The 72,089-nt window shown below is 44.3% G+C and overlaps 1 protein-coding gene across 1 annotated transcript; it reads left to right on the forward strand.

Moving 5' to 3' along the window:
• The first annotated feature begins 10,486 nt into the window (after positions 1-10,486).
• On the forward strand, positions 10,487-28,460 carry Gdf6 (growth differentiation factor 6). The gene is made up of 2 exons (NM_013526.1): positions 10,487-11,007; positions 25,450-28,460. The coding sequence occupies exons 1-2, from the start codon at positions 10,593-10,595 to the stop codon at positions 26,397-26,399; spliced, it is 1,365 nt and encodes a 454-aa protein (NP_038554.1). The 5' UTR covers positions 10,487-10,592; the 3' UTR covers positions 26,400-28,460.
• Positions 28,461-72,089: the final 43,629 nt, after the last annotated feature.

Genomic DNA, 72,089 nt, shown 5'->3' on the forward strand with positions numbered 1-72,089 from the left:
CGACTGGGATATTGAGTCTTCACTGTGCTGGCCTGCCCTAACCAGCTGTGACTATAACATTTACATGGGGAAAGTGACAATAGCCCAAAGCAAGGCCTACTGCAGAGGGGAGACATGTATGGCAGGATTTTCCCTGTCCAATTACATTAATGTATTAGTGCGGCAGGAGGCCTGGGAAAGGGAGGCAGAGCAAAGAGTTGCAGGGACAGAGAGCAAGGAGGAGAAGCCAAGATGGAGGCGGACAGACAGGAAGAAGATCCTAATCCCGAATGATTTTAAATAGCTACAGGTAGTTATGCATATCATATAGGGATAAAATAATTGGGATAACTTGTCTGATCCAGGTGGGCAGCTTGTACCATTATCAATTGGCTCTGAAATTATTGTGTGGGCATCTTGTGAATTGAGAATTTATTGATAAATAAATTGACTTGTTAATTATAAGCTTCTAGAGTTTTGTTTCTACCAGGTTGCTGGGTGTTGTGGCGGCTGACCACTGGGTGGACGGTCATTGCCTGGGGCTGATGTGGCAGTGAAGGGAACTCCGGATCTCTGGCCCTGCCGGAGAGTTGGCAGGCAGAGAGTAGCAGGATGGAGCGCGGTGGAGCATGGGAACTTGGCGGTTCTTTTTTAGTAGTTCCGCAACACATGTGGGACGAGCAGCGGCTAGGTCAGCATCAATAAAACCTTGTCATTTGGAGCCTAAGATTTTGAAATGAAAATATTCCCACTTGGGAATAGATGGTTCAGTCAGTAAATCAATTGCATGCGATCGTGGCGACTCAACTTTAGTCCCCAGCATCCACATAAGAAAGCGTGCCTATAACCCCAACACTGGGGAGGCAGAGATGGGCAGATTCCTGGAGCCTTCCTTCTTGGCAGTCACCCTTATTAGTGAGCTCCAGGTCCCAGGGAGAGATCTAATCCCAAACAATAAGGTGCTTTGATGCTGAGGGATGATACTCTCAGCAATGACCTACAGCACCCGCGTGCATGCACACACGTGTGCAAACACACCCACAAATGCACAATAACGCACCACGTGCACACAAACACACAGGCCTCTGGAATTAATCGTCTCTTGTGTAGGTATTGCATACTAACTGGGAGCTATGAGAAGAAGCAGAATTGGTACCATTAGAGAAGACAAGAGAGAAAGATAGTTCTTATTGAAGACTGTCCTTCCTTGGAAGCCAGCTAAGCACTGAGCAGGATACACCATGTCCAGAACCAATAGCGTGAGCTCTCTAGAAGTGCTTTACCATTTAATCTTCCACAGAAGAGAAACTGATGTAGAGAATTCTAAACTTTACTGAAATGGATTTACCTAAAACAAAACAAACAAAGACAAAACGAGGACTTAAGCATGCCTCACATCCACATAGCTGGAGGGGTGAGAAAAAGGTTGAGTTTTAACCTCCTTAGAGTTAACAAAAGTTTCCCTTGACATTTGTGTAGCTTGGTAGAAAACCACACGTGTGCCTGTGAGCGGTTGGCCGTGAGGAAAGAGCCCAACAGTCAACAAAACAATCAAGAGCTTGGCCTTTCAACACATTATTTTCAAGGTGGATAATTCTGTTTACTTATTTTACTTTAAACCTTATTGTTAAAAGAAGATTGCAAATTAACAATCATCACATATTAAAATTACCATATACCAAGACTAGGCAGCTCAATATATGCTTAGCGTAGCCATTCAAGCTGGAAGCTACAGTGTTTCAAGTTAGGTCTTACATTTTCACTGTCAAATACACTTTTATACACTTACCCACCACCAAAACTGGAAAACCCACAACAGAGTTAAGGCGAGAAAGCAATCAGCTTTTGGATCCCTTTCATAACGTGTTTGTTTTCTGGCAAGGGGACCTTTCTTGAGCTGTGTTCTATTAAACCTTTCTACTTCTTTGTTTTGTTGGTCAGAGACCAACTCCCTATAAGGAAGACCCAATCTAACCTTCAATAGGAGATGTTCCTGCCTCAGTTTCTGAGATAACAGGTGTGTTCCACAAGTCCAGGTAAAATGTAAAACACAATTTCCACTTATCCATTGCAACCATTTTAAAGCGTCCAGCCACACAGCATGAAGCATGTCGCGATGACACCACTGCTACCACCCACTTACAGAACTTTTTCATCTTCCCAAATTGGAGTTGGTTATTTTTCCCCCCGTTAAACACTAATTCCATGTTCTCCCTCCCCACGGCTGCTGGCAACCAGTAGTCTACTTCCCATCTCTGTTCTCTGTTTTCGAGACCAGTTCATTACAGCTCTCAGCTGTGGCATTTCATAATCTTAGCATTTGAGAAGTAAAGTTATGAGCAGTAGAGCTTTTGAAGCAAGGTTGGGTTTACTAACTTTTCAGACTTTTAAATCTTGTGTTTATTCATTTCAATATCAAATCCCAACCATTTTTTCAGATGTAAAGTGCTTATCTCATTAGTAATGAATCGGCAACATTTCTGAGTTTATTTTAATGGCTCCTGAAAGCAGATACATTGAAGCACTGTTTTCAAAAGCAGGTAGGTGGGGATTGTTGCAAGAGTTTAGTCCCAGGGTTTGAATGGCAGAGGTAATAGCATCTTTGAATTTGAGACCAGCCTGGTCTACATACTGGGACACAGACTAGCCTGGGCTGCATAGTTAGACTATCTCAAAAACAAACAAACAAAACAGCGTATGGATTTAAAGTGATAAAGTAATCATTTGTGGTAAATAGGATATATTAAAATTTTTCAATGAAAACTTTTGACCTAAATATTAGCATAAAATATATTCGTTTTTTTCTGTTGGGAGAGCATTTCACACTTTTGGAAGTTAGTTGAATTGTTACCCCCCCCCCCCATGCCCATCCCCTAATATGCTAACAGACAAGACAACATAAACAACCCAGGTGGTGTTCCTTCAGCTAATACTATTTAGGGTTCTGAAGAAAAACAGGTTGTGAGGAATTGATAGTAAATGCTGAATTCTCATTGCATGTAAATAAACCTGAATATGAGAACCTCTGTTTTCCCAGAGCTCTAGTAAATAGACTTTTTAACAGCAATCTCATGTAAAGTAGCCATGTGCTTATAATTACCCAAACATTGTAGATCCCCTGTGTGGAATTTCACGTCTTTATTGCTTCTATTTTAATGTTTACAAAGTTGGTAGTAATTTATCAAACCAAATCTGATCCTAAACAGGAAAGACGACTTCCTAGGTGACTGTAATTTTTCAATGCACGGTTTGGCAAGAATCAGACTACTCTTCGAATTGACTCGTTTTGACTTTCTTAGGAACCCCGCTTGCTCATTTGTGAGGCACTTTTCTCACTCCACTAAAGTATCCCCGTACCTATTAGCAGTTGGCAATGTGTTTTTAATCTAGAATATTTGGACAGACATAAAACATGTTGAATCATTACCCAGAGAGATTGTTGCCACAAAGTCACAGTGAAATACAGTAAAACTCCTTGCGTCAAACAAACTTAACCTTTATAGAGAAGCTACTTACCAAAAGGAACGATTTAAGGGAGAATGAAAACTAGATCAATGAAAACAATTGCACATGTACATTAAGAACAAAAGCAGAAAGAGTGAAGATGCCTAAAATTAACAGAGAACTTTGCTATTTTTTTTAAAAAAATCAAAACATCCAGCTACTTATTATTACCATACTCAGAATCTACACACACTGATGAATCTGATCTTTTATTTAATGTATGAATTATACCAAGAGGTTTCATTATAATATCCCTGTACGTGCTCCTGGTGTAGGCAATGTAGGGTTTACACTAACTTTTCAAAACTGCACAGAAGGTTTAATTGCACAAAAAGACCTAATCTAATCTGCACCAAGGGCATACATATTTTCCCTTCCATCTTTGTGACAAAGCTTGCCAGGAGTTGTTTAAATTTTATTTTTTGCTGATGGCTAAAAGTTGTAGCTATGGGGTACCATAGTAAAAGGACAGAGTGTTGAGTTTAAACAACCAAGAAATGACAGAGCTCAAGTTCCAGGTCCTTCTGTCACCACCACACCACCACAGAATATCAGTACTGGACTCACCTGCAGTTGCTTCATTCTGATGTGCTCCCCCTCCCCCACCTCTCTCCTTCCTCTCCTCCTCCCTCTCTCTCCCTCTCCCCCTCCCTCTCCCTCTCCCTCCCCTGCTCTCAGCTTGGGCTTTCTAACTGAGCAGACTGGTGGTAAGGCTGGTCAGGCCTACAGGCTGGAAACCACTGGGATGGGCAAGCTACTGGATGTTAATCATCCACAACAGAACAACAGGAGAACAGGAACAATTGACTTGAGTTTTCCATAGAGACCTTGTCTTTTTTGCAAGTCTCCAGGTGCAATATTCTAACTTTCTGCCCACCTCAGGCAGTCACCTGCTACATGGTACTCACCAAATCTCTGATTCTTCAATGAGGTGGTTTGAATAGGTTTGGTGCCCTACTCAACCTCATGGGTTCAGATGCTTAGTTCATAAAGAGTGGCACTACTAGGAGGTGTGGCCTTGTTGGAGTGGGCGTGGTCTTGCTGTAGGAAGTGTATCACTGGAGGTAGACTTTGAGGTTTTATAAGCTCTAGTCTGTCCTGAGTGTCATGGTTTCTCCCGGCTGCCTGTGGATCAAGATGTAGGCCCCTCAGTTCCATCTCCAGCACCATGTCTGCCTACATTCTGTCTTGTTTCCTGCCATGATAATGGTCTAAACCTCTAGAGCAGCAAGCCAGCCCCAGTTAAATGTTTTCTTTTATGAGAGTTGCCAGTGGTCATGAAGTATCTTCACGGTAACACAACCCTAACCAAGACACTCATCACCTGAGCCTCTGTTTAGCCAGCAAAGCAGGAGACTCACAGTTACGAAATGAATACTCTGTCGTGTAGCACAACTCCAAAGATCATCGCATCCGAGTTCTCTTCAGAGAACTCATTCTGCTAGAGAAACCATCAAATATGCAAACAAAAGAAGCGCACTAAAGCTGTGCGTGGAGGCTCAGTTTTCATTCCCAGCACATGGAAGGCTGAGGCAGAAGGATGGCAATGTTTAAAGTCAACCTGGGCTACATAGATTCTGTCTAACAAAGAGATAGGTGTGTGTTGTGTGTGTGTGTGTGTGTGTGTGTGTGTGTGTGTGTGTGTGTGAGAGAGAGAGAGAGAGAGAGAGAGAGAGAGAGAGAGAGAGAGATCACATCATATTTATTATCCAGTAAAAATGAACTCTGGATTTTTAAAAATAAATGGGATGATAAGACTGTATAGATTGTGTAAAGCAAGGAGAATCCGAGGGACTTGTGCCTTCTCTGCCCTTTTCCCTAGGGCCTACAGCTGCTCAGGACTTCACTGTCTGCCATCTTTGACTTGCCCTGGGGAATGCTGCCCATCCTCTATGCTAATGGCTTTTATTTCTCTCACTCTTTTTAATTACAAAATTTGGTGTGTACGCATTCTTGATTGTGTAATGTGCTGGCACAGGTGTGGATACAAGAGCTCAGTTTTCTTCTTTAATCACTTTCTGCATCGTGTGTGTGTGTGCATGTGTGTGTGCGTGTGTGTTTGTGTGTATTCACATGCATGTGCACGAGGGGGCAGGGGCTCACACACTTGTGTGCTCATTCATGTGGAGTCCTCTACCACTCTTCATGTTAGTTTTTGAAACTGTGTCTGCCGTTGAAACTAAAGTGTCTGTCCACCATTTATACGCTGCTGGGAATCCCACTCCGGTCCTTAGGCTTGTATGGTAAGGGTTTCACAGCCTGAGACTTCTTCTAGTCCTCGTTTTCTATACTTAAATTCCTTCTAAAAGTTTTTTTTTTTTTTTTAAGATGTGTGTGTATTCCTCCATGAGTTTATGTGCGTCTTGTGTGTAAGTGACACGGGGTAGCAGATCCCCTGGAATGGGGTCAGAAGTGGTTGTAAGTCACCTATTATGAGTCCTGGGGCTAAACCTGTGTCCTAGGCGGGGGTAGCAAGTGCTCTTTTTTTGTTTGTTTTGAGATAGGGTCTCACTAAGTAGCCCTGACTGTCCAGGAACTTCCTATGTAAATAGGCTGACCTCAAACATTCAGAGATCCACCAGCCTCTGCCTCCTCCCAAGTACATGGATTAAAAGGGTGTACCATCCAGTTCCAGTCTCTTAATTGCTGAGCCATCTCTCAACTCCTTTTTACTTTTAAAAAAGACCTTTTCTAAGATGGGATTTTATGAAAATGTTGACAACAGAGTGAAGCAGAAGCAAGTGTGGAAGATGCCAGGCCTGTCTGCCAGTCCCAGTCCATCCTGGGTGCCCCAGGAACACAAAGAGACTGAGTTTTAACTCCATAACCACAGCTGTTTTTGTAAGTAGCTTTCTTTCCATCAAAACTTACCTATGTTAGGTGCGTTCTATTAGCTGGGCCAACTTGTCTCGCCTCAGTGGGAGAGGAAGCTCCTAGCCTTGCAGAGACTGGAAGTGCTGGGGTGGGGGTGGTGGTGGTTCCCCAGGGACCCCAAATGCTCTGAGGAGAAGAGGATGGGGCAGGGGGAGGATTGTGAAAAGTGATGACCAGGAGGGAGGCAATGAGTGAATAAGTAAAGTAAAATAAGTAAAGTGAAGGAGTAAAAAAGTAAAATAAAAAATCATGCCCATTTTAAATCTCCTTTCTTTAAGGCCACTCACACAGACAGACTATCCAATGTGACTAGACTGTCAGCTCAATAATTTATTTAGAAGTGTCTGATAGTAAAGTACGAATTCAGATCCTACCAGATTAGGTTTATATATTTTTTACCCTGTCCTCATAAGAGCTGAGTCCTAAAGATGAGATTCCACTTGCACATGGCACAGTCTTCCTGACTGCTTCCAGGGCGTGTTTTCAGGGCCTCTTAAGATGTGGGTTTCTCCCTGCAGGGGTGGGATTACACTACCATTCCAATAGGGCAGACAATTTGTAAAGAAGTTGCTTTTCCAATTGCACTTCAAATATTAACTAGTTAAAACAAAATGTGTTTTGTCTCTGTTTTGACTCAGATTCTTAGCATATAGTTCTCACCAGCCTGCAACTTGCTACACTGAGGCCGGGCTCAAATTCACAGAGACACCCTGCCTCTGCCTCCATGAGTGTAGAGTTTAGAGCCTTTTATCACCTGTCCTCATCCTCATTGGTACACTCTCTTTTCCTTACTTAAGAGAAAATGCTCTCCCTGATCCAATATGAAATAATCATTTTAAAATTGTCAAGAGCACACATTTAAGATAGTGATAAACGAGGCAATTTTATTTGGTTTTGGTCGTATAGTTCTGTGTAGCATATCTATAACTTATGAATTTTTAATGTCATATTCTATATATGCTTTAGGGGTGATCTTCCACCCCTAATTAATAAGTGAATTAAGTAATTTCTTTAAAGAGATGAATTGGGGTTACTAGTCCTTGTTTAAGCAGTTTTGCCTATGAGTAGCAATTTTCCAAGTGTCCACAAGGGGGCAGAAGATACCACAGATGTCTGTAACTGGGTGTGTGTCTGATCCTGGTATAAAAGCTATCAGGGCCAACGGGGGACCAGACTTTCTCAGTTCACATCAAGAGACTTTCACTGTTTCAAAATGTTCCCCCCAAAGAAACTGCCAAAGAAATGATTAGAGAGTCTAAGAAAGTTTGGAAACTAAAAACTCCAAAGATTATAGTGTTTCAAAGATTATAGTGTGAAAACCTAAAAGCAAGTCTAGTAATTGTTGTTCCTTATATCTTTAGTATAACAACACATATATGTACACGCGTGTGTGAGTACACACACCACACACACGGGGGGGGATGGATGGAGGGAAGGAGAGAGAGAGAGAGAGAGAGAGAGAGAGAGAGAGAGAGAGCGGGGATTGGAGTAATGGCCTTTCTGAATTACTGTAAGACATACTTTAGAAGGGAAGTTTTAACTACAGGAAACGCTGGGTTAGGAGTCTAATGGCTTGGCTCCTGGTTATATTTCTGGCTTGCTTGTGACCTCCAGCCTTTTGTGTTGGTTTGTCAGTCTATTTTCTCACCTGTAAGTAACCACTAGAGCCTTTGTGGCAAATGCAACTTTCCTCACTCAGATCCAAGGCTGCTAACAAGGACAGCAACACCTGCCCTGGGGTAATCCTCACGACAACAGTCCACATTCTTTGTGGTCCCTGTCGTTTGCCTTTCCACTACCTAGTCTGTTGAAGGGTTGTAGGCCATAGGCAATGAGACCTCTGCCTTGTTTCCTGTTTACTGGTAACTCACAACAGATAACTGCTGTGGGCAAACTGAGCAGAGATGAAGGCCAGCAGGAAGCGTGGTGCTGAGAAAGGATCCAAGCCCATGAGTCATCCCTAACAGGGCTGTGGAGCCAGACATGCGCAGAGTGTTAGCACAAGGTACACATGCTCATTCCCAGAAGGAGAGAATGGAGACAAGCCATGGATGGATGCCTCTCCTGGATGTCAGTACAGCGAGGGGAAGAGAAAGAGGCGCAGCACAGATATTAGAAGGCGATCGATTTGGTATTAGACATTAAGAGATGAGGGTGTCATCTCTGGATAACAGTAATGTATGAAGGACATGTGCACCAAAGATGAAGGAACATGAACAGAGAGAGCTTTTCGTCCTAGTGGGCTAAGCATTATTTAAGACTTAAAACTTCCTAGCTCCTTTCTCAGCCTTACACTGGTGAATGATAATGCTAGAAAGCAGAAGGAAGAAGCTAGACTCCTTCAAGTCCCAGACAGGCCATGGGTTGGCAGTCATGAACTGAGTAGCCCTAAGGGACGTTAAATGGGTTGGGGTAGAACCAGAATCTCTAGTGATAGAGAGCAAAGCAGCCCCTCTCAATAGCCTCGCAATTAGGAGTAGTGGCAATACAGGAGCAGTGTGATCGTGGGCCTCAGTTTCTCTGTCTGTAAAATAGAGATAATGTGGCCCTTGTCTCAGGCTTGTTATGAAGATTATGTGAAACTGTTTGCTAAGGCCATAGAGCCAGGCCTGACACAGCAGATGTCCAAGGTGAGTGTCATGCCTCTTAAGGAAGTCAGAGTAAAGAGAAGGGGAGAGAGGACCAAATTATCCTCACGCCTGCAAGGTCCCAATGAAGACAGGAGGGCCAGGGCGAGAGAACCCACAGAGACACAGCTCAAACCAGGAGGAGCAGAATGGTGGAACCACTGCTTCCTGGGTCTATCCGTGGCTGTGCCCTCTTGGCTGAATGGCCCTGGAAAGCCTTTATCTCTGAGCCTTTTGCCCCCCCCCTTTTTTTTTTAAATCCATAAGTGGAGTAATTTACAGGAGGACGTTTACAGATGGTGCGTGAGTACCCTGTAAAGACTCTGGACAACTTCCGTCTAGAGCGCTGTGCGAGAGAAGCAACGCTTCGCCGCCAAACCTAGCAACGTCCTGAACCGCGGGGCGGTGGGCGGGGAAGACACTGGGAATCTGGGGACAGATAAAGGAAACTCGTGATGGGGCGAGGCTGGGCTGAAGAGAAACAGATTGGGGTAGAGCTGCGCAGGGAGGGGTCTGGTGAAAGGGGGAGAGAGAGGGTGGGGATCAGAGAGTTGGGAGGCCACAGCCAAAAAAAAAAGCATATTTGGGGGGCAGGGACTGGGTGAGGAGAGGTATCGAATCGGAATGGGAAGGAATTTGGGGGAAGGACTAATTCCTGAAGACAATAGGAAAGAGGAAAAAGGAAGTACGGGTGCAGAAGAAGAGGGAGTCAAGCCCCTAAGGGTCCAGAGAAGTGTGGGGTCCCACGAAAGAGAAATGAAGCAGCTGGAGCAAACACCAGAGATTGAGGTCTGCGAGAGGAGAGTCTGGGGCCTGCAGGAGAGCGCGGCAGCTCCGAGCACCGGTCCAAACTCTGAAGACTGGTGGCCTTTGCCTGACCTCGAAGGTCGGGAATTGACGCGGGTCTTTGTGGAAAGCAGCATTCTACCAAGAGAAGGGGGCTGTGAAGGACTGGCCCCTGCGCCTGGCTTCCGGGACTCAGGGATGAAACTTGTGGGCGCGCGGGGGGGGGGGGGTGAGAGGGTGCTAACCGCCCGCTAGGAGGGTAGGGTGGCAAAGAGAGGGTGCCACTGCCCGGAGCCAGGGCGCAGCCTGCGGCAGCAGCCCCCCACCCCCACCCCCGCTCCGAGCCAGCCGCCGCGGCTGCCACTCCCCCGGGTCCCTGGAGAAGTTCGAGCAGCTGGTGGGGACTGACGGTCCCCGGCGCAGGCGGCTGCCTGCGGGCTCTGGCTCCCCAACCCTGGGACAGAGGCGCTCGCCTCTGGCTCGCCCAGTCGGCGCTCCGGACCCCGTGGGGCTCTTCCAGCTCTCACCTTGCCACCACCACAGCCCACCGCTGCCCCCCACCCCACACCTCCTGCCCGCACTACCCGCCTCCCTCCCTATCCCCGCAGCGCTGCTCTCCCCTCCTCTCCCCACCTCCCGGCGAGGGGCGGGAGGGGGCGTGGCAGGGCCTGGATTTGTGTAGCTGCTACCCGGCTCCCCGCACTCGTAGTCTGCAGGAGGAGCGCGGCCCCCGCCGCTGTCCAGCCGCTCCGTGCCTTTCGCGCCCGGCGCAGCCGCTGCTGTCGCCGCCGCCTCTCCGAGTAACTTAGCCACTCGCTCGCCATGGACACTCCTAGGGTCCTTCTCTGGGCGATCTTCCTCATTAGCTTCCTCTGGGATTTGCCGGGTTTCCAGCAGGCTTCCATCTCCTCGTCCTCCTCCTCCTCCACCGAATTGGACTCCACCAAAGACGTGGGGAACCGCAAAGAAGGGAAGATGCAGCGAACTCCACAAGAGAGTGCCGAGGGCCGGACGCCCCCGGAGCACGGGCTGCGGCAGAAGGACCTCCGGCGGCGGCCGCCCGGACAACATCAGGGGCAGGAGCCGCCGGGCAGGGGGCTGCGCGTGGTGCCTCACGAGTACATGCTGTCAATCTACAAGACTTACTCCATTGCCGAGAAGCTGGGCATCAATGCCAGCTTTTTCCAGTCTTCCAAGTCAGCTAATACGATCACTAGCTTTGTAGACAGAGGACTGGGTAAGTGGCAAAGAAAGCGCCCGACTCCTCTCCAGTTGGAGCTCCTCAGCCAGAGCTCTACCCAGGCTCTGGCAAGAGGCTGCTTTTGTGAATTCCCTTCGCATTTTGGACACCTCCCCCCTATTTTACTTTTCTCAAGCCCCCAATTCTGAGTGCAGCTGCAGCTTTTTGCTCCAGTCTGCAATTCTCCCCTACTTTCTTACTTTTTTTCTCTCCTTTTCCTTCCTGTTTTCTATTTTGCCGAAAGCATCGCGGCGGTCAATGGTCTGGTAGCTAGCAGAGGAAGCATAGAGGAAAAGAAGTGATGAGCAAATGAAGGGAAAGGGAGAAGGGTCAGAGAAAGGACTGAGAGACCCTGGCTCCAAAGCTTGTGAGGGTCGCGGGCCCTAGAGCATTCATGAGAGCTTTAGAGAGCCTCCTGTCTCTCAAGGAAAAGCCAGCACAAGGTAGTCAATCCGTCTAGGATCGGTGTCAGGCAGTGCCTAGATCCAGCAGCCCTGTGGGTTCACCCGATGTCCTGCGTAGGGTGTGGGGAAATATCAGCCAGGTGGGCACCCAGTGCCTTGTGGCACCGTTTTTATTTTTCCTCGTCTCACACATGATAGTTTTCAAGCCACCATCTTCGGGGTGGGCTGAAACTGGGACTGATAAAAGCGTGGAGTTGTTGGTGCTTACTGTACTACAGGACGGTACTCATCTACCTTTCTCAGCCAGGCAACCCTTCTATCGATGATCATCTCGGGACCCTACCCTCATCCCCTGTGCCAGACAGGATGCATTCCCGTCTATAGGATTCTGAGCTTCCTCCTCTTGCTATTATCGCTGATCCACAGCATAGCATGGGCAATGAAATCATAGCATCTCAGAGAAATCTTCAGAGATTGGGGAAAGTTCCACTGGCTCCTAGAGAGGAAAAGTAATTCCGAAAAAGCAAGAAAGGAGGAGAGAAATAGCAAAGGGCTGAGAGGAAGGTACAGAGAAGGTAAGAGGTACGTCCCATACTCCCAGACTTAGCTTTGACTCTCTTCCTAGACCCACAGGTTCGGGTTCAGAGGAAAGTACCCAGAAATTCAAGAGTCCCCGGGATTGGGCTGAGGGAACTGCTCACCTACATCTATCTACCTTAATTGTCTGCTCAGCTACATCTATCTACCTGAATTGTTCCCTTGAACCTTTCCAGAGTAGGCTAATGTCCCCCTCCCCCACCTGCCCCAAGCTCTATTCAATCTCCAGCATCCAGCTTTCTGGAAGCTGCTTTTCTTCGCAGCCAAGGTTCTGGCCCAGCCAGGTACTCAGCTACAATCCGAGGTCAGCTGGGTTATGAGCTGCTGAAAGGTCTCGATAGCAAATTAACGCCGCTGTATTTTATGACGATTTTAGGAATAATAAAGTCACCTTTACAAAGACACGTGGCTTCTTCGTATTGCTGCTACTAGGTCTTGGACCTGGGTACTCTAACTGCAGCGCCAGCTTCTTCCTACCGCGCTGCAGTGCAGTCTCTCCCAGCAACTTCTCTGTTAACCTGGCATCTCTAGTGCCATCACCAAAGGAGAAGTGACTGAAGGTCAGAGAATACTGCTTTAAGGGAAGAAATCCTAGAGGCCTAGGCTGCCAGGCGATGGGTACGTTTTTTTTTTTTTTTCTTTTCCTGGGAAGTGGCAGGCTCTCCCATTTTACCCCAGGCAGACACCCTCATTGGTTCACTACTCCCTGAGAGTTCCTTGGCACAGGACCAAAGGACAGTGTGTGCTCTTCCAAGGTAGGAGACTTTGGAATTTCAGAAAGCATGAAAAGCTGTCTGTCTCTGGGGGCCCCAGACCTTGCAAAGACTCCAGCACCCATCAACCCTCGTTTGTACCGCAGCACCTACACACCCTAGAGCTCAGGCACCGCGCTGGGAACCCGCGGGTTCTTCAAGCAGGAGCACGAGGTGAGGTTTGGGGAAAGGGGAAGAACACTGTTTCCCACCCATGGTCGTAAAGCCAGATAGACTGTGGTTTCAACCTCAGAATGCGTTGAGGACAGGGCTGCCAGAGATCCCTAGTCAAAGGAGACGCGGCAATAGCACCGGGACCAGGACCGCAGCTTAAAAGGCTCTGTCTCCTCCTCGCTCGCCAAGTTCGAAAGAAAACTGTAAGAGGGCAGCTGGGATAGTTGGAAGGCTGCGATGCTGGTCTCAAGCCTTACGGGTGTAAAGGAGCTTGGGGGGGGGGGGCGTGCAGAGAGGGACTGGAGGGGCGTGCGGAGGAGGGGCTGGATTGCTGGCTGCAGCCCCAGCTTGATAAAGGGAAAACCTCACTTTCCCTCTCACTGATTTTGATTTGATGTGTCACCGGCGGTGACCTCGGGTTGGACCTTCCGGGGCTTGCTTAGCATTGGGCCCCTGATTGGAGTGTTTCGACTCAGCGATCTAATTGAGGGTTCATGTCATAACACATCAAACGGTGTCTAGTCTCCCGTGATGGAAGGGACCCACTAACCGCGCATCGCATCCTCAGCTTCTGGCGAGGACTTCCGCCCCTCTCGCGCGGGGGTTCTTAACGTGCCAAACTTTTCAACATCCCCTCCCCCAAGCCCTGAGTGGGTAGGCAAGGAAAAAAGAAAGGGCCAGCCGGGGGCTGAGCCGGTCTTGCTAAGTTGGCGCCTTGCCTAAGGGAGGTTTAAATCACCACAGAGAGGTAGTGTAGGCTCGGAGCTCAGAAGCCCAGGGTCCCTCTAGAGGAGGAGCCTCGAAGCCCGCTCACGTGCTCCAAGACACTCGCAGAGAATTGATTAAAGGTCTTGCTCACATGGGAACTTTAACGTTATACCTGAAGCTGGGGTTTGAGAATGGGAGGGCTGGAATAAACAAGAGAGCGATAGCTCCATAGAGTCACCGGCAGCCTTCTGTCCAGTCCGGAGTGCTTTTCCCTGTCTCACTCGTCCCGAAGGAGGCCTTATTGCAAGCTTTGAAAGGGTAAATAACAGTAGCCAGGATTGATTGAGCTTTTCCTGTGGGCCAAGCACTGTGCTAAAAGCTATGAGGACAGGAATGAGCCCATCTACTTCTCGGCTACTGTTGCTGCGTTGCTTTAGAGGTGAATTAAGAAAGACAGAGAAATTAAGTTGTTCAAGGTCACACAGCTTGTGAGAGGTGAGACTGGCGTAAGAGTCTAGACTCTGAATGATAAATACTGTATGTGTGGATGGGATAACGACAAGAAGTTTGTAAGAAGTATGCTGAGATGCAGAAGTTTTTGTTTTTGTTTTTTTTTAAAGGTAAAAGTGAGATTTTCTTTTTGGCTTGATGTGTTTCTGTGGTACTTAAACACCCAATTAGCAGTTCTTTTGGAGCTTTGGATGCAAGGGTCTGAAAATGTGCTGTGCCTGGCTTCCTCATGTATTTATTTAGCAGAGGCAAAAACTACTTTATGGATGATCTTTTAAACACGGTTTCATGCATTTGCCTCAAAAAATATTTTGCATAAGTAGAGATGAGAAAGTGTGTTTGTGTTGGTGTGGAGCTGAGATCACAGGATCAGAGTGAACCAGGTTAGATAAGAAATTACAAAGACCAGTAGTTCTGGGACCCTGGACTTCCAGCCAGCCAAGAGGGGGTGGGGGAAGACTGAGCTTGAGAAAGGTCCTACTTTGCAATTTATGTGGTAAGTGCCAAATAATATGTGTGTGTGTATATATATATATATATATATATATATATATATATATATATATATATATATATGCAAAACTTTCAAGGCATCAAAGATGAAAGGAACAAATTGAGTTTAAGGTTACTTCTGTAGGTTAGTTTTCCCAGAGAATAGTTGCTATTGTTGTGTTGTTGATACAAACCTGCTTACAGAAAGAAGACAGCAAAGAACAGATAACACCAAAGAAGAGAGGAAAGCATCCTTTGGAGCTGGGCACCCTTAGAATCCAGTCAGGGAGAGTCTGCTCTTTATCTTCAGCTCAGAGATTACAAGGAGGCAGAAGTATGCTAGGGACAGGCAGGCTTTGGAGAGAGGAGGGCGATCTAGTGCTTCATAGTTTCCTGCTATTGAAGTTTGCCTGTTACATTGTGTTGCTTTCTGCATGGAGCAATCAACCCAGCAGCACTAGCACATTTGCCTGTACCCTGTTGTCGTTGGCAAACAGAAAATGAAATATAAGCAGGGAAGTATTTTAATGGGGATGGAGGGAATTCACAACTGTTAATTATTTGGTGACCTTGTATTCGATTTGTTTGAGTCCCTTATAAAAACACTAATTCATACCAGACGGCCAAGTGAGGAAGCTGGGCAGAAGGTTCCAATCTAGGCTTTATTTCCCCGGAAAGAGAGAACAGCCTTGGAAGGGGCTTGCTAAGCGTGCAAGTGAGTGTGTACGAGGGGTGCGGGCAGAGGGCTGGGCACAGAGCTGGCTTTGTAGTTCAGGCTGAAGGATCTTCCTAGTTGGGTTAATCTGAGGTTCTGGGGAAAGCCCTGGGTAGGACAAGGAAGTCTTAAAATCCAAAGTTTGTCCACTCTTCTAGATGGAATGATTCAGGTACATTCAAGGCCATAAACCAATCCCCAAACCCATAGGCTTGTAGATCAACACCAGTTGCTGTCTTTGGATCTTTAAAGGGGAACAAAAGGGAAAAGGCAAGATGCTAAATACACTGGGAATCCTGTGTGGTCAGAGTGCAGGTTGCAGGAAGAATCTTAGCCAGGAAGGCTTATCTGAGGACATCAAAGGTTATCCCCTTCTCTGGGAGTTTAGAGTTTTTGCCCAGGGTGTAATCGCTAGTGGGGGAGGGGAAGGAAATAGTGCCCTAACACCCTTTTCGTTCCTGCATATTAAGAAAAACAAAATTTATCCGAGCAATGTACGTTTTGTGAATTCTCCCTTCCTAAATGAATCAGGATCGGAAAGCCATCCCTTCTGACCAGAGAGCATCAGTATTCCTGGATCCTCTGGGAACTCGGGTCTTCCATGGCAAGGAGCTTTAGAGTAACCTGTTTCCTCCACCTGGAGTTCTCGGGTGCTACCCCACCTCTTCCATAGTCAGCCTCATCTAGGGACTTAGTGTTTGGGGGATGGGGCGATGATAGAAATGTGACAGATAAAGGACGTCTTGCTTCCTGACAGACTGCTGTTTGTATCAACCTCTGTCGGTTGTTCTTGAAAGCACCTCATACTTCTAGGTGCTTTCAAGAACAATAAAAAGTTCGATAACCGCTTTGCTTTTTAACAATGCAGCACTAACCATGATTCTGTGGAATCAAGGAACAGTCCTTTTGGTATAGAACATGGGAGCAAGGACTCATCGCAGATCCTTTGACAGCCCCAGTCTAAACCCTGTATGTTTATTTTTAACTTCAATTTGAGCTAAATTATGTCTTCTGTTTACTGGAATTAAATGGGTCCTCATTGCCCTAATGGGTTCCTTCTGATTTCAGGTACACACATTGGTACTGCCTGGGGTGGAGAATCAGGTCCACTTGTCAAGGAGGGACTGCAGGAGCTTTAAAAAGACTGCAAACTGCTTGGTGGAGAGAGAGGCTCTGGCTGTGCAGTTAGAGGCTGGCATCTGGGGCAGGGCAACATTACAGACCTGAGTGGTGTACAAGAGCAGAGAAGGGAGGGCTTCTAGCACTAATTGGTTGCTGCTGAGGTTGAAGAGAGAGGCATAAGGCAGGACAGGGCAAGAAGGACCAGTGTTCGTGTTTTGTATAGCAAGTTTCTAAGGGAGAGGGGTGGTCCAGCGCTGCCCAATTTCCAGTAGACTGGAGCTTGGAAGCTCAGTGGGGGAGAAAACCTGAAAAACAAAACAAAACAAAAATTCCCAACTGTGATCTGCAGCTGACACCAGGAATCTCATTTTGCTACGTTGTTGAGAGATAGAGCAAGATGAGTGACTTAGAGGAACCCCTTCTTCAGAGATTGCACCTCACCCAGTCCATCAAAGAATATTATGGAGACTTTTTCAAAGCAGGAGTCTTGGGAAATGGGAATACAAAAATCTGCCCACCATCCAGTGCATCTTTGAACCTTTGTTTGCCTTCTGCTGCTGCAGGGTTAGCTGGGAAGAGGAACTGCACAAAGCATCCACTTATCTCTCCGCTTCTGGGCTGAAGAGGCTTGGGTTGAAGTGCAGATTCTAGGAGGGCTTTAAGGTTCATGCATCCCCATCAGCAACTCTTACCAGGAAATGCAGTGTCACTTCTGCCGAGCTCTTTGTAGATTCAATCCCCACATTTCCGGAAAAGCCACCTTCAACTTGGTCCTGGCCCTTAGGAGAGAGTTGGGTCCCTGTGGCACTGGCTACCTCTACAGTTTGCAGAGGACGAGTGGGAGCTAGGAGAGGCAGTTTTGAGGTCCTGTGTGTGGTTCAGTTAAACTTTAAACTGTTGTGGTTGGGAGCTGCAGGTGAGAGAGACACAGCTGAAAAGACAAATGCCAGGCCAACTGTCCTTGACCTTAATTAGTCCCTGTCTCCCCAACAAAGTCAAAGAAATTTTAAGAACTTAGCTCCCAAGTAAATATTTCATCTGCCAAGACAAAACTAGGCTTCCATTTGCTGTACTCAGTACTCACAGGGAGCCGGCTCTTTCCTTTGTAGCTGCCCAGAAGTTAGCAAGACTGAGTTTGGAGTTATCACTTTGAGGCTGGACCAAGGATCAATGATGTCAGGCGAGAGCAGGCTCCATTCTGAACTTCACTTTTCCCCACTGAAGCAGACTCTGAGGTACCATCATCGGGAGTTCTCTGCTGGGTCCAGGCAGCTGACGAGACCCTAACCAAGGAGCCTACATGATCCAAGTTCATGTGAGGAGGAAAGCATAGAGCCACCATGCCAAGGAGTGAATGAAGGGAAGAAAAACAGGAAGAAAGGAGCAAAATCAGGCAACCCATGAATGGTTCCCAGGTCACTCTTGGAATTGAAAGGGACAAAAAAGTTGAAACATACATCAAGCTGTGAGTGAAGGCACCAAGAAAGTCAAGAGACTCTGAGAAGTTGGACCAGTTTGTGTGTGAGCAGGATGTGTATCCTGACAGAGCCACCAAAGTGATCTTATTACTGACAGATGTAGCGTACCACCATCAGCACTGAAACTCAGGTGTTCTTCTCTAGGCCTCCTCCCTTCCACATAGGAGTAGGGTTTTGTTTTGTTTGTGCTTTTTCAGGTACAAACAGGGAATATATCCTTCTGTTACTACCAGTGATGGGTTCTGTGGACAGACTACACCTACAAAACATGCCCAAGAGAGGAATTACAGGTTCCTCAGGGCTGCACTTGCTCAGCCAGGGAGACTTATGGGTTATTGCATAGGCTAACACTGCCTTACTGCTTGGTGGAGACCTACAAGAGTGGTTCAGCCTTTAAGACTGGAATTTAATGAGTGTCATCATCTGACACTGTGGTGTTGTAAATGAATTTCAAAGCTATTTGTTGCAGAGGCCTTGGTTGTCAGAATCAGATAGGTAGAAGCCAGATGTTCTTCTGTTTTCTTTACCTGTGTTGCCCAACAATGTTTTTCCTCTACTCCTAGAGATCTAGTGGAAATAACCAGACCATGGCTGTTCAAGGAGTCCCAGAAGATGATAGATAAATCTCTTCCGACCAAACTATAGATAACTGTAATAAGGTTGGCTGCAAGTTTCCCTGTACCACGTAATATACCTTGATTCTGACCTTTACAGTGATCCTCCCAGATATATAGGTGATTCTCCCACTTTGTAGATGAGGCTGGGAGGTCATGTGATTAAGACACCAAGTCACAGATAAGGACTGGAATAAACAACATCTCTCAGACTTTAAGTGACCATGCTCATCCACACTGTCAGTAGTAGCTAACATATGTATAACACTGTCAGAAGCTGCTCACATCTCCTGTGTCCCTGTGAGCCAGCATCACTGTGTCCACTTTGTAGAAGACACATAAGATGCTTTTTTATGTTGTCTTCCAAAAGTCGTAGTGTTGGCAATCTTTCAGCTTAAATGGCTTAGGAAATGTGTGACTCTTGGAGACTAGGTACCTGAGCCACCCCTCCTTCCTAGCATGAGCAGTGAAGATGAACTAGAATCATCTCAGGGGTTCAGCTGTGCACAGAGATCAAGAGTTGTGTTTACAGTGATGCCACAGGTACAGGAGCCAAACTATCCGTGCCAACATTACTGGTAAACCTCCTGGGTTTTCATTTATAGCAGTAGCTTTCTCAGGTGAATTTTATTTTTATTTACAATGTATATTATGGAATACTGTCTAGAATAATGGACTTGTGAGCTTTCTGTGACACAAGAAATGTGTGTATCATGACATTTTGCTCAACCTTGCTCCCCATGTCTTATGCTTCCAACAGTTGCCTCCCCCGCCCCAATCTGGTACTCTTTCAACTTCCATGTCACACATACATTTTTGTATATTCCACAACTGTAGAAAGCATGGAATATTTATCTTCATCTCCTGGCATTAGCCTCTCCTGCTTATTGTTCTTCCCCACTGCTGGGATTTTTAAACATGCATTTTTAATTTTTAGCTGGCATGGTATTTACACATACTTACAGGGTACAATGTAAAATCCTAGCTTTGTTACACACACACACACACACACACACACACACACACACACACAATGTGTAACCATTAATTCATAGGTGACTGTGAGAATTATATAAGAATTATATAAATTTATATTTTTCCCAACACCTAGTAAATTTTACATGGCTGTCTGATATTACAACCAATGCTCTAGGTGGTCAAACATGGTCCTGGGGTCAAGCAAGAGCATTCTGGGGTGCTGTGTAGGATGCTCCCAAAACGTTTTCTTCATGAATATTCTTAGCAAAGGGCCAGAGTTTGCAAGGATGGGCTCTGGACTGCCTAGGAAGTACTGTATCCTAGGGGCGCAGTAAATAGCCCAAGCATAGATTGTCACCACAGGCCTTCGCTACCCACAGGGGGAGCTTCTGGAGTGCACCTGGAATATTCTAACTTGACAGGGTCTGCACACTCAGGGTGGTGGCCGATCTGAGAACCCAGCATTGCTCCAGACACATGCACAAAGTCTGAGTTCCGAAGTTTTCCACCTAGAAAAGGAAAAGGTGACCCATCCAGGGAAAACTGCATCACAGTCAAGTGTTGATCTGATTGAGGACCAAAATCTAAGTAGTGCAGGCTGCCCCTTTCTTTTCTTTCCACTGCACAATCATGGCCTGTGTTGAGGAGTCCTGAGAGATGGAGCTCTTGGAACTAGTGCAATTCATCTCTTACTGGTTGCAAGATGCTAAGTTAAGTCTTGGTGCTCTGAAGTTTCTTTCCTGGAAATGACTATAACAGTGGAGCCCAGCTTAAATGTTTGCTGAAGGGATCTGAGAGAGGCTATCAAAGCTCCGAGTTCCATGAACCTGGCACAAAGGCAGTGCCCAGTTAACACCCAAAGCTACTTCTGGGTCCAGAATAAGTTAGGGTTAGGAAGGAAGCTTAGTTTCAGAGTCTGGAGTATTCTTTGCAAAGATGGGCTATTGATTTTCTTTGCACTCCACGGCCTCATCCTCCTTAGCATGTGTGAGTTGGAAAGGCCACATATTCTGAGCTCTCTAAGCTGCAGTCTACCTACAGATCCTGTGCTTCCTGGCACAGAAGGCGTGGCCAGGCAGATGGAGGAAGTTGCCAGAGTCTGACCAACATCTATACACAGAATCTCAGTTAATGTAGAGAATGAGGTGCCAGTCAAGGTATAAGAGGCCTGCTGATCCTATTGGAATCACGCACAAACTTTTGGTTCTGGTCCCTGGGAGAAAACAGATTCAAGCTGAATCCTCAAGAGGGACACCAACTGTATAAGGTCCCAGTGATGTCTTGGGAAAACAGTTCTGATCCGTTCCCCTCTGCGAGTTTCAGACTTTTAGGAATCCTATGAAGGCTGCCTGGCTGGCAACCCCTTAGGTAGGAATAACTCCAGTGTACTGATGGAATATGCTGCTTTGTATCCTAAGCTCGGGATGTCTGTGGACTCCTTGGCCACATCTTTTCCTTTCCATTTTAGTGTTTGCCTCTAGAGTCCTTCAGCTATTTACTGCGCCCACCATAGCCTTGTGCATCTGCCTGTCTAAGAACGTCGGTCTCCGTAATCGCTCTGGATCCGTCTTCTTTAGTTAAATCCTCACCTTCTTAACTTATATTTATTCTGACTGAGACATCTTTTGGTCAACATCCTCCTATTTGAATTTTTAAAACTTCTGTACTAAGAGCTCTGGACGACGTAATCATAGTACGTCATAACAAGGAGAAGGTTGGAGGGTGGAGAACTCCAGTCCAGTCTGGACTGAATAGGAGACTTTTTCACAGTTAGACAAACAAAGCAAAACCAAGACACTTTACACCCGAACGGTCAGAATTTTCATTTTGCCCATATTTGTATTTTGCCAGCTAGAGACGTAAAGATTTTCTTCAGATGCCCGTTAGGACTTCTCCTCCTTTCCCTCCTCCTCTCTTCTCTACTCATCTTCTGGAGAAAAAGGAAAAGCAGAAAATCCCTGCAGTTATGCCTTGAAAGACTTATGAGTCCGGTGCTCAAGAGAACTGGGTTGACTGAGGTGAGAGCTGTGCTGTGAAACAACTTAGCTTGATGCAAATCGAAGCCTTTCATGATTGATTACTGATCATTCTCCAATCCAAAGAGCCCAATGCAGACAGGTATTTTGAAGACACTTGTGAGGTGTTTTATGAGAATGTGCCATAGATCAGAAGCCAACAGTGGACATTTGTGTGAGGGAGGGAGTCATTTGCTGTCATCACCCTCATCTCTCCTCAGTCTTACCTGTATATGGGGCCAGGGTCAGCTTCCTGGCCACAGGTGACCCATGGCAGCTGGGCTGGGCTTTTGTTTGCCAGGCTAGCTGGTAAAGTATTTGGAGCAGTCTGTAACGACTACTTGGTGATCTCTATATTCCAGACCTATGGTATGCCTCTTCTTGGCTATGTCTTTACTTCATGGGGCTCCAAAGCAGGTTCAAACATGTGGGAAATGTGTTCTGGAGGGCATCTGTAGAGAGTAACTACCTCCTTGGGTCCTGTGCTTTGGAGTTAGAGGCTCTGGAGACCTGCTGAGAAGGCATGCAGATGAAATTATCAAAACTTATCAGTGTTTCTATGGACTAGAAGAAGCCTAGAGAGACAATGGCATGGTCTAGGTGTCTTGGGTCTTGCGCTGCATCTGGGTGCTTTCCTCTTTCTCTATTGCAGTGACTCTTCTCCCCACAAGATGGGAAATCCAATCCCTACCTGTGTAGGTGGTCCTCTGAGACTGAGTCCCTGAGCCAACGGAATAAGCATCATTTGAATGTTCCTAGAAAGGCATCCACCTAAGCCTCTGGAATCTGAAATATATATATATATATTGTCTCTAACAAGTTCTTATGATGCTAGGTTGTTTTTGTTGTTTGTTTAGTATTTGGTGTATATGGTGTGTGTGTGTTTGTGTGTTATTAATGGCCACTACCCTTGACTGATCTCCAGGTTCCTGGGCTACAGATTTCTGGCTTAGCCCAGTCTGATGACCCAGGTAGGTTCTTTAGCAGCCTGTCTTCTCAAGAGAGGATGACACCACTCATGTGTTCATTTCCCTGGGATGCAGGGGTGTTCTGACTGGGTGGCTGGCTGTAAGTGTTCAGGTAGGAACCCGACTGTCACGAGGTAGACTGGTACAGGAAGAAAAGGGAACAGATGGCGACTGAAGGCCATACCTGCATTCTTTCTCCAGTTCTAGAATAATAGAATGTGCAGGAGAGTCTTACAAGATAGGTCACCAGACAACTTAAGGTTGAAGAATCTACAAGAGCCTTTCTCTAGCTCTGACCCTCTGGCTCTCTAGCTTCTCTCTTGCTCCCCCTCTCTCCTCCTCCTTCCCCTTCCCCCGCCCCCCCAAGATGCTTGTTTCAGTTTTGATTCAGCTGTGCAGACTTCTTACTACCGTCCTTAAAAAAAGAAATGAAGACAGACAGATAGAAAGAAAAGAAAGGAGCCAGATGGTGGTGGCACCAGCTCTTGGGAGGCAGAGGCAGGCAGATTTCTGTGTGCTCAAGGCCAGTCTGGTCTACAGAGTGAGTTCCAGGAAAGCCAGGTTACACAAGGAAACCTGTCTTGAAAAAAACAAGCAAATAAAAAACCAAACCAAACCAAAAGAATGGAAACAAAAGAATGATATCTCCATGTTGCAGGAGGGACTCGTAAATGCCTCTCTATTCTTTATACCTGTCCATGTTCTCTGGCCAACAACCACGTTCGCCACATCATGAAAACATAGATGGATATGATTTCCCAAGGGCGACCGGGATTTATTCCCAACAAGCTCCACAAATACAGATTGGTCTGTATCCCCCTTCCTTTAGCTCCTCTCACTCTTGGTTGCTTCTAGAATTCTATATTTGGCCTACAGTGCAGAGGCAGTGGGACTCGATGCTGAACTCCCAGGCGTTGGATCTAGGCACAACTAAGTGGTGCCCTCGACCTCATCACTTATTTAGGCAATCAATTTCCCCAAACCTTGGTTTTCCCACCATAGAAATGGGACCAGTATCTACCTATCCTATTGAACTGTGCAATGGAATCAAGGTTAGAACTGTGTCAGCCCGCGGGACCTTTAGTTGGAACGGCGGCATGTGTTGGCAGTTTGTCTGTCCCACCCTGAACTGGGGAGAGGGAGCAAGTGAAGCCTAAGGTGACAGATACACTGATCTGGGTAGTGGCCAAGCACCACCGTCAGCCACAGCTTTCTATGAAGGAAAATAAAGTGTGTTGAGCTCCCCCAGGGCTGGTTTGAAGGTCTTGGCTTCCATAAATCAACTTCCTGCAGCAGCTCTTCCCTTTTCGCCTCTCCTTTTCAACCCTTCCCACAGCTCCACCTCAGGTACAGGCATGCGCCTTAGAGGCAGCGGGCCAGCAGTTAGCCCAGCATGCTGACTGGGTGTGGCTGACGTTCCAGAGCCAGTGTCCCCAGGCTACATCTGGACAGGCAGTGAGGGTCGGAATGGATCTGGCCATACTTTTACTATTGAAATTGACCCAAACTTTACTAGCTTCTGGGGAAAGCAGGGGGCTTTGGGGATTTTTGTATTTGCTGGGTTGTAAACATTTTATGGGAAGGCAGCCCAGGAAAATCTGCTTAGCTTTCTGCCTTGCACGTTGAAGTGATGTTGGCTGCATGCACAAATGTGTCAGAAAAAGAGGTCTAATATTCCATTCGTCCTAAAGAATTTGCCTTGGAATTTTTAGAGTCTGCCAGGCTGTATGGTTCACAAATGTATTTTTCTCACTTGTAACCAAGAAATGAATCTTTGGGATTGATTGAAAAACAGAATATCAGATTGGGTGGTGGAGAGAAGGGGTGGGGCATGTCCCTGCCTGTGTCTAGGTATCTCTGGTCGAGGTTTTCTCTTTCCAGGAATGCCTATTTCCCACGGATGGACGGAAAGATCTCAATAGATAAAAGTGCTAGTTTGTCTTTACTTCCGAAAGCTGCATCACTCTTTTATTTGTTGGAAGGAAGGAAGAAAAAGATTGGAAAAGAAAGAAGTGACACAGCGACTCTCCACCCTGTCTGCATCACGCTGGCCCTAGAACATCCCAGCGACACTGTAGTGGGGGTAGCAATATGACCCTGGACTAGTGGGTTTATAGAACGATTATTAACTATAAATCACTTTGGAGTCTGAAGGAAGTGGGTTTATATTAAGTACCCAAAAGCCTCATGCCCAAGTCCTGTTCTTAGATATCGATTGGACAATCAGACTCTGTCAGTGATACTTTTAAAGGGCAAATTGAAAATCATGCTTCTACAAGTTTCACGTCTATTGTCCTGTGTGTGTTCTAGGTTTCCCAGCGTTGTGGGTCTGTGGAAAGCAAGGACTTGCTATCATCTTCGCTTCTATACGTTGGTGGCAGTTGCCCAGTGCTTGGGAAAGACAGACCTCATGACAAATATAGACGGGATAATTGTAGATAATTTTAAGTGGCAGAAAGATAATAAGCCAAGGTCTTATGATACTGGGCCAGGGAGGCTGTTTTGGATCAAGGTGGTGTGGGATGACCCCTTGGAAGAGGGAACATTTGAGGCGTTAATGCTGAGAGTTACTGGACAGAATGGCTAGGGAAGCATAGCCCAGACTTGCGGCCACAAGGGCATATTAGTGGTTACACAGCCTGCTGACAGGGAGCCCAGGGAGGCCGGCCGCCTCTTACAATAGGAGTACAAACTTCTGTCCCAGCCAGCAGCTGAGATGAGGAGGAAGTCCAGCCTGCTGTGGTTCCTTACCACACAGTGTAGGTATGGTCCAGGCATGAGCCTGGGGCCGCTGAACTGGACTCCCAGGCTGCCTGCCCCCCTCCTTCCCTCTTCCTCTTGGGGATTGCCGAAGAGCACCGGGCTGATCTCCCCGTAAGTGAAACTGACTGTAATTATTTTTTATCTCGCAGACGATCTCTCGCACACTCCTCTCCGGAGACAGAAGTATTTGTTTGATGTGTCCACACTCTCAGACAAAGAAGAGCTGGTGGGCGCAGAGCTAAGGCTTTATCGCCAGGCGCCCCCAACGCCCTGGGGGCTACCGGCCCGACCGCTGCACTTGCAGCTCTTCCCTTGTTTATCCCCATTGCTACTGGACGCCAGGACCCTGGATCCTCAGGGACCAACCCAGGCCGGCTGGGAAGTCTTCGACGTGTGGCAGGGCCTGCGCCCTCAGCCTTGGAAGCAGCTGTGCCTGGAGTTGCGGGCAGCCTGGGGTGAGCTGGACGCCGGGGATACGGGGGCGCGCGCGAGGGGTCCCCAGCAGCCACCGCCTCTGGACCTGCGGAGTCTGGGCTTCGGTCGGAGGGTGAGGCCGCCCCAGGAGCGCGCCCTGCTTGTAGTGTTCACCAGATCGCAGCGCAAGAACCTGTTCACTGAGATGCATGAGCAGCTGGGCTCTGCAGAGGCTGCGGGAGCCGAGGGGTCATGGCCAGCGCCGTCGGGCTCCCCAGACGCCGGGTCTTGGCTGCCCTCGCCCGGCCGCCGGCGGCGACGCACCGCCTTCGCCAGCCGTCACGGCAAGCGACATGGCAAGAAGTCCAGGCTGCGCTGCAGCAGAAAGCCTCTGCACGTGAATTTTAAGGAGTTAGGCTGGGACGACTGGATTATCGCGCCCCTAGAGTACGAGGCCTATCACTGCGAGGGCGTGTGCGACTTTCCGCTGCGCTCGCACCTTGAGCCCACTAACCATGCCATCATTCAGACGCTGATGAACTCCATGGACCCGGGCTCCACCCCGCCTAGCTGCTGCGTTCCCACCAAACTGACTCCCATTAGCATCCTGTACATCGACGCGGGCAATAATGTAGTCTACAAGCAGTATGAGGACATGGTGGTGGAGTCCTGCGGCTGTAGGTAGCGGTGCTGTCCCGCCACCTGGGCCAGGGACCATGGAGGGAGGCCTGACTGCCGAGAAAGGAGCAGGAGCTGGCTTGGAAGAGGCCACAGGTGGGGGACAGCCTGAAAGTAGGAGCACAGTAAGAAGCAGCCCAGCCTTCCCAGAACCTTCCAACCCCCAACCCAGAAGCAGCTAAGGGTTTCACACTTTGCCTTGCCAGCCTGGAAAGACTAGACAAGAAGGATTCTTTCTTTTATTATGGCTTTGGTTCTTTGTTTGTTTTGTTTTGTTTTATCTCCTTGGTTTTGATAGGACGTGGAAGGAGGGGAAATGCTTATCTGTTCACAAGTGTTCTGTGGATTGGGGGAGGAGGGAATAAGAGAAATAACCTATTACTTTTGTCCGCATCTCAGATTGGTTGTTTCTACCTGTGTAAGAAAGTGAGGCCTTTGGGTCTTTCTAGCCAAGTCTCAGCTGGCGTCCTTGACCTCACAGGAAGTATTTGACCAAAGGAATAAGTGAGTCAGGAAGGGTCTTACCCTTAGAGAAGCCCAAGCTGCCTCCTTCTCTGCTCTGTGCATCCCCACGAATTTATCAGTCTGTCCTGGTCTCTCCCAGCGGAGGGAACAGGGAGTTGCCACCGCTGTGGGCTCAGACCTCCAGATGCCTTTTCTGTTGGTGGTGGGGGGGGGGGGGGCAGAAGGATTTGGTATGGATGGAATGACAAGAATTAGTCCGTGTGGAACCCCGTGAAGGATAATGAGAAACCACAAGGCCTACCTCTGACCGGGTGACACAGAGGCGCATTACCCAAGGCTGGGGTAGCCCACCCAAAAGCTCTTGGTCATGGATGTTTCTCAGTGGCTTCTTTAAACAGAATTTGCCAAAATCCCAGCATCTCCTTCTAAGGCAATTTTTTTCCCTCCTTAAATGGAGAGGGGTGGAAACTCTATAATTAAGGTAAGAAGGGAAGAGGAGGAGGAGGAAAAGACCTGAAAGGTGGAAGGGCTACATCAGGAGGGGAGATGCGGGCCCCACAAGAGGATGGAGATAAAGGGCCAGGCCCCAAGCATGGAAGGAGGATGAAAGGGCCAGGAGTCTCTGCCTCTGAAGTTTCTTAAAATTTAAGTCCCCTCTCCTCTTTCTGACATTCCTGAGAGATTACCAGCCAGCAATAGCCCAGGGCTCCCCCTAGAGAAACATTTTAGATCGTAATTACCAGTTAGGTGCTGTTTTTAAACCTTAGTAATGAGGAGCTGTGAGTCGAGGGTTACATTGAGTTTGGGGTGGAAACTGGGGTACAGGGGCACCAGGAAAGAAACCAGAAGGAAGTAAGAGACAGAACACGGGAAATACCTGTAGTACTCCAAATCTCCATCCTTTCCCACAGTCTGTACCATGATTATTTTCAAACATCGCCTAGACAGAGTCTCTTTGAGAAGTAAGCTTCCTCATGTTTGTCCATGGAACGGTTTAAACTGAGGACCCTGAGTGAGTGATTACAGACTGATCTGGGTTCCCCCAACTGGTTTGCTCTCTCTCCCCGCTGAAATCTGTTTCTTGTCTGGTTCAGAGAAGACAAACTGTCAAGGAAACGGTCGGAATGCTAATACTGGTAATATAAACTGGTAAGGGAGAAAAGACAAGACTTGGCCAGGAGAAATAACTTAAATGCACATTTGCTTTGGATGCACTGCTGTTCTGTTGAGGCTGTATATATTTGTTTATTTAAGATGACTGAAAGTGCAAAGAGAAAACATGCAATTCATCTTAACGTACAAAACGTTATATGCACTCAAATGTTATAATTTCTAATATTTTTAAAGTTTATATTCGAGTTGTACAAAGTTAAGCATTAATCAGATATTTCATTCTTTCATAATGTTATCATTTTCTTAAATATTATTACAAAATTTTAAGTGTGTCTAATGGAGAGTTTTTTTTTTGAAACTGTCTACCTCACTATAATACAGATTTTGACAACACTAAAGTTACTGGAGGTCGATTGATATACAAAACATTTTTACAGTATACCTTCTTGGACGATAAGGAATCTGGTTAATTCTGTCTTATTAAACTCATTTCCCCCTTAATAACTCAGCCTGGTTTATGTCGATCTATAGAAATCATTTTCTTAAGAAATTACTGTTCACAGTGTTTTGTTCCAGTACCAATTGGAAGACACTAATTATTTTAAAGGCTACTGTTATGAGCGTTATTTTACTTTACTGTTAACTACTGCTTACATAAATTTTTAACTCATAAAATTTAAGCCAAATCTTGACCAGCTGTTTAACGCTGTTGAAAAACCTGTGTCCTATCCCAGCGTCTCAAGAACCTGAGTAGGGCTGGGCAGTGGTGGCGCACACCTTTGATCCCAGTATTTGGGAGGCAGAGGCAGGCAGACTTCTAATTTTGATGTCAGCCTGGTCTACAGAGTGAGCTTCAGGACAGCCAGGGTTACACAGAGAAACCCTGTCTCGAAAAAACAAAAAACAAACAAACAAAACAACAACCAAAAGAACTAAGTAAGAATTTGAGTCTTCTGTAGTTTCTTCTTGAACCCATGAGTTCCCGAAGGCTAAGTATGTGCTCTACAGCTGGGTGCATCTCTGCAACCTGCTCACTTCTGTAATTACTGACTACCACTCACATCTCTGATGAACCACAGGCAATCCATACAGTGTGGTTTTTGTTTGTGTTTATCGCACATTGACAGACTCTTGATTAAGTTCAAGTCTGAAAGATCATATGTCAGGCACAGGAGCTGTTGAACCTGTTAACCATGAGCCACTCAGAAACCCCATCAGATAGGATCAATGTAACCTCTTTTATAGAAGAGTAACCGAGGTGCAGAGAACTTAAGCAGCCTGCTAGCAACTGTCTGTTCCAGAGGTGGTTGTTCAGATTTAAATTCAGTCTTCCAAATGAAAGGACCCAAAGATCTACTTGTCCTTTGGTCCCATATGCCTTCATAGACAATATATAGTTAGCCACAGTGTTAAAGGATTGGCAGCTGGTGGATAGAGCAGAACCTGCCACAAGGGATGGTAGCAATGTTTGCAGTCTTGTAGCATGTCACCCCAGCTGATTTGTGCTTGGTGACAGCTCAGAAAATGGCATCTGGAAAATTACATAGGGAGTTGCTCAATTCAGAGTTGCTAGCTTTGAGCTTTCTAGAAAAAGTGATGGTTTAAGCCATTGCTGGGCTTTGGAATTTTCTAGACTTTACCACTGTCTTGAATGTGATTTTTGTGAGTTCTGATTATTAAAATCATGATCAATTTACAAGTAGGATATGTTTCAGATGATTGGTTATATATAAGTGGGCTGTTTAAACTTTTCCCAATGGAATCAATGTCTCATGAATTCCTAATCATTTTGTAAATGATGTATTTGCCCAAACTGAAAAATTTGAAGACACTGTCTTCTGCATCTGGTCACCTGGGAAAACATTATGGACTCTTTCCATTTCCTCCAAGCAAGCCTTTTCCCAGAGCTAGGAAGCCTTCACATTTTCTACTCTTCCTATCACAATACCCAATTCCCCCAACTTCCTAATTCCAGCCCCTAGCCTCATTTCATTCCCCCTTTCCCTTTCTGTACAATTAAGCTTCCATTATTCCCTCTATCAGAAAGTTTATGCCCTAACTTAGGGGAAACACAATCTAATTGAATTATCTAAAGATATAAATATATCGTAGCCCTTAAGATTAGAGATATTTGCATTTTAAGAAATATCTTGCTTCATTTGATTTTTTCTCTGAATAGTAGTAGTAGTAGTAGTAGTAGTAGTAGTAGTAGTAGTAGGCAACACACCAAGAGATTCACTGTGTAATCCAGTTAGTCACTAATACATGAAGTGATACATGACACATGGATGAATAGAGATACATGGATAAATAGAGAATTTTGTTGTAATGAAAAAAATGAATCATAAACTTTTTTTTTTTTGTCCTTGTCATTGGGAAATGTCTCACCATGCAGCCCAGGCTGGTCCTGAATTCATGGTCACCCTTCCCCAGCCTCATAAGGGCTGTGATGACAGGTATGGGCACAGTGGCTTCCTGATCAAATTACATAACATTAGTTTTCAATGTATAAAAGCAAAATATTCAATAGTAACCAATTTCTAACTTCTTAAACTTAATGTATATAGGCCCCATGGAGATAAGTTTTTGTCTTTGTTTTATTCATAGCTATATTCCTTTTTTTCATTTTTCATTTTTATTTTTTAAATATTTTTTATTACATATTTTCCTCAATTACATTTCCAATGCTATCCCAAAAGTCCCCCATACCCTCCCCCCCCCACTTCCCTACCCACCCATTCCCATTTTTTTGGCCCTGGCGTTCCCCTGTACTGGGGCATATACAGTTTGCGTGTCCAATGGGCCTCTCTTTCCAGTGATGGCCGACTAGGCCATCTTTTGATACATATGCAGCTAGAGTCAAGAGCTCCGGGGTACTGGTTAGTTCATAATGTTGTTCCACCTATAGGGTTGCAGATCTCTTTCATAGCTATATTCCTAACATTCAGTCCTAAATCTGACATCTAAGAGACACTTAGCAAATACACTAAGTGAATATGTTCATGAATTCTTCTTAGTTTACAAATCTACTTGCTGCAGTCACATTCAAGGGAATGTGTGATTAATGTCTCTTCAACAGAAGTTGAATGAGTAAATCTTCCTTAACTAGTAATTATAGAGGCTGTAGAGAGGGCTCGGTGGTTAAACAGATATACTGCTGCTCTTCCAGAGGATCTGAGTTCATATCCCCACATCCATATTGTGTGGCTCACAATCCCCTGTGACTGCAGCTCCACGTGATCCAATGCCCTCTTGTGGCCTCCGGGAACATCTGCATTCACATGCTGATATTCATACATAGACACATAGACACACACAGACACAAACAGACACACACACACACACACACACACACACACACACAGATATACAGACATGCACAGGCACACACACACACAGAGACACACACAGACACACAGACATGCACATACGGATACCCACAGAGAGACAAATGGACACATAGACACATAGGCACGATTTTGAAAAAAAATTAAAACTAATTAATCCTAGTCATAGCCTTAGCTAACAAATGGTCTTTAAATCTTGCAGATTGTTTTAAAAAATCATAGCCCACATTTATTCTAAAATTCTCAACTTTTTAAACAGGTGTTTAAACAAAAACAGATCCTTCTTATATAATGTTTTTCATGTAAAACCAATGAAGACAGTTTCTAAAGATGGTGATTTTCAAGTTATGCTAAGTATTCCAATTCTGTTCGTGTCTTTTGTCTGTGCGCTAGAAATCTAGTCACTCAATTACACATTCAAAGTCACCAGAGACAGAGAACTTGTTAGATACTTTGACAACCTCATTTCTTATGGTTTAAATCTATTTCACCTACCAAATACACACGTAATATTTTATAAATATTTTAAATATCAAATATACACAGATTGTCCCAGTAACTTAAAGAACATTTTTAAATTTATATGAAAGTATTGATATTTAGGTCTCATTTATCTAACATTTTATACTATAATAGGATATTTCTTTGAATTAAGAACATTGACATCTAGTCGCGATGGCCCATGCCTACAATTCTATCACTCTGGAGGCTGAGAAGGAAGAGGGAGGTCAAGAGAAGCGGCATAGTAAATTCATATATTTCTATGTAAGTAGGCATAAGGACCCTAATACAATCCCAAGCATTTATCATGTAAAAAACAGCCAACAACGCCAGCACTGTGGGGACTGAGAGGTTGCTGCTGCTACAGGAGAATTGCTGGGACTTGCTGTTCAGCAAGCTTAGCTGAAGAAACATGGAGTTCTAGGATCAATGTCAGACACTGTCTCAAGGGAGTAAGGCAGAGAGTGACAGGGCAGGACACTCAAATATCCTCTTCTGGTCTCTGAATGGTCTGCACATGGATTTACTCACATAAACCACATGTGTATGTGCACATGCATAAACACATACCAGATGCATATGTACACATCCATACACACAAGACATGCATTTGTACACATACAAACACATATACCATGTGTACATGTACACACACACATACCACATGCATATGTGCACATGCACACACAGGAACACACATAGAGTTCAAAGCCAGCTTGGCTACAGATCAAGACCCTGCAAGCAAGCAAGCAAGCAAGCAAACAAGCAAACACAGATTCTGCCCAACTAGTCCACTGCTAAAGAATTAAAACACAAGGAAATCTATTCAATCAACAGTAGTTGCAAATCTAGTTGTGGATTTGGTCGATAAAAGAAGTAAGTAAAAAGATTTTTCCCTCCAGTCCAAAAAAAAAAAAAAATCAAGTCTTCCCTAAAAGTCATTATAAGAACAGAAACCCCCAAACGCCTGCCTTTCAAGGGTTCCTCTTCTAGGTCCCAACTAGACTTTTCACCTGATTTGAGTAACTTGAGTTCCACATTCTCTATCAAGAGGATAGCTAGTTTTCTCCACTGATTAATGTGGTTTTTATATTTCCCAGACTCTTTTAGGGCTCTTACAGATGGTTTTACTGTATTGAATTAGAAAACCCTCCTATAACTCTTTAATACATCTTTTACCTTTACTACCAAATATTCTTAACCAGAATTCTGTTTCCTTGAGCTCCTTTATTTTTCCCCTGGGGAAGAGCTACAAAATGACAGCTAAAGGAAACTGCCCATTTCTGCTCACTTCCTGCCTAGCTCTAGGGTCTCCATTCTCAGCGCTCATCATGAAAACATGGTCCTGTGCTTGAGGAGTTTAAGAGCTTTTTTGTGAGTTACCACTGTGTGGCAGGCACTGTTCAAGGCTCTGGGAAACTTTCTGTGTAGAAGACAAGATAAAGAAAGTTCCAACCTAAAGCTGAGTTTCCAACATTTCTCAAGCTCCCAGAAGCCACTTCTTCTACCTGAATCCTGATTGTTACAGCTTGTTCTTCCCACTCATGAATCCTCTCAAAGTTCCATCTGGTTCCTGCTTCATTCCTTCCTTTAAAAGTTCAGTGGAGATGACAGGTCAAGGTAGTTAGAGAAAATGGCTCTTGGGACGGCCATGTCTCCAACTGTCCTTTGAAATCTCTCAGATGTGGTTATCTCCACACTGGGAATTCACTTGTCTGTTGGGATACTCTCAAAGTTCATGAGTTCAAGGTCAACCATTGAGTGACTATAGCGTGGGAGAAATGCAGAGCATTGCAGAGAGGATTTTTTTCCTGAGCTATATTAGCATCTCCCCTTCACTAGTTGCTAAGACATGCAAAACTGGGCAGAAGGACCATTAAGGCTGTGTTTTAGCTATATGAGAAAGAACATTTTTCTGACTTTAGAATTTCTGTTCAGATGAGCAGACTTTAATCTTATAAGATTGTTTGGTTTAGGCTTAAAAAAAAACTGTGTATTTACTTCAAGTTTCATCTTTTACTAGAAATGTTCTACTAAATTTGTTGGAGATGAGTTTGTAGTGCCTGGAACCCCTGCCATCCAGCGAACACATGATTTTTTTCCCCAACAAACAGTTAGCAGTCTATTAAGAAACAATGCTCTAATTTTGCAAGTTTATTTGTACTAGTTGCAAAGAGACCTTTAGTTAACATGTTGTTATTAGGGTTCCCTAGTTGGCAATGAGAATGACTCAGCAGAGCAGTCCGAGACCCCTTTGGGGTCTGTTCCAAGCAGCCATTGCTTCTTAGCATCCTTCACACTACCTTAAAGGTTTGAGTTTGGGTGTTTGTCTGAAGGCTTTATCTGCTACATGTTTGATCCACATTTAAAGTCCCCATTGTTTGTGATTTAACCTTTTGGTCTAAAGGGAAAATGGCTTACAATATAGATGGTACATATCACTTGATCAGCAATGGAGTCCATTCTCAGGCCAGGCTTTGCATACACAATATAAAACTGATCAAAGTGTTTCTTCCAAGAAAGTGTTCAAACAGGTATAGAAAGTCTCTCTATAAAAAGAATGAATTTATGAAATTCCTAGGCAAATGGATGGACCTGGAGAGCATCATCCTGAGTGAGGTAACCCAATCACAAAGGAACTCACACAATATGTACTCACTGATAAGTGGATATTAGCCCAGAAACTTAGGATACCCAAGATATAAGATACAATTTGCTGAACACATGAAGCTCAAGAAGAATGAAGACCAAAGTGTGAACACTTTGCCCCTTCTTAGAATTGGGAACAAAACACCCATGGAAGGAGTTACAGAGACAAAGTTTGGAGCTGTGACGAAAGGATGGACCATCTAGAGACTGCCATATCCAGGGATCCATTCCACAATCAGCTTCCAAATGCTGACACCATTGCATACATTAGCAAGATTTTGTTGAAAGGACCCAAGTATAGCTGTCTCTTGTGAGACTATGCTGGGGCCTAGAAAACACAGAAGTGGATGCTCACAGTCAGCTATTGGATGGAACACAGGGTCGCCAATGGAGGAGCTAGAGAAAGTACCCAGGGAGCTGGGGGGATCTGCAACCCTATAGGTGGAACAACAGTATGAACTACCCAGTACTCCCCAGAGCTCGTGTCTCTAGCTGCATATGTATCAGAAGATGGCCTAGTCCGTCATCAGTGAAAGAGAGGTCCCTTGGTCTTGCAAACTTTATATGCCTCAGTACAGGGGAATGCCAGGGCCAAGAAGTGGGAGTGGGTGGGTGGGGGAGTGGGTGGAGGAGCGTGTGGGGGACTTTTGGGATAGCATTGGAAATGTAAATGAAATAAATACCTGATAAAAAAAGAAAGAAAATATCTCTATAGAAAATCTCCTCTATAGAAAAGTTAGTTCATGGCACTGCAGCCAAGGCACTGGGAAGTGAAAGTGAAGAATATGAAATGGGGTGGGGTGAGAAGGAGGAATGAAGAGAGAAAGAAAGGAAACTCTTCTAATAATCTGACATCAGACCAAATGCTTTCTTTACAGTCAGTGTGACTTAAGACAGCATAGATGTTGATAGAATATGGAATCTGTCTCTGTCTGTCTGTCCGTCTTTATCTCTCTCCCTCTCTCTTCCTCCCTCTCTCCCTCACAGACAGACAGGCAGACAGGCACACACACACACTCACACATACACACACTCACAGACTTTAAAAATGCATAATGACCGTATAGACAGGACTCCAAAATTATTAATTATAATGATGGTCGTTATTTTATTTTGGATAGGTTTTGGAATATGACTCATTAACTTTTATAATTTTAATTGTGTATGTGTGTGTGTGTATACATGTGTGTATACATGTGTGAATGTTACAGCTGTGTCTGGAGGCTAGAGAATAACCTGAAGGAGTCAGTCCTTTCCTTTCACCATGTACATTCTGGGGACCAAACATTTGGAAGTAAGCATTTTAACCTGCTGAGCCATTTTTTCTGGACACATGACATTTATCAAAAAATTACTTATTTTTATTTATGTGTGATTATGCCTATACCTGTGTGTTTTTATGTCCATGTAAGTGTCTGTGGAGTCAAGATGACATCATTGCATCCCCTAGTGCTAGAGTTCCAGGAGGTTATGAGTTGCCTGATATAGGTTCAGGGGACCACATCTTGGTCCTCTGTAAGAGCAGCATGAACTTTTAACAGCTGAGCCATTTCTCCAGGCGTAACATTCCTTTCTGACTGATGATGTAATAGTATTAAATGTTCATTTTAATGCATCATCCTTTCATTAAATAGTTATGAATGTCTTTTGTTAATTTACCATATGGCAGGGTTGGAGCTCAGCACTATGAATGAATGCAACCTTAAATAACAATGTCTCTAAAAAAGTTGCTGAATTAACTGCACAATGAGATTAGCAATGTTATTGACCCCAAGCAGCATGCAGAAGAGGAGGAGGCAAGTTTTCCTCATACAAGAATGACACTTTCCTGGTTTTCACTCATTATTTAGCTTCTCCTTGATGAGACAAGTGGCCAAGATGAGTAAGGGTGTATGATCACAAAACTATTTTTCTATGTAAATGTAATGGTGTCTTTGAGAACTGGTTTGTGGTATACATTGTGTTAGCTTAACAGAACAAACTCTAGACTCTTATGTTTCAATAACTCAGCTTAAAGATTTGGACATGACCATAGCAATCAGTCATATTACACTACATTGGGAAAGTGAGCTCTGTAAACAGAGTCTCATATAGGCCAGAACAGAACATTTGTATTGGGACCTGTCTTAGTCAGGGTTTCTATTCCTGCACAAACATCATGACCAAGAAGCAAGTTGGGGAGGAAAGGGCTTATTCGGCTTACATTTCCATACTGCTGTTCATCACCAAGGAAGTCAGGACTGGAACTCAAGCAGGTCAGGAAGCAGGAGCTGATGCAGAGGCCATGGAGGAATATTCTTTACTGGCTTGCTTCCCCTGGCTTGCTGAGCCTGCTCTCTTATAGAACCAAGACTACCAGCCCAGAGATGGTCCCACCCACAAAGGGCCTTTCCCCCTTGATCACTAATTGAGAAAATGCCTTACAGTTGGATCTCCTGGAGGCATTTCCTCAACTGAAGCTCCTTTCTCTGTGATAACTCCGGCTGTGTCAAGTTGACACAAAACTAGCTGGTATAATTGACCCCTTGTCAATTTGACACACAAACATATCACTAGTAAGCCTCGACCCTTACATTCTTATTCAACCCCAAGGTCTAAATAACTTTAAACGTCCCACAGTCTTTACATATTCTTAAAATTTCAATCTCTTTAAAATATCCATCTCTTTTAAAAACCAAAGTCTTTTTACAATTAAAAGTCTCTTAACTGTGGGCTCCACTAAAATAGTTTCTTCCTTCAAGAGGGAAAATATCAGGGCACAGTCACAATCAAAAAAATTAATCTCCAACCATCCAATGTCTGGGATCCAACTCACGATCTTCTGGGCTCCTCCACGGGCTTGGGTCACTTCTCAAGCCATGCCATTTGTAGCACATGCATCGTCCTCTAGGCTCCAGATGCCTGTATTCCACTGCTGCTGCTGCTCTTGGTGGTCATCTCATGGTACTGGCATCTCCAAAACACTGCATGACCCCTTCAGTCCTGGACCGTCAATTGCAACTGAGACTGCACCTTCACCAATGGCCTTCCATGCCCTCTCACAGTGCTGAGCCTCAGCTGCTCTGTGTGACCCCTTCATGCCTTCAAAACCAGTACCACCTGGGTGACCTTTACACATTACCAAGTCCTGCTGCAGCAAGAGTACAACCTTGGCTATCTCTGGAACACAGCCTCTTTGTGCTTTCAGAAAACATTTCCCAGAAGATGTCACCTCAACGATGCTGGTCTCTTCTTAATCACCGCTAATTTCTTAGCTCCAGCTAACCAGCATCAATTGTCCCAGTAATGCAGTTTTTGCTTTAGTAGTTCTGGTATCTTGTTAATCACAGCTGATTCTTCAGCCCCAGCTAACCAGAACCACAGAATCTTCACAATCAAAAACAGCAATGGCCCTGAAAAGAGTCTTTAATTTTCCCTCTGAAATTTCACAAGCCAGACCTCCATCTTCTGCACTGTTCTCAACATTATCTTCCAAGCTCCTATACAAAATCTGACAGAGCTCTTAACAAGGAATGGATCTTCAAGCCCAAAGCTCCAAAGTCCTTCCACGGTCCTCCCCAAAACATGGTCAGGTTGTCACAGGAATACCCCACTATGCTGGTACCAATTTGTCTTAGTCAGGGTTTCTATTACTGCACAAACATCATGACCAAGAAGCAAGATGGGGAGGAAAGGGTTTATTCAGCTTACATTTCTACATTGCTGTTCATCACCAAGGAAGTCAGGACTGGAACTCAAGCAGGTCAGGAAGCAGGAGCTGATGCAGAGGCCATGGAGGGATATTCTTTACTGGCTTGCTTCCCCTGCTCTCTTATAGAACCAAGACTACCAGCCCAGAGATGGTCCCACCCACAAAGGGCCTTTCCTCCTTGATCACTAATTGAGAAAATGCCTTACAGTTGGATCTCCTGGAGGCATTTCCTCAACTGAAGCTCCTTTTTCTGTGATAACTCCAGCTGTGTCAAGTTGACACAAAACTAGCCGGTACAGGACCAAAACAGAAAAACAAAAAGTATGGATAATAGGATCAAGTTCTTCTGTTTCAAACTGAAACCCTGCAGACAACAGCAAGTTAAACAAAATCCTCTACTCCTCTCATAAAAATAGAGAGCACAGCATAGAGTTTGCCCTTTCACAGTTGCTATGGTGATTTCTTAGTCAACAAAGTATCTTTTTTTTTAAACTAAGTATCTTTTACATTGTTTAAATGACAAGGTTCAATACTCAAGTTTGCAACATAGTCCAAAATAGAGTTCTGGTCATCTCATAGGCAATGAAGTATTTAAGAAAGAGGAAGATGAAAGGCAAGAACAGCACACACCAGCAGCCAGGGAGGACTAGCTGCCTTCAAGGAGCCGTTCTGGAAAGCTCATCATACACACTTCTGTCTCACTGGTTGTCTTTAGTCTTGGGCTACAGAGTGAAGTGGGCAGTGTTCACTGGCTACAGAGAAATAAATGGAGGTTCTATGACCATGAAGAAAAAGAAAAAACGTAAGTGCATGCGTGGAGTGCTGACCATCTGAGAGCCAACAAGAGTAGCATGTATAGCCAGGCTCCATGATTTTGAACCCAAGGCCGCATCCATTTGCAAGTGAGCAGCGGGCCCTCCCTCTTTCTTTCGTTTTAAGTCAGGGTCTCACTAAGATGCCCAGACCAGTTATGATTTACTCCATAGACCAGCATGCCTTGTACTCCCAATCCCCCTGCCTCAGCCACCCAAGTGGCTGGGATGCATGATAGGCCTGGACCATTGCCTGGCCCCACAGTTTGTCAGAAGACAGTTGACATGACTTTTTTCCTGCCTGTATGGGACACGCCAGTGGGAACACAGAGAGAACTGCCAGAAACATGGGAGGGGTTTTTATTTTCCGTAAATCAAATCAGACAAATATATACTCTTCTCAGTTATGAAGATGAATTGTCTTGGATAGTGATTACTGTTGTGCAATGCATCTCTAAGATACCACTTTCTTGAATTACTGGGGAATTATGACCTAAGAAGAGGAGACAGTCCCTGTCACCTGTGCAGAGCTGAGGGTCCATTGCTCATGTGTTTCCAAAGAGCATTGTCAGTGAAAGGGTTAAGGCCCTGGGCCTTCCCCGGGCTAGCAGATGAAAACCAGTAGGCTGGGATATTATTTTTATTGTGTTGACACAGATGCATTTTCTTAAAGATTTATAAGAAAGTTTTAATTTTTAAAAATACTCTGTTCCTTGCTTCCCCAAATTCCATTTAACTTATGTATGTGCCATCTACACTACAGCCTCACAGGGGAGAACAATCATGCAAGAATTCTCTTTACTCTGTGCTTTGACATATACAAGGACCATGGTTACTGAGTCCATAAACCACTGCTTACCAGCAAGTGCTCCCCAAAGGAGCTGATCCTCAGAGAAAACATTGTGGGGTGGGGGATGGGGAGGATGGGTTGTTAAGGCACTAGGCACCCAGGAAGCAGGAGAAAACTACAGACTGAATCTCAAGAGCAGGGAATCCACAATATTACCAGCAACTTTATCTATCTATCTATCTATCTATCTATCTATCTATCTATCTATCTATCTATCCATACATACATACATCCATACATCCATCTATCAATTAATTAATTAATTAGTTATCTATGTATGCATCTGCATATGTATCTATGTCTCTTTCTTTCTCTATCTATCTATCTATCTATCTATCTATCTATCTATCTATCTATCTATCTATCTATCGTCAGTAGTAAGTCTGAAAGAGGTCAACCTCAAATGTCATTCCTCAACCAGATGAATCCATCTTCCCCCTTTAGACAGGGTCTGCTACTGCCCTGGATGCCCATATTAGGTAGACTAGCTGGCCAGGGAACCCCAAGGACTGGAGTTATCAGCAAACAACACCACGTGGCTTTTTCTTTTCTTAAGGTGGGTTCTGTGAATAAAATGCAGGCTTGAGAAGCAGACATCTCCACGACCCTAGCCACCCGTTTATTAATGTACCACATTCAGTGCCCTTCACGCATGCTCCTCCCACCTTCCTCTGACTAACTGTGCTATAGATTCCTGGTTAGAGAAGTAAATACGTTAGAGAAGTCCTGTGGCTACACCATGAGAAAGGCCAAGCTGGCTCTACAGCAGACCACCGGATCCCTACTTCCATGGCCTTCTAACCACCATGTATTGTAGTCTCAAAAGCATCCCCAGATCCATCGCTGATCACCGGCAAAGCCTGGGATTTGCTGGAGGAGAAAAAAAAAAAAATGAGTGCAATCTAAAAGCGCTCCTCCAGTATCTGTTTTGACAGCCAAAATTAATAGTGCACTTTCGGAGTGCTTTTTGGCAACTCTTTCTAATGACCCGAACTGTCGCCTCCTTCCACCGCGGCTTGGCAGGGCTCTGGACCTGGGGCTGACAGCCGGTGGGCGGGAAGGGATCACGGCGGCCACCGCATTGGCTGCGTCCAGCGGGAGAGGGCGCGACTGCTCCCCACACGCAGTGACAGTGAAGAGGATGGGTACACTCGGGCTAGGAAACGCACAAAGCAGATTACAGTAAAGGTGATAATTGGCTTGAAGGGGGGCTGTGCATGCCTTAGTCTTCCAAAGCCGGTGGATCTGCTTGCTTACCCTGTTGCTCCTTGTCAAGGAGGAGACTTGAGCCTGTACCTCCGCGCGCTCTCAGGGTTGGCCAGAAGAGGGAGCAGGTTCGGTGGGGAGAAGGAGTTCTTACCAGAGGCTGAGAATGGCACCCAACTCCCAATCTGCTGACTCTGAGGACTAACAGTTGTTGAAACTAAAAACTATGAGAGAAAACAGAAAATACTGATTTTTGGGTTTGGCAAGCTCTAAAACCATTAAACGATGTAGAAAGAAGTTTTAACTACGTGTACATTAATTACTCGAAAGTTCCTAGCACTCTGATACTATTGTCAAAATACAGTCCCTAACAGGATCCTGCTCACGCAGCCAGGAACTTTCACCTCTCTGTGATGTCTTCTCAGCTCCTGCCATGGTTTGTATGAGCTCCATAAACACTCTACATGTAATGACTTGGTCCCAAAAACCGGGGAGATTGGGTACAGACCTTGAAAAGGTGGACCCTAGTGGGTGTTCTGTTGGTTTGGGAGGTATGTGCTCAAAAGAGATTGTGGGATTGCTGTCCCTTTCTATCAGTCCCTGACTCGAACAGAAAACCTTTTTCTTAGCCACACACAGAGACTAGGATGTGTCACTGCCTTCAGAGGCACAGATTGCAGAGATCTCTTGACACCATGAACCTCTGAAATTGTGAGCCTTCTTTCTCAAAAGAAGAGTTACCTGTAGTCATGCAGATGCTGGAATTTGAAAATACAGAGGTGTGAAGTGAATTCTGTCCACAAGATGCTTAGAGGTTTCAGTGTGAGGGGCATTCTGAGGAACGCAGAAACACCATCTCCTCCTCCCTGGCATCTCTTCTAAAGAGTGCGGAAGCCGAGGAGCTGATATTCTGCTTTGGGGAGGAGTGTTTGTTCCTTTGAGTCTTCAAAGTCTTGGCAAAAATTCCTAAGGAAGAGACATTTCAGTGTAGGGTTTGATTGTGAGGAGAGAAGTAATTTTGAACTTGGGAAGTGCAGTTGCTCTCTACAGGGAAGGACTGGATAGAGGAAGAGACAGGTTAAAAACAACACCACCAAACATCTCCAACGCTAGGGATCAGGTGTGTGTGTGTGTGTGTGTGTGTGTGTGTGTGTTGTGTATGTGTGTTGTGTGTGTGTTGTGTGTGTGTGGTGTGTGTGTGTATGCCGAGAGAGACCACTGGAAATGTGAGTCATTTCAGGAGTGAGGTAAAAACTAGTGCAATGGAAACTCCCTGGACTCTACAAGGGTAACCCTAGCAAAGACTCCTAGTGATGGGGATACAGAGCCTGAAGCAGCTATCTTTTGTAACCAGGCAAGGCTTCTAGTGGAGGGAATGGGACACCAACCCAGCCACAAAACTTTGACCTACATACAATTTGTTCTGCCTGCAAGATGTGCTGGAGCAAAAGTGGTCCAGAAATTGAGGAAATGCCAATGAATGACAGGTCCAGCTTGAGATCAAAAGCATGACAGGGATTCGAGGCCTGACACTGGCAGATGGCCAGGAAGCGGGGCTGGATGAGCCAGAGATCTAGAATAGAATCAGACACAGTGGGAAGAAAAGAGAAAAAAAGTCAATGAAATGATTACTAATGATATTCTGCTATACTTGTAGACAGGAGCCTAGCCTAACTGTCATCAGAGAGGCTTATCTAGCAGCTGATGGAAACAGTTGCAGACACCCACAGCCAGACATTAGGCAGTGCTCAGGAGTGTTGAGGAAGAGGGTGAGGAAAGATTGTAGGAGCCAGAGGGATTGGGGACACCACAAGAATATGGTTCCATGGAGTCAACCTAAGCAGGACTCACAGGGGTTCACAGAGACTGAACCAGGAATCAGGGAGCCTGTGTGGCCTAGCCCTCTGCCCTGTATAATATGGTTGTGTAGCTTGGTGTTCTTGTGAGATTCCTAACAGTGGTAGCAGGTGTTTCTCTGACTCTTGCCTGCTTTTGGAACCCTTTCCCTCCTGTTGGATTGCCTTGATATGTGAGGATGGGTCTAGTTGTATTGTAACCTGTTACGCCATATTTGATTGACATCCCTGGGAGGCCTGCCCGTTTCTGAAGGGAAATGGAGGAGGAATGGGAGAGGGGAGGCAGTAGGGAGGGACTTCAAGGAGAGGAGGGAGGAGAAATTTTGGTGGGACGATAATAAATAAATGGATAGATAGATAAAATTTAAATCTCCAATATACAGCAGATGGGACAAAAAAATTGTGCCAGGAGGTCTTGGGAGTAAACTCCAGGAGGAGCAATCTGAATCTAAAGCTAAAGCAGTAACAACTTACTGCAAAGTAGTGAGGTCAGAAAGCACACCATACAACAGAAGTGCACTTGAGTGCGGGGCCCTCATATAGGAGAATTCAAGTAACAAGATCATATTTGAGGAGGACAGATGCACTGATTGGCCAGGGAAGTCCCTGGTTCATCTCTCCTGCCCTGGTAAAACTATTAACTGCTCCCTGCTCAAGGATCCTCATTTCATTGAAGAACTGCAGCCACGCCAGCATTAGTTCACCGGTGGCTTGTGGTGAAGAACAAAGGCCTAGAGAAGCAGATGTATGGACTTAAGAAGGGTGGCTGTTAAACAATTAAAGACATGGGAGCAGTGGGTGGGTAGGGGAGCAGGGCAGGGAGAGGGTATAGGGAACTTTCGGGCTAGCATTTGAAATTTGAAATGTATATAAAGAAAATATCTAATAAAAATGTGAAAAAAGAAGCTTGATCACCTTATGTGAGCTCTAAACAGAAAATAAAATAAAATAAAAGACATGGGAACAGCGCAACGTGTCCTACATGAAAATGGCTGCATATGTATCAAAAGATGGCCTAGTCGGCCATCACTGGAAAGAGAGGCCCATTGGACACGCAAACTTTATATGCCCCAGTACAGGGGAACGCCAGGGCCAAAAAGGGGGAGTGGGTGGGTAGGGGAGTAGGGGTGGGTGGGTATGGGGGACTTTTGGTATAGCATTGGAAATGTAAATGAGCTAAATACCTAATAAAAAATGGAAAAAAAAAAAGAAAATGGCTTGTTACGAGGGAGGCCATGTACAACCCATAAGAGAGACCACAAGGAGAAGATAGAAGATGCCAAGTATGTTTGATATTGTTTTCCTAAGGACACAAAATAACTAGCTAATGCTTGTTAGATGGATGATATTGCCCACAGGCATAGGAACTAGAATGGATGTAACTGAAGAAGTGGAGCAACGCCTGAGGACTGGGCTTGGGAACAGAGTTTCCAGGAAGAACACTGTCTAGAAAGAAGCATGGAGGGTTTATGGGTTCTGCCCGCTGTGGTTCAGCTAAAGGAGACAGGCAGGACAGCGGAGAGGGCCGTAGGAAGTGAAGGACAGAACAGAGGAGACACGAACAGTGGAAGAGTGGGGAATATTTAACTTGTGGTTGCAAGAAGGGAGGGCAGGTGGTCATGCCCAGGAGCTTGTGGTCTGGAGGGTGATGACAACCTCAAGCATTTAAAAGAAAATAGCCCCAGGGAGTGGGGAGGTCTGGTAGGGTGTGTGGGGGTGTCAGGGGGAGGGACATTCTCTAGGAGAAGGAGGAGGAGTAATGGGATGAGGAACTGTCAGAGGGCATAATGGGAAGGGCATACTGACTGGACTGTAAAAGAAGATTAAAGATTTAAAAAATACAATTTTACTTTTAATTGTGTGTGTTTGTGTGTGAGAGAGAGATACATACGAGTGCAGGTGCCCTTGGAGGCCAGAGCCATTGTATCCCCCTGTAGCTAAAACTACAGGCATACAGGCATTTAAAATCTGCCAGAACATAGGTGGTGGAGATTAAACTCATGTCTTCTGCAAGAACAGTGTGTGCTTTAAACTGCAAAGCCACTGCTCCAATCCCATCACAAGCTATTTAAAATCAGAGTGGTAAGTAGTAAGAAGGTCTCATCAAGAAGATGTTATTTGGCTTCAAGATGGAGAGAATCATCCCTCTGGAAAGGCTAACACTGCTGTCAAAGCTAGACAGAGGCACAGCATCAGGAGGCTAAACGAGGAGGATCATGGCAAATCTGCCTGGGCCACACAATGGGACTCCGTCTCAAAATATAAAGTAAAATACAAGATCATTTAGTGTCAAAGAATTAAAGAGGAAAGTCATGAAGAAAGAACGAGAAGTTCACAGTTGCAGAAGGGGTGAAAGGGAGAGAGGGGGTGTTGCTCCAGACAGAATGAAGAGTATGAGCGCACACAGGGAGGGACAACCAGAGCCAGAGCTTCCACAGGACTGCAAGAGCAGCGAAGCTGGGTCCACTGCAGGCTGACAAGCAAAGCTGCTGCTCGTGGGTTCTTTTCCATGGTTCATAACTGACGCCATTCAGAAGGTGAGCGTGGGAATGGCTGGGAAAGGCTAGTGGTGGGAGGGTGAACAGTAGGAAGGAGACAGGAGAGCAGAGACAGAGAAAGAGACACAGAGAGACACAGAGAGACACAGAGAGAGGAGGAATAAGAAGAGGAAGAGGACAAGATAGAGGACGAGGAGGGGGAGGAGGAGGAAGAGGAGGAGGGAGGAGAAGGAAGAGGAGGAGGGGGAGGGGGAGGGGAGGAGGGGGAGGAGGAAGAGGAGGAAGAGCACGTTTGGATCCCTCACATGGCAAAATGCAGGCTGGAGAGAGTGGTCAGAGTTCAGGGACACTTAAGAGATCCATTAAATGGCAATTTGGATGCAGAAGGTGAGGGAAAGAGAGTACTCAATTATTTTGACTATGAGGAACTCTTTGGGAGGGCAGTGAAAGGAGACAGCTCCAGAAACAGAACTTCAGGGATGTAAGAAATGAGTCTGATGAAAGAAAGCAGAGACAAGTTAGGAGCGCTTAAGCCTGGAGGGAGGGTTGAGATGGAGTGAGAATCTGATGGTTGGGAGGGGCCATTGAGCAGGAAGGAGAAAGGTGGGGGTGGGCATGCCGCCAAGGCTAAATGAGAGTGGTTTTGTCTTGTTTCCCAAGATGGATGGGGAGGCCTGGGTATATTTGGTTTTGATGGGGTTATAGAAACAGAAGGAAAAAGCTGATGAAAAATGAGGGTGTTTCTGTGGTCACCAGAGAAAGCAAACACTCCCAGCAGATGTTTCAGTTTGCGTATTAGGCTTGCCACCAGCAGGTCCTGATTTCTGGAGATGGTGGTGGAGAGGCAAAACCCAGGAAAAACTGGCAGATACAGGGAAAGAAGGCATGTCCATGGTGGCAGAGGACAGTCAGACAGAGCAATGCAACTCATGGGTCCCCAGGACAGAATCAGTAGAGAATGAGAGAGGAGAGGTTGTGAATGGCTCAGGTGGCATCTCTAGAGCAGATGAACACATGGGAAGAGTAAGTTCCTGTAGGTCGTCTGGGCCGTGACTGCTCTGTGGGACTTTTCTAGGTGAGCTTTGCTTTCTTTTGAGACCTGGTCTCACACTGGAAAAGAGGAACCAGATGAAGGTGGCTCTCCATGTTTTCCTGTCCTGTTTCTCTTAATGTGAACAGACACTTGCTTGTTAACTGTGTTACCCTCTGGTTACTGTAGAATGCTGGTCATGGAGGCGGCCAGATGTGGACTTGCCTTTCTTTAACTGGCTGCCTTTTTATGGTTTTCTTGTCAGTATACTGCCTGTCTCCTGTATGTAGACTGAATAGCAATGGATCTACACACAACATTGTTTCTCAGCAGCTGCAATGCATACTTGATGTAATGAAGTAGCAATTTTTTGTCTTGAAAGTAAATACCAATGTTTCTCTTTCTGCAGGCCTGTCCAGATGATCAGAAGCCAGATAAGGTCCTGGAGCGAATTCTCCTTTACCATCTGCACTGTAAAATCCATCTTGCCTCTTGCCAAAGCCTCCCTTTGCATTAATGGAAGCATGGCTCTTATCTTGATGTATGTGGGGCTGGTGCTTCTTCAGTTCTGACAAGAAAAGCGAGCAACAGAGAGTAAAGGGGTCCCGAAAACCACTATTCCCGATACCACAAAGATTTCTTCTCTCCAGCCAAATCATCCAGGAGTCACATCTGAGCAATGGAGAGCATGGGAGACATCTATCAAGTTGACAAGCCGCAAAGTTCTTCTCTTTTAAGTTAGTCTTGTTGCTGATTCATTGGCCAGCCTTGACCACTCTTCCACATGCAGTGACATTTAGGAGAATACAGCCTTTACTTTTTTGTCTTTCAGAAGCTTCTAAGTGAAAATGGATATAAAGAATTAGAAACATAATCCTAAGAACTAGGACCACACTAACCATAGAATTTCTACATTCAGGTGCCACAACTTCCTGACCCCATCTACTCTTAAGTTTGCATTAAGCACAGCAGAAAAGTTACTCTCTGTGCTTTGACATAAATGAAAATCCAGAACATTCTATTCCTGATTGGAATCTTGCACATCTCAGATATTAAGTGTGGTGATCAATTAGGTATAAATTCTGACAGGTGCTATGATGAGCTAACATGGGCTCTGCCAGCATCAGAACAGAGATCTGTGGCCACATCAGATATCCATCATTGCATTGAAGCTAAAGGTGGTTGAATTGTCCCCAATGACTTCCAGATCTATCACAAGCCAGAGACTATGGAAGGTGTTGCTTAGATTCTTTTGGCTACACCTTCAGGCCAGGCACATCGTGTTTAGTTAGTCTGGAGCAGGCACTACAGAAAGGAGGAAGGAGTGTCACAAGGCTCTGTTATGATTTGGTATGAGAAATTATTCTGATAACCAGAATGAATTACCACTAAAAAGCAACTAAAGCTGTTACAGAGTTCATTGGTTTCTAAAGACTCACTCACTGGACCTGAGCTTTAACAAGGACACTGTTCTCACTGGCAAAATTTGTGACCAGGGTCTTAACCATTTCGTAGCAACCCATAGCATAGTGTCCTCATAAAAAGTTTTATGTATTTTTGCAAGTACTACCTTCTGTGCGTACTTATGGATGGAGACTATCAAGAATGAAGTGTTCTGCTTTCTCCCTTTTGCCCTCTCTCACTCCTTTGTTGAGAACCCTTGGCAGGAGGCATTTTTGGTTGTCATAAATGGCAGCGGTAGTGGTGGTGAGAGTTAGAGATGAGTGATTGCCACCAGCATTTAGTAGCAAGGAACTAGGGATACTGCTAAACATCCTTCAACACACAGGCAGCCTTCGACCAGCAAGGAGAATCAGGCCTCAATGTCAACAGGCTGAGGTTGAGAAACTCTGTTCTGAAGGAAGAGACCTTTGACCCTGCCCTAATTGTGCAACAATAGTCACAACATACATTTGTCAAGCGCTTACTACATGCCAGACCCTGTTCTTTGACTTTCACATGCCAAATCTCATGTCTTGTTTGTATAACAGATTTCATGGCAGTCTTTGCAGCATCCCATTTTTTTCAGACAAGGTGACTTTGAGAGGAAATGCTTTGCTGAAGTCCCAATGTGATAAAACAGCTTGGTCGGAGTCTGAACTTCAATAATCCAAGTGCATCTTCGTATGATGCCTCTGGACAACAAAGTTGGGAGCAGTTCCTATTTTTTGGGGGGTGTGTGGGTGGGTAAACATAGACAGAAGGAGTAGAGAAGAGGCGAACTCTTTAAGCAGCTGACTTGAGGAGGGAGGCTTCTGCTAGACATAAATGAAGCAGGACACCTGCCAGTCAACCTCATTTATGACAGGGCACACTGTCAGGCATGACTACACCTTTTGGAGCCCACTCCTCCAGCTTGCTGAGCTCCCCTCTGCGAAAGGCCAGTCTACAGCATCAGCCAGACCCTGCACTCTTTGAACTACCACCTTGCAAACTTCTTGGCACAGCCTCCCTTGTGGAAACCATAAGCAGATTCTAATCTACCATTACCATTAATCGGGGTTGACGTTGAATTGCCCCCTCCTAAGCACTGTTCAATCACTGCCCTCCTCGCTCCTTTCCCAGAGATTCCCACAGGTCTCCTTAGTGTGGAGAGCACCTGAGCCTGCCCTGGTGTGTGGTCCCCAGTGAACAATGCAAGCAAAGTAATCTCTGACAGAGCTGGCAGGACCCTCGACATAAAGCAGATATGGGGGCCATGTTAGCGAGAGCCTTGGGGAGCAGCTCAGAGCGGGGAAGAGGACGGGATAGAGGCCAGACTCGGAGGGCAGGGTGGGGGCCAGGTAAGACAATAATCTGGTGGTGGGGGACACAACCCAGCAAGAGGGAGCCTGCACTTACCCAGACTTGTCACTTCAGGGGATTCCAAAGAGAGGCACAGACAGGCTTTCCCTCTAGCCTGGGAGACTAGCTGCTCATGAGAGAAGAATTTCAAAAAAGCTCTCCATTCAGGAAGTCTACTTGACAATTATGCATTTTAAAAACTATTAATTATGCTTCAGATTTTATTCACTTTTGCATTGTTTTGCAAGCATGGAGAGCCCACATATCTTTAAGCTGTCTGATCACACATACATTTGCTCTGCAAATCATTGTCACAACCCACTAAGTACAAGTACTGCTCAAAGGGTAGCAGTTACAGCATGGGCATCGTTACCCGGAGAGAAATGGCATCCTAGAGGCAGAGGCAGAGAACAGGTCATTGAACTCTGTGCATCAAAGGGCACAATCTGCAGAATGAAATGTAGCCTGTGGACTCAGAGGAAATGTTGACAAACCACATATGTGGCTAAGAGTCAAGACGCAGAATATATAAAGAACTCCGATAACAAAACAGCAATGAAACCCCTGTTTAGCAACTGGCAAATAGACATTTCTCAAAAGAAAATACATGGTGGACAGTGAGTACATGAAAAAAATGCTTAGCTGTTTGAGGGAAAGGTAAAAGCCACAATGAATGACCACATCATACCAGTTAGGATGGCTACTATACAAGAGAAGACAGTTAATACCAAGTATTGTCAGGGATATGCAGAAATTGGAACCACTGAGCATTGGTGTAGGACTGTATAAAGTGTGTAGTCGCCATGGAGAAGAACAGAGAGATTCAGTGGAAAAAGTAAAAATCAGATCATCATCTGTTCCAGAAGTTCTACTTCTGGGCATATAAACAGAAGGACTGAAAGCAGAGTCTCAAAGAATGTTTGTAAGTCCATGGAGTCTGCAGCCACTGATGAAAGTCAATGGGAATAACTCGTATACATGCATTAAAAAGTGGAAGCCCTGGGTGTGATGGTACATGCCACCTGGCACTGCTGTAGTTACAGAGTGGAATATTATGCAGCCTTTAAAAAGAAGAAAATTCCCATGCATAATCCATCATGGGATGGACCTTGATGGTACTGTGGTAAGTGAGAAATTCTAGTTGGAAAATAAAACAAAACAAAACCCAATTCCAAGTATATGAATTATCTCTCGTATCAAATTTGTTTATCCAGAACATAAGATGGTAGTTCCCAGGGGCCAAAGGAAGTTGTGAATGGGAAATTGTCATTTAATAGGGAAAGATTTTAGTTTTTCTAAAATAAAAGGAGTTTTGGAGATTGTGCTATGATGTGAACAGATACAATGTTGGTGAATATGCCACTGAGAAGAAATGATTTGGAAAGTTTTTTAATTACGTGTAGTTAAACATAAACAAATTAGTACATGGTGACTGTTAGAGGATGATACATGGACTGGAGACAAAATGAGGCCTAGGGACATGGGAAATGTATCAAAGATGAATTTGGTGCTGCAACCTAAGATGAGATTTTTAAGATTAGATTCACTGGCAGAGACCATAGTGTGAAAGCTCGGGTCTCATGTCGTGAAAGGCCATGAAAGGCTGAGGTTGTAGATAGAACTGTGCCTAAGAGTGACTTGGTATCTTTGAAGAACAAGGGAACAGGAGGAGAGTGAGCTAAGGTAGGTAGGGTATAGAAGCCTCAGCTTATTCTGGGTGTGGGAAATGGCCTGAGGATCTGGCTTTCCTCTTGCCTGAGGACCAGGCTACAGAAGGGCTTGGTATTCTCCATCTGCTGTGCTGAGGGAGGACTCTGGTTGGCAGCAGAGGAAGCTGGAAGACCACAGAGGCTACTACAAAGATCGGAAGGAAAGAACGTTCCGAAGGACATGATCGGAAGGACACTCTCACAGGAGAGGTGGGAGAGTTCTTTCTTTGTAGATAGACATCATGCTCCATGCTGTTTAAAATGGAAGCTGAAGTCCGGTGAGGGTCCTGATGAATTGGCAATAAGTGCATTGAGGGTGATCCCAAAGAACAGGGCTTCTGTTAACTGACGCAAGCAGAGCAACAGGGGAGCAGTGGAGTCACGTGAAGCCACATATTATAGTCACATACTCAAGAGTGACCTGATAGGATGTATGCTAGAACTGGATGAGGAAGACTCAGCCGGCAGAGTCAACTGAGGAATAGCTAGCAGAGAAACAGAATAGGCAGAAATGCAGCAGATTTGGCAGAGATCATCTTCAAAGTAGCTCCAGACAGAGGCTCAAAGAACTGCCTAGAATCCTAATGCTGCCAGTTCTGGGCCCAGATAACAGGAAGGACCATACGAGAAGGCATAAAGGCCCAGAGGACTGGTACAATTGACAATCCCAGTAACAATTCTCAAACACGCACAGAATCAGGTTGGAAGGAGAGTGAGTCACATAGACAGTCAATGGTGAAGGTCTGGTAGCCCTCCTCTCAGGAGTGTGCCTAAGAAGCATTCTCACAGGGGAAATAGAAAGGTTCTTTCTTTGTAGTTAGACAGCACCTTACATGTTGTAAGACTGACAATGCACTAAACGCAGCAGAAAGAAAGAGCTGCTGACTGTGGGTCCCATCAGTTACTAGGTGAATGGTTAGCGTGTTAGTGGGAGTGACAGAGAGGTTAGCTTTGAAATCAGCTTTGCCAGATGTACTTTCTGTTCAGTTCTATTAAACAGTTTCCATTTTCCCCAAATCCTTTTTTATTATTCCCAGACCCACCAAGTACCTGTGTTTTGCACGTTCATGGTGAAGAAATTCTACAGGTCCACCTAATAGACTGTGAAATAAACATCATTACACAACCAGTCACCAGTTGGTAAGATTCTCTAAGAGATGTGAATTGGTTGAGTAATCTGTACAAAATACCGAGGTTTGGCATAGTTTTCTTACCTCACCAATTAAATTACGTTCTTTAAAAAAAAAATCCAAACAGGTTTTGTTGCTGCTGTTGTTGTCGTTTATGTGTCTCTGTGTCTTTGCACACCTGCATGTAGAGCACCTGTGGAGACCATAAGAGGGCATTGCACCGTATTAGCTGGAGTTACACGCAGTTGTGAGCCACTGGATGTCGGGTGCTGGGAAATGAACTCTGCTCCTTTGAAATAACAGCAACCAAGAGGTCTCTTTCAATTATATATTTCATAATTTTCTTCTTAGATTTATTTTATGTCTATTAGTGTTTCCTTTGCATGTATGTATATGCATCAAGTATGTGCCTGGATGCTAAGGAGGTCATAAGAGGATTATCTACAGATTATCTACATCGGAGTTATGAATGGTTGTTTGCCACCGCGTGGCTGCTGTAGACCAAACCTGGGTCCTATGCAAGGACAAGTGCTCTTAACCATGGAGCCTTCTCCCCTGAGTTCTTTCATGAACTCTCTAGGTTGCATCCTGTTTCCACCATTATCATAATTCTGTGAGGAAAAGCCCTCTTTGGAGCTTCGTGAATTTCTCTATGCATAGTTATTTTCTCCAGGAAGCAGCCAAATATTAAAGAGCTGGAACATAAAAGATGGGTGTGTTGAGCTTTTATTCTAAGATGAGAGAAAATTGCCTTCTAGGAAATTTGTATTTTCAAATCACTCAGGAAATGCATGAGTTTTTTTTTTCCCAAAACTATGCAACCAATGTCTAAACATTTTTGCCATTTCATCAGCCCCAAATTTTGATGATTTATATGTTTTTGATTAGTAGCACTCTTTGGGTGCTAATTATTGTGGCTTTCTGTTTGTAAATATTCCTTTTCCCCCAACTTTCCTTTTTTTTATTGGATATTTTCTTTATTTACATTTCAAATGTTTTCCCCTTGCTCTGTTTCCCCTCCGAAAATTCCCTATTCTCTCTCCCCTCCCTTTGTTCACCCACTCCCATTTCCTGGCCCAGGCATTCTTCTACACTGGGGCATAGAGCCTTCATAGGACAAAGGGCCTCTTCCCCCATTGATATCCGATTAGGCCATCCTCTGCTTCATATACAACTAGAGCCATGAGTCCCACCATGTGAGCTCTTTGGTTGGTGGTTTAGTCTCTGGGAGCTCTGGGGGTACTGGTTAGTTCATATCGTTGTTCCTCCCACGGGGCTGCAAACCCCTTCAGCTCCTTAGGTCCTTTCTCTTGCTCCTACATTGGGGAACCCTATGCTCAGTTCTTTTTATGTCCTTTTCTTCATGTGAGTCCCATTACATGGAGGGCAAGATGCTGTGGCGCATTGGGAGATCACCTGTTGACATTGTTAAGTCCATCAGATATCAACATGCTAGTTTGGATATCCCAGGCTGAGGTTTTCTGAGGGGACTTTGAAGTAGCAATGGTTGTCTTCAAGTTCCTTTTGAGAAGTGTTTTTTGCAAAAGCTTAACAAATATATGGACACATATGTGAGTGTTTAATACAATTTTGGGCTTTTAAAAAATGTACTTGGAATTTTATATCATTGTTTCATTTGAGTGACTCAAATGAGTGGTTTAAAATAACACATTGCTTCCAGAGGCTAGAGTTTAGTGGTTCAGAGCACCTACTGCTCTTTTAAAGGACCCAGGTTAGATTCTCAGCACCCACCTGGCAGCTCACCACCACTTGTAACCCTAGTTTTAGGGGAATCTGACACTCTCTTCTGGCCTCTGTGGGCACTGCAAACAGGTGTTGCATAGACATACATGCAAAAAAAAAAAAAAAAAAAAACCAAAAAACAAAAACAAAAACAAAAAACGCATCCATATAAAATAAAAATGAATAGATCTTTCAAAAGGGGGGCTTTAAAATGCTGCTTTGCCTGATGGGTTTTAGGGACTATCTCAAGCTCTTGGAACCTAAAAGGGTTAGAGTCATCAGGTCAGATTTGCATATCCGAGTACTGAGGCAAGATGTTCCTTTCTTTATGTTATCACTCTTTCCATCCATGCTCAGTTCAACAGCCTATTTGTTCTGATGGTTAAATGCAGCTAATCTTTCAGAAAAATGTTATGCTCATTAGAAACAAGCAAGTAGTAAACAAAGCTGAGAGAAGAAATGGTTTGTGTCGTCCCTCACAAAAGCCAGGCCAATCAAAGCCTATTTCACAGGGACAGTGAGAGGTGAGGCAAAGCCCTGTAAATTCTAATGAAACACTGATACTGCCTTTTTTTTTTTTTTTTTTTGTCACAACTGTTTATCAACCTTGGATTATGTTTGATATCATGTACCTAAAAGTCCACTGTGAGATGGCTCAGTGGGTGAAGGTGCTCGCCTGGAAACCCACACTGTGAAAGGAGAGAACTGACTTTTGCAAGGTGTCCTTTGATTTCCAAGTGTGCTTTGTGGCATGCACCTCAACCCACAAAAGTAGTAAATAAATGCTAAGTAAGTTTATGAACCCAAACAGGGCACACATATTAATCTCAGACAGATTGTACTGCAAGATTCCAGCACTAGAAATATGATTATACACAGGGTATTTTAGTGCAGGACATTGGTTTTGATTGACTATTACCATTGGGAGATTATTGCAAATGTGTAGAGCAACTGATCTGGAAAAGGCCTTAAGTCTGAATTTTTGCTTTATGGATTTAATCTCCACAAACCTTCAGTCCTCTGAGTCACACAGAACCTGAAAGTTGCTGAAACTATGGCTCCTCAAAGCTGCCCCTTCTGGTTTGTGATTTTTCTAATTTAGCAGTCAACAATGTTTTCCTGAGTGATAGGACTGCCAGGCTAGCCTCACCTCAGATACCTTCCCCGCGTCATATTTTTTTTTTTTTCTCAAAGAACTGAGCAAAAGTATTTTTAAAAATCTTATCAGATTATCTTTGTTTAGTGATGAGTTCACTGTCCAGAGCCTCTTCAATTGACCCTCCCCTCCGGCAGTTGCTAAATGCTCAATTTAGGCCAGTAATTGCCTTTCCTTTCACTTTCTTATGGGGTGGCCTGTTTAGAAAGCTGTCCCATTTAGTGGAGCAGCTTCTAAATAGGCTGCCTTGCCTCCAACAAAGCAAGCCAGGTCAATTACATCCAATCCTTGCAGTGTGTGGGCGCTTTTGGCTTCAAGGCTAGATCAGGTAATGCTCCCTGTCTGACCCAACTTGACCCAACTTGCAAGAGTGAATTTACTCGCTGCATTCAAAGCGCTTTTCTCTTTTGAGGCACTGGCTACTGAAAAGTATGCACTGACCCGGAGGGGAGAGACCTGTGGCCCCATACTTATTCAGCCATATCTCAGGTAACAATAAAGGTTTAACCTATCATGTTTATTGGTAGTATTTTAACAGCAAGATACTGGTTTTATGGTTATGTTGTGGTTAGGTTGCATAATGAGACTGCCTATAAAATACTTATGTGCATATTTAGCAGCAAGATTGAATTACTATTTACTAATTACTCTTTTGGAAATTAGGTAGAAATATTTAGAGAGTTGCTTTTCCCTTTTCAGCTTCTCTGTAGAGATGTCAGAGAAACCTTCAGCCAATTCCATCAGGAACTGAGAAACTGAACTGAGCCAGGCTTTTGTTTAATTTTCTGGTGATCAAAACAAATGTTTTAGTATTTATAATTTTCTTTAGACGTTCCTTTAGACAATTCTCCTTTAGAGGAAAGAGGCTATGAAGGTCGTCTAGAAGAGAAGGGAAGTGCAGGAGCGAAAGAACTGTGCATAGGATGTCTCCCAAGTTGTCCCTTCCCTCAAAGAAACCTCTGTAACACCACAGGCCAGCAAGAGGACTTTGGGTCCCTGGCGGGCTTAGGACATGGGCATGTTCTTACTACTGTATGCCCAAACATACGCACACAAGCATATGCACACAGTCACACTGATGTCTATGCATGGATGCATGTGTACAATGAGTCAAGGGCTTGGGAGTGGAACAGACACCTTTGGGAGACTCTTGGGTGAACATCTACAATTAGCCTTCATTGGGCTCTCAGTGTAGACTGGTCACAGAGGGAGCCCTCAGATGTGTCACCAAGGGTCTGTAGCATACGATGAGTGCTACCAATGACTGGCCCTTTGCAGATGATAAAAAAAACCATGTCTCAGAAGATTAAGTTATTTGTTCATTTAGCTCTTTGGGACTTCCAGAATACTGACCTGATTCCAAAGTCAAACTCCTATCCAAACTTGTGCCAGAGGTTTGTTTTCATTTGTTTGTTTTAAGAACTGACCTTAAAGGATTACAGTGTCACCTTGTGACCTGGGTCTCTAAGTTGGTGTGGATTCTAAGAATGTAATAAGCACCTGCTCTGCATCCTGAAGTGTTAGGAGGAACAGTGTCCCTGGGTCACAGTTCCTCTGCCTGTTCCCTTCTGCTCACTTGCTATGCTTAGGGCGAAATGGACATCTCTGAGTAAGGAAGATTGTCTCCATCAAGAGGACAGAATTTTTGGCTAGCTGCATATGTATGTAGCAGAAGATGGCCTAGTTGGCCATCACTGGGAAGAGAGGCCCCTTGCAAACTTTATATGCCCCAGTACAGGGGAATGCCAGAGCCAAGAAACAGGAGTGGGTGGGTAGGGGAGCAGGGCAGAGGGAGGGTATAGGGAATTTTCGGGGTAGCATTTGAAATGTATATAAAGAAAATATCTAATAATAAATAAATAAATATCTTGGGTATTCTAAGTTTCTGGGCTAATATCCACTTATCAGTGAGTACATATCGTGTGAAAACGATGACCAAAGTGTGGACACTTTGTCCCTTCTTAGAATTGGGAACAAAACACCCATGGAAGGAGTTACAGAGATGAAGTTTGGAGCTGAGACAAAAGGATGGACCATCTAGAGACTGCCATATCCGGGGATCCATCCCATAATCAGCTTCCAAACGCTGACACCATTGCATACACTAGCAAGATTTTGCTGAAAGGACCCAGATATAGCTGTCTCTTGTGAGACTATGTCGGGGCCTAGCAAACACAGAAGTGGATGCTCACAGTCAGCTATTGGATGGATCAAAGGGCCCCCAATGGAGGAGCTAGAGAAAGTACCCAAGGAGCTAAAGGGATCTGCAACCCTATAGGTGGAACAACAATATGAACTAACCAGTACCCCCCCAGAGCTCGTGGCTCTAGCTGCATATGTATCAGAAGATGGCCTAGTAGGCCATTAGTGGAAAAAGAGGCCCATGGGTCGTGCAAACTTTATATGCCTCAGTACAGGGGAACACCAGGGCCAAGAAGTGGGAGTGGGTGGGTGGGGGAGTGGGTGGGAGAGCATGTGGAGGACTTTTGGGATAGCACTGGAAATGTAAATGAAATAAATACCTAATAAATAAATAAATAAAGACAGAATTTACCTCAACAGAATGAAGGAGGATTTCCACTAGCAGATAACCCTTAGAATTGAATTGCCACATTGCTGGAACTTTAGTTGTTATGTGTGGGACCTACCAAGCCTCCACAGTGACTATTTGCTTCATCTCTCTAGAGAATCCTGTCTCACACAGAGGAACCTACCCTATGTAGGACAGATTTTCTTTAAAACTGTCAAAGATCAGGAACTTTTCTTCTAGAACAGCCTGTAGCCTCTTCTTTTTTCATCCCCGAGCTCTGCTCAAACACCAGTGACACCGTTTTTCTCTCTTCTAATTTTGAAAAATTAAAGCTATCCCCATTTCCAGATTCTTCACATCTTTCCTCCCTCTCCACTTTGTTCTCCTCTCTTTACTCATTTGTTAGTTCATTCACTGGTTCCTTCCTTCCTGTCTGCCTGTCTACCTTCTCCTCTCATTTATTTCCTCTCTTCCTTCCCTCCCTCTTCCCCTTTCTTCCATCTCCTCTTCCCTCACTTCTTTCCTTCCTTCTTTCTTGCATTCCTTCTTTCCTTCACCTTTTCTCCCCATCTCTCTTCCCCTCCTCTCCTTCCCTCTCCTCCTTTCATCCATCATTACTTTTCCTTTCTTCTTCCTCTCCTTCTTTCCCTTCTCCCCTCTCTCCATCTTTCCTCTCTTCCTCCTTCCTTCTCCTCCCCCTTCTTCCTTTCCTGCCTTCCTTCCTTATCCTCCTCCCCTTCTTTCCCCCTTCCTCTCCCTCCCGCTGCTTCCTCCCCATCAGACTCCCATGTCCTTGTTCTCTCCCTCCCTCTTTCATTTCTTCCTCCTTTTCTCCTTCACTTCCCTCTCCTCCACCATTCCCTTCCTTTCCTTCCTTTCTTCTTTCCTTCCTTTCTTAGGTCCTTGAGGTAAATCTCATTGGCCTAGGCTGCTTTTGCTCTCAGGAGCCTCCTGCTTTAGGCTTCCCAAGCACTGGGGTGGCAGGTATGTGCCATCACAGCTCTAAGAATGAATTTGAAGGAACTGGAAGTGGAGGTCTCCCTTGTGGCATGTGCTTGGTCCCACCCCCTACCTTGTCCCCTCAATCCAAGCATGAAGATCAGCCTGCTTCTGTGGATGCTTGCTGTGTTCCTGTTACTTAGGAAAGAATGGCGATGCTCCTAATAGCTCTGGACGACTTCTCACACCTAGGCTTGAGTGGGCTACTCTGAAGAGTTGTTTGTCCTGCTTTCGAGGCTCATTCTCCAGCCTCCTTCCAGCACATTCCTTTGCTTTTCTGTCTTCATTGCAAGAAACCCCAGAATGTCCCTTCTTTCTTACTTCTCCATCCACAAGTGCACTTTTATTTTATAAAGTCTCCTGGTATTTCCTAGCACTGCTTTTCCCATGTCTAGAAAATCATCTCACCCAAGCCAGGCCTCAGGGAACTGCAGGAGAATGAATAAATGAAGAGAGGAAGGAATGTAGTTGGTGTTAAATTTACTCAGTCCAAGAGGCCGGGTGTGCAGGTGCATGCTGTCCTACTGGTGAGAAGAGAGTAAATTGCACATTTTTGAAGGTGCATTAACTCTTTCAGGCCCCTAGGGTATCATTTAGTCCACTGGAATAGTAATTTACTAAACAGTACCTTAGGGGACTGAAAAAGTTAATGCCCCTCCAAACGTTTCTAACTGACATCAGGGAGTAGTTTATTTACCCAGCAGGATTTGACCTAATAGGTCTTAACTCTGTTTAAGAGAGTCTTAAGGACTTTCTCACTTTTCCACCCTTACATTCCCACTGTTAGCCTGTATCTGTTTGTGGGGTTCAGTTTCCAGTTGCTGGTGTGAGTGTGCACACAAATAGCAAGAGCTAAGAAAGTACAGCATGTGCACACAGCTTCCTGCATGCTTTGAATATATTATAAATCAGCATGTATGCATTACAATCTTCTCGGACAGTGTTATTTTACTAACCTCTTGATGTATGCTATGAAATTGCTTAAATAGTTCAAAATTTATCCAATAGTTAGATCCTAGATATTAGAGAAGGTCAAATATTGTGTGCCTTTGGGTGCTCAGGCCTTCTCTAGAACCCCGAGTCTCCCACGCCATGTCCTTCATTTCACAGGGGTGAGATGCTTCCTGCTTAGCCTTGGACATCTTCCACAAGAGCCTCTCCAGACTTAATGTAATCTTTTTCCTTTGGTCATTATGCTTTTTTTTTTTAAAGATTTATTTATTTAATGCATATGAGTACACCACCATTGCTGTCTTTAGACACACAAGAAGAAGGCATCAGACCCTATTACAGATGGTTGTGAGCCACCATGTGGTTGCTGGGAGTTGAATTTAGGACCTCTGGAAGAGCAGTCAGTGCTCTTAACCATGGAGCCACCTCTCCAGCCTCTTTGGTCATTATGTTAATGCTATACTATTGTAGCATGTCAAAAATGTATCCTCTCTTCCTTCTGAGTGTTAGGGAAGTCAATTCTTACAGAATCATAAGGAGATAATCTTATCTTTATTATGCCACTATATGGCTGCTACAGGACCCTCTCATGCATCCCTTCCCATTTTGGAGCTAAATGGGGTGTGATTGTTCCCAATAGTAGATACCAGATTTTTTTTTTGAGAAAAACAATTATTGGTAGAGTTTCCCCAATATATAAGAAGTCATTCAGTTGAGGCTGTCCTATTTTAGACTTTGTGATAATGCAGTATGAAATATGTTAAAAGTTACTTTTGACATAGAACCAGGGGCTTTGTCCAGTGGCATTGTACATCCAATTGTAGAGAGCAAACTAGTTTTGAGACCAGTACTTTTGTACGGCACAATCTTCATAGGGTCATTTAATTTTTTTTTAATCTCAACTTTATCTTCCTTTTACATGTAGCTCCCCCTTTTCTATGTCAGTTAAGATGGTAATTGAATACAGGAAGGGACAATTAACACTAAGGGCCATTTGTGGGATCATACAAAAACATATGGAAACTTCTTAAAATATGTACTAATATGAAAGAAATATAAATGGAATTACAGAATAATAGAGGCTATAAAGCACCAACTAAACATCCTTTACTATTAAGTGGAGTCTTTAGTGCCAGGAATGGTTTATTACTAATTGCATTGTTAGCCAGGGGCCCCATGGAAACCCACAAACAACTCATCATATTGCCAAGGCTATTCTTTGCTCTCACAAACTAGTTGTCCCATTGATGAAGACAGCACTCACATATTTCACTGAACACAGAGAAGTTGAGCTGGTACCCAACTAGAGCCTTTGCCCTTGACTGACTAGTGCTCATGGTATTGAAGTGGATTCTGCATGCAACTAGAGGAGAAATGGAAACACTGACCTAGCTAAAATCCCTGCAGTCTACAATCATGACCTGCCTGCATGACACTGGTTCAACAGGTCACAATGCTGTGGGAGTAAACAACAGCTGGTTGCATTTAAGGCCCACTCCATGGATGGAACCCATGCCTGATAGTGCTTTGGTGGCCAAGAACCTCAGAGCAGCTAGGCTACAGGGCTATAGGAAAAACTAAATGCTACTGTTCTGCTAAAGGAATGTAATAAATAATAATAAATGTCTGATAATGATATTCTACCATGTCATAGATCGGTGTCTCACCGATCTATGTTTCATCAAGGAAACTTTCCCCTTCAGTGGGTAAGAGTTAATACAGGGATCCACAACTGGACAAGGTGCAAAGGGTGAGAAAGAACTCAGTGCTACATTGGATGCCTTCTCTACACCCTTCCCCTAGGGGCTGAAGAAAAGATGTGGAAGTAGAGGCAGAAAGATTATAAGAGCCAGAGAGAATGAGGGAAACCAAGAAGACAGTGTCTTCCAGACACAACAGGGCAGGTGCACATAGGAATTCACAGACTGGCAGCCTGCACAGGGCCTGCACAGGTCCAAGCCTGCTGGGGTCCCACTGCTGAGATGGGGAAGTGCACACAGACTCCCTTCCTCAGCCAAGGAGCTGTCTCTAATTGATTACTGCTCACAAAAGAAAAATGAGTTTCACAGAAGTGGATGCTCACAGTCAACTATTGGATGGATCACAGGGCCCCCAATGGAGGAGCTAGAGAAAGTATCCAAGGAGCTAAAGAGATCTGCAACCCTGTAGGTGCAACATTATGAACTAACCAGTACCCTGGAGCTCTTGACTCTACCTGCATATGTATCAAAAGATGGCCTAGTCGGCCATCACTGGAAAGAGAGGCCCATTGGACAGGCAAACTTTATATGCCCCAGTACAGGGGAACGCCAGGGCCAAAAAATGAGAATGGGTGGGTAGGGGAGTGGCGGGGGGGAGGGTGTGGGGGACTTTTGGGATAGCATTGGAAATGTAATTGAGGAAAATACGTAATAAAAATAGTAATAATAAAAAAAAGAAAAATGAGTTTCTCCAGTGTAGTCTAGTAGTAGATGACCAAAACAAAATGGACTCAAAGATACTTGGGGAGTTTTGTTTGTTTGTTTGTTTCCTAATATTGCCTTTTGTTTTTAACCTTTACTGGTCTTGTCCTTGTATATTATGGGTAATGATTTTGTGTTTCTATGGTTCATGTGTATGTGTGTCTATGTATATGTGTTTCTCATTTGTTTTCTTTTCTTTTTCTTTTCTAATTTTCCTAAAGAGAGGGGACAAAGTTGCAAAGGTAGGGAGGTAGAAAAAATCTGGGAGAAACTAAAGGAGGGGGTCTCTAATCAAAAGATATTGTATGGAAATAACTTGTTTTTAATAAAAGAAAGATGGTAATTGAATTTAATGAATGAGTTCTTTAACCTCAAGGATGCCATTCTAGACAAAAGTGAAAATTTTATGCATTGGGAGATATCAACCAGTAGAAGATAGAAGAGCCATATAACCCCTCTCCTCCCACCTCCCCTGACTTCACCACGTATGCCATGACACACAAACACACATGAATACACACACACACACATACATACATACATACATACATACATACATACATACATACATATATCCTCACTAAATAAACAGTAAAATAAAAAATTTACTCACAAAATAGTAAAATCAGTTGAGATACTGAAGAACCACCTTTAAAAAATTAGTCATACTAATGGTATGGTTTTCTACATTTAATTCATAAAAGCTATTTTCTAATGCAGACTTGTGGTCTGTGAGTTGAATAATTCTTCTAAAGTTTGATTGCACCAACAAAGAACCCAAAGCAAACCAACGCCTCCTGGATCCGGAATGACGCACACTGTGGCGGTGGGTCTACAGTTTCCAGGGTTCTTCTGTTGGAGTAGATGTAGTTATCCAGCTTGTGTGTCATTTCAGGTTTTTTTTTTTTTTAACTAATTCAGAATCTTTTCACCCCTTTGGATAAAATTCTGGTGATCACTGCAGTACAAAGAAGGGATTTTTAGCAAGTGGCTTCAGAAGCACACCTGTCCTGCCATCCTTCCGTTGTATCTTGTAAGAACAACAGGACTCTGTGATGGAGATGGTGTTTGAGGGCTTTGCCTCTTACTTCTGTCCTTCTCCAAGGACTGGCCTCAGTAGGTGCAAACAATACTGAAAATACTCACAGTTTCACTTTACCAAATGTCATTCTGTAGGGCAGAAACTCTTAGCTCCTTAGTAGCTGAACCTGACTGTGGGAATAGCTATTTTCCTGTAGTGTTTTCATGGCTTCATGTTTGAAGGCTGCTTGTAACTTCATTCCTGCTAAGCAGTGTATGGTTGAGCTTTCTCTGACAAAGGGAATCGAAAATGGCCTAATAGGCAGTGAGCAGGCTCATCAGGAACTCTCATCTGAGCTGTTTTTAAGAGTCTTATTTAATTTGATTTTACTTTTAATTGGTGTCCACAAATGAAAGACTCTCATAGGGTGTAGAAGTTGCATATCAGATGCTTGTCAGAAGCAAGGCAACGACTGACAAGGGGAAATCACTCATATGTTAAAATGTGATCGAGTCAAAATGACTTCTTTGGGGCTACCCTATGTGTCTTAAAATGTTTGAATTCCACTTACATTTGTATAACCTAGAGACCTTTTCAGTTGAACTCCTCTGCTAGATAAAACTTTCAATCCCAGTGGAAAGTCTTGGCTGCAGTTGGAAAATGACTCCTTGTAGACCACCTAAGCACAGATAAAGTACATAGGTAAAAATTCCTAAATTCACTGGGTAGATGCAGAGTTCTAGAGCTTCAGGAGTAGTTGGGCATCTTTTGGCTTTATTTATTGTTAGACATTTCATGCTTTCAGGGAATTTGCTGATAATTTTCCGAAGATTTCATTACACAGGAGAAATGCCTATCTATGTGTGAGAAACCCATAGTTAGCCTTAAGTAACAAATAGTGATCATTATTTTACTTTCATATTTCAATTAGCCATAATCTTTTGTTTGCACAGCTTTGCAAAGCTGTAAAAATATCAGTCATTACAGTTTAATTACTAACTATTATCCCAGGTGGCTAACCCCACTTCCTTCTAAACAAGTCCGTTCTACTTCATTTTGCAAAGCTGCTACCTGCCTTGTGTAAGGACAGTGGTAAGCTGCCACGCTGGGCTCTATAGGTCACACCACAGGCTGTTTTAAGTCTGGGTTCCTTCTGGCACCAGAGAGTTGTTCTGCTGCCTTTTGCCTCTTGCCTTGTGCTGCCCCACTTCAGGGCAGATCCACACTTGGGTTTTATATAAGGACAGAAATTGAATGTTTCCTGCCCTACTGTTTATTTAGTAAAACATTTTACATTCCTGGATAGATACCAGTCTGTCATTAATGGATTCTTGGCTTTGGGCCAATAGCTAATAGTTTTATTGGTCCTCATAACACAGCAATGTGATTTTTGTAACCACAAGGGGTTCCTTTCTCAGTCCTCTCTCTGTATCTCTGTCTCTCTCTGTCTGTCTCTCTCTTTCTGTCTCTCTCTCATACCTATCATTCTATCTCTCCTTCCCCCTTCTCATCTTTTAAAAATACTGCAACAACCCCAGGAATATTTGTACCTTTTTTTTTTTCAAGAACAGAATATTTCTCTTTAAATCTTTATCTAACTGCTCCATCCATTCTTTTTTTTTTTTTTTCCTCTTGGGAAAGCCTCACATATCATGTGATATTTTGAATAGTTTAAATAGGGCTCAGGATTCCTTTGTTCAATGCTGCTACTGAGCTTTCTCACTGATCTAAGGAGGCCCCATGAGACTTGTGTTTTCTTCGGGTGTTGTCTATTAAACTTCTCCCGCCCCCGTGGTTAATAGGGATAGACACCCAGGTGTCTAGGGATAGTATAGGGAGGATCATTTTGAAAGAGGCTGTCAAACCTTGCTGGATTGCTTTAGAAGCTCTTCTGTATCTGTCAGTGTAGTATCGGTGTGAAGAGGCAGCATGACTTAGACTCTTCCTAAGGAAAACATTTAACGGAGGATTTGCTTACAGTTTTAGTGGGTTGGTCTGTCATCAACACGGTGAGGAGCATGATAGAAAGCATGGAGCTGGAGTAGTAGCTGAGAGCTACATCTTGATCCACAGGCAGAGAGGTAAATATTGAGAATAGGCCTGACATGGCTTTTCCAACCTCACTGCCCACCTCACAGTGACATGCTTCCTCTATCAAAGCCACACTGCCTAATCTTTCTAATCCTTTCGAACAGTTCCACTCCCTGATGACTAAGCATTCAAATATATAAGCCAATGGAAGGAACATTCTTATTTAAAACATCCCAAGTTTCATTGTTCAAGTACACCTCCAGCTCTGCCCATGTATCATATGATATTTAAAATATCCTGATATTTAAAATTTTTATCTTTAAGATTTTCCTTGAGACAGTATGGCAATATGTATCTTAAGTTGGCCAGACAAGAAACTCACTATATAGCCCTGGTTAGCCTTGAACTTGAGGTCTTATTTAGACTTTTAAATGCTGGGACTATAGACATGCATAACTATGCTGTTTTAAAACAAAAGCAGGAGCTGGGTGTATTGACATATTTCTGTCATTAAAAGTACGTGGGAGGTCGAGGTTAGAGAGTAGATTGAAGTTAAGAGTTCGGGCCAGTCTGAGTAGCATAAAGATGCAGTCTCAGTTTTACTCCTTGCCCTACATCAAAAGGTGGATTGCTTTGTGTCTCTCCCAACACCTCATGCCCTCTCTTCCCTAGTGACAAGTTACTATGCAACCTCATCTTAAAGCCCACTGGAGTTAGACTGTGATAGCAAGGCTGAGTTCCAGGATAGCCGCATCTGCCTTTCTTCTTCAACATAAAGGCACCCAACAACACATGCCAACAGTGGGTGTCTGAGAAAATCCAGAGGACAGAGGGAAGATCATTCACTCGTAGCCCTCTGTTGCTTTCCCCACTTCTGTCCCAGCCCAGCACCTTAAGGTGGTGCTTTTTCTATTTCTACCATACCAGAGACCATCGTGAACATGTGATTTTGATTTCTCATTTTAAAATTTTCTTTGTTGCCATACATAGTTTGCGTTAACTTAGCTTCAAAGGGTGCATAACATTCCATCCTAAGAGCCATAATGTCTTTACTCAGCCCTCTCCGAGTGCGCATGTCTTGTTTTCCTTCCCTTCTCTTTTACAATGATGGAGAATATTTTAGTGCACACCTTCACCCATAAAAGCTCTGCCCTGTTCTTAGAGAATTTTGCCTCACCTTCAATACTACCCCCCAAGCTATTACTAGGGCCCGATCAGTTGGTGAATATTCACTTTCCAGTGGCTAATTCCAGGGAAAATAATTTGCCTGGAAGTTAGTAAATAAAATTTTGTTTTTATTGCCAGAATTTTATCTTGAAAAGAAGTGAGATTCTGGAATTTTGGCACTCAAAGAAAGGGTCCCAGTTATTTTCGGAGGGAGCTGCTCTCCCTCTCTATAGAGTTATGACATGACACATGTGCTAGGTCACACCAGAGGTATGGCAAGGTTGCAGGAGAATGAATGCTTCAATGGCAGAGGTCAGGTTTATTTAACACTGTGATGTTTTACAACACAGCACCAGCTCAATTAAATACCTCGGGATAACTGTGGGCTTTGCAAGGCGAGTCTTCTCCAAGCAAAGTCAAATAATTTCTTTCCACCTTTGAAAGCAGTACTTACCAATAAATGAGACTCAACACAAAATAAGGTAAAGTATACTAGAGAAATCAGGCAGAATAGGGCTCCATCAAGGCCCCCCCCCCCCCAATTACCCTTGATTCCATTAGTCACCCTTAACTGCCAACCTCAGTCTGTGCAATGAATGTGTTTTACTGTTTTGGTAAAACTTATGTGAGATTTATAGAACTCACAAAAATAGTGTAACTTCTAAAGAATAAAAGCTAATGTCCTTTTATATGACACACACATATTTTGTTTTGCTGAGCTGATGCCTCTAAAGGGTAGTCTGTTTCACCTTCTAGGTCCCACCCTCTTCTTTCTTCTTGCTAATACCAGAGGCGGATCCATTTGGAAAGAGAATGGAGGATTAAAAATAAACAATTGTTCCTGATTGTTTCTGATTATAAAGTCAAGCTTGCCAGTTGTCAGACTTGGCAAGAAATCATTTCCCCGCTGTGTATACTATAGTGCTCTCTCAGTGTAAGTGCTGTGAGGATTGACAGTTTTCGTTATAGATTTGTGTTCATTAACCTGGCTCTTGATTAAGGAAAACTCCACCCAGTAGGGGAAAAGAATGTCTTCCAGGCATCACAGCTATGTGAAAATCCAGGGTGGTCAAGTGGAAGGAACAGATTAGCATTCTAGCAGATGTCCAGGGCACCACAGGATAGAGAAAGTGTGGAGGTGATGTTGGTTCTTCAGTGCTTCCGTCTGGAGGTGACACACATTATTATTCTATATGTTGTTGCTCTCTTGGAAATGTTGGTCCAGTAAATGATCAAAAGAGTGGATATGGAGCAGGTATTAGAAACTGAAAAATATTCACAGAGTCAAGAACCACATCAAGTCGAGGAATATATATTTTTGTCCTTATATTAGCTGGTTTTCTGTTTCTGTGATAAAATACCCAGACCGAGGTAATTTGTAAAAGAAGGAATCAACAGTGGCTTGCAGTTCCAGAGGGCTAAGAGTATATCACATCGAGCAAATGTGGCGGCAAGCAGCAGGCATGACAGGAGCAGGAAACCGAGAGCTCACGACTTCAAATACAGACTTGAAGCAAACGGAACACAAACCAGAAGTTGCACTGAGTTTTTAATTTCAAAGGCTTCTCTCAGAGATGGTCACGTACTTTCTCTAGCAAGTATGAATTACCTATACTTTCCCAAACATAGTTACGAACTTGGGATGGAGTTTAAATGCTTGGGACTTATAGGGGGTGGGGTTTCATTTCTCATTTAAACCACAGCCTTGGCACATGTGAAACTATGCCTGGGATAAAGGAATCAGTTCTCAGGATGCTCTGTTGCACGCTCAGGTTCTGTATCTTCCCACTGGCAGGTGACCTGGTGACTTGTTCTGAGGGATGTTCTGAGGAAGGGACTGAGCAGAAGGTGGCCACATGGCTTGCCATGAGTTCTCACAGGCACAATCTGCTGTAAACATGGATTTTTAACATAGCAGGCTGGCAATGTGCACTACTTCACAGTGAGTGTTTCTTTGTCCAGCTCTCCTTTGGTAAATGGGTTGTGAAGTAATGCTCTTGTCTATGCACTTTCCCTTCATCTTGAACTTCTCATCTCCTCCTGAGGAAGAATTTTGCAAGCTTTGAAATACGTCAACATAAAATAAGCTTTGAGACAGCTTGAAAAATGTAAGATTCATAATGGACTCCGCTAAAAATACGGTCTGTTAAAAAAACAAACTATGCTCGATCTTCCTCACTTGGAAAAACAATCAGATGGAACTCAGCTATCACCATCTTCTCAGGAGTCTGGGGCCACAAGGAGGCCTGCACTTCCCGGTGAATGCAAGTGTGTCTGCCATGTCCTTTCCAACCACTTGCCTAGTGACCTCTGTGACCTCTCCACAGTCTACTTGACATTCTTCAGCCCCTCACAGAAGCCGCCCATCCCATGAAGCCTTCCAGATGAGTCCTCATATGACAATCTATCTGATTTCATTCCTGGCTCTGGTGAGTTCACTGGCGACCCCCTCCCACCTTCCAAATAAAGGAGGACTGAACTTGTAATTTTTTTCTTAATAATGTAGCATACAAAGACTTTATTATTTACTTATTTTTATCTTTTGGTCTGCTAGGAATTAAAGCCTGAGTCTTGTCTGTACTCAGCAAGTGCTATATGAACCAGGCAGGGCTCAGACTTACAGCCATCCACCTGCCTCTGCCTTCTGAGTGCTGGCATCAAAGGTGCACACCATCTCACCCCCTTACTTGAATTGTTATCCACGCAGCTGCTGATGCTGCTTGCAGAGCAGGTGGGTGGGTGTGGGGCAGTGCTCACTCCAGGATGGCCCACTTCTTTTATCTTCACTCTATCCTGAATGCTTTATCAACAGGACTTTCTAGGACTACTCCAGTGCAGAGGAAACAGTGGGGATGATTTCAGGCCCCAGTATTAAAGTGATATATTATTTCTCATTTCAACTGCAAACTGGTTCAGAAGTATCGCTGTCACAGGAGGCAGGAAGGACAAATTTGACTCATTTTAAAGTTTGTCAAGGTTAAGGGGTCTGGGGGTTGGCTAAGAACAAGATGAATTGACTGTGGTTATTAGAAACAAATTCAAGGGCAGAAGAGAATGCAGATTAGAAGCTGACCAATGCTACTTCATTCATTTTCTAACAGTGTGAAAAAAAATCCTCATTGGTTTTCATTGCTTATCAACGCATGTTCTTCTGTGTTTTGGGGAACATTTTCTTCTATTATTTTTCTTTTGTTTGTTTGTTTTTTTCTCTTGCCATTTTATTTGTGCATTCCTGGTTGTTGTGTAACATTATTCCCGGGAAGATGCAAGCAAACTTCTACTCACTCTGTATAGGGAACTGATGACAGATCCAAGTACAGATATCATCAAAGGCCCAACTTGATGAACAAATGAGTTTTATTGTTGTTACTTACAGGAATATGGGTAAGGGACTTCTTATAGGAATAGAAATAACTCAAAGACAGCTGCATCACCAAAGCCTACCAAGCATGGGTGACAGCTCACAAAGCTGGAACCTGGAACACACTACACAGCCAGTAGGCAGCACCACAAATTGAAGAGTGTCCCTTTCAGATGATTCAGTTGGTCTGAGCCATTTCCAGGCAGCTCATTGGATCTTTTTTTCTAGGTAGTTCAGCTGGGACTTATCTGTTTTGTTCTTTCTTTCTTTTTTTTTATTAGATATTTTTTATTTACATTTCAAATGTTATCCCCTTTCCTAATTTCCCCTCCGAAAATCCCCTATCCCCTTCCCCCTCCCCCTGCTCACCAACCTACCCACTTGCACTTCCTGGCCCTGGCATTTCCCTATACTGGGCCATAGAACCTTCACAGGACCAAGGGCCTTTCCTCCCATTGATGACCAACTAGACCATCCTCTGCTACATATGCAGCTAGAGCCATGAGTCCCACCATGTGTTTTCTTTGATTGGTGATTTAGTCCTAGGGCGATCTGGGGGTACTGGTTAGTTCATATTGTTGTTCCTCCTATGGAGCTGTAAACACCTTCAGCTCCTTGGGTACTTTCTCTAACTCCTTCATTGGGGACCCTGAGCTCTGCCAATGGATGGCTGAGCATCAACTTCTTTATTTGTCAGGCACTGGCAGAATCTCTCAGGAGACAGTTTTATCAGGCTCCTGTCAGCAAGCTCTTGTTGGCATCCACAATAAAGTCTGGGTTTGGTGGTTGTTTATGGGATGGATCCCAAGGTTGGGCAGTCATTTTTTCAGTCTCTGCTCTGAACTTTGTCTCTGAACTCCTTCCATGGATATTTTGTCCCCCCCCCCCTTTTTTTTGAGACAGGGTTTCTCTGTGTAGTCCTGGCTGTCCTGGAACTCACTCTGTAGACTAGGCTCGCCTCGAACTCAGAAATTCGCCTGCCTCTGCCTCCAAGTGCTGAGATTAAAGGTGTATGCCACCATGCCCCACCCCCTTTGGGCTTCCTTCTTGGGTTTTATGTGTTTTGCAATTTGTATCTTGGGTATTCTAAGCTTCTGGGCTAATATCCACTTATCAGTGAGTGCATATCATGTGTGTTCTTTTGTGATTGGGTTACCTCACTCAGGATACAAAGTATCCACACTTTGGCCTTCCTTCTTGGGTTTTATGTGTTTTGCAATTTGTATCTTGGGTATTCTGAGCTTCTGGGCTAATATCCACTTATCAGTAAGTGCATAGCATGCATGTTCTTTTGTGATTGGGTTACCTCACTCAGGATGATATCCTCCAGATCCATCCATTTGTCTAAGAATTTCATAAATTCATTGTTTTTAATAGCTGAGAAGTACTCCACTGTGTAAATGTATCACATTTTCGATATCCATTCCTCTGTTGAGGGATATCTGGTTCTTTCTAGCTTCTGGCTATTATAAATAAGGCTGCTATGAACATAGTGGAGCATGTGTCCTTATTACAAGTTGGAGCATCTTCTGGGTATATGCCCAGGAGTGGTATTGCTGGATTTTCTGGTACTACTATATCCAATTTTCTGAGGAACTGCCAAAGTGATTTCCAGAGTGGTTGTACCAACTTGCAATTCCACCAGCAATGGAGGAGTGTCCCTCTTTCTCCACATCCTCACCAGCATCTGGTGTTTAATGAGTTTTTGATCTTAGCCATTCTGACTGGTATGAGGTAGAATCTCAGGGTTGTTTTGATTTGCATTTCCCTGATGATTAAGGATGTTGAATATTTTTTAGGTGCTTCTTAGCCATTCAGTATTCCTCTGTTGAGAATTCTTTCTTTAGCTCTGTACTCCATTTTTTAATAGGCTTATTTGGTTTTCTGGGGTCTAACTTCTTAAGTTCTTTGTATATATTGGCTATTAGCCCTCTATCAGATTTAGGATTGGTAAAGATCTTTTCCCAATCTGTTGGTTGCCTTTTTGTCTTCTCTCCCAGTTACTCAATGTACCCATGTTTGTTAGGATATATTTTATACATTCAATCTGATATACATACATACATATACATACATACATACATACACACACACACACACACACACACACACACACACACACACACACATATATATATATATATATATATATATATATATATATATATATATCCACTTTTCTGCCACATGCTGTTATTGTGTCCAAACTTTTCACTGCTATGAAATAATCTTAAATGACGAAAAAAAAATTGACAACAGCAGCAACCTTTTCCCCCACAGCAAAATCATAAACTGTTATGAGTAGTGAAAAATAAACAGCTTTAAGTTTATTCCCTTGTCTTTAGAAAGCAGTACTTCTTTTCCTTTTGGGGACAATCCCTGCCTCTGTTGTCATGTGATTCTTCCAGGGGCCCTACTAGGGGGTCAAAGACTGGACAGGAGACTTAGGCTGGCCTCCCAGAACATCTGCAGCCTCCATAGGTGTCCCACAGTTGTCGTGCAGCCATGTGGTAAAGCAGATTCTTTGGTTACTGTGACTGGGGTAGGGACAAAGGTAGATTATAAGCCTATTTTACCAGCATGGACTCCAATATCTTAGAGTAATTCTGCCAAGTGTTACAGAGAGGAGAGGGTG

This window comes from Mus musculus, chromosome 4 (assembly GCF_000001635.26).
Source record: "Mus musculus strain C57BL/6J chromosome 4, GRCm38.p6 C57BL/6J".
NCBI classification, from domain to species: Eukaryota; Metazoa; Chordata; class Mammalia; order Rodentia; family Muridae; genus Mus; species Mus musculus.

Coding starts and splice junctions, on each gene's coding strand:
- Gdf6 (NM_013526.1), top strand. CDS start 10,593: ATGGACACTCCTAGGGTCCTTCTCTGGGCGATCTTCCTCATTAGCTTC. Junction 11,008..25,449: donor CTTTGTAGACAGAGGACTGG/GTAAGTGGCAAA, acceptor TTTATCTCGCAG/ACGATCTCTCGCACACTCCT.